This window comes from Ricinus communis, chromosome 9 (genome assembly GCF_019578655.1).
Source record: "Ricinus communis isolate WT05 ecotype wild-type chromosome 9, ASM1957865v1, whole genome shotgun sequence".
Classification (NCBI taxonomy): domain Eukaryota; kingdom Viridiplantae; phylum Streptophyta; class Magnoliopsida; order Malpighiales; family Euphorbiaceae; genus Ricinus; species Ricinus communis.
Genome location: NC_063264.1, coordinates 9558170 through 9630258, shown reverse-complemented (window position 1 = coordinate 9630258; position 72089 = coordinate 9558170). Strand labels below are relative to the sequence as shown.

General features: G+C 31.4%; 4 protein-coding genes and 1 long non-coding RNA gene across 9 annotated transcripts; 3 read left to right on the top strand and 2 right to left on the bottom strand.

Moving 5' to 3' along the window:
- The first annotated feature begins 26 nt into the window (after positions 1-26).
- LOC8262001 (G-type lectin S-receptor-like serine/threonine-protein kinase At4g27290) lies at positions 27-4237 on the top strand. Its single transcript, XM_015728442.3, has 7 exons — positions 27-2020; positions 2106-2231; positions 2420-2577; positions 2656-2866; positions 2985-3222; positions 3417-3567; positions 3825-4237. The coding sequence occupies exons 1-7, from the start codon at positions 772-774 to the stop codon at positions 4128-4130; spliced, it is 2439 nt and encodes an 812-aa protein (XP_015583928.2). The 5' UTR covers positions 27-771; the 3' UTR covers positions 4131-4237.
- Positions 4238-17663: 13426 nt separating this feature from the next.
- On the top strand, positions 17664-60604 carry LOC107262034 (G-type lectin S-receptor-like serine/threonine-protein kinase At4g27290). 4 transcript variants are annotated; one of them, XM_048379038.1, is made up of 7 exons: positions 17664-19102; positions 19243-19377; positions 19529-19686; positions 19759-19969; positions 20040-20277; positions 20436-20509; positions 20609-20750. In XM_048379038.1, the coding sequence occupies exons 1-6, from the start codon at positions 17809-17811 to the stop codon at positions 20482-20484; spliced, it is 2085 nt and encodes a 694-aa protein (XP_048234995.1). In that variant the 5' UTR covers positions 17664-17808; the 3' UTR covers positions 20485-20509; positions 20609-20750. The 4 variants fall into 4 exon arrangements, with proteins under 4 accessions (XP_048234995.1, XP_048234994.1, XP_048234993.1 ...); XM_048379037.1 differs by lacking the exons at positions 19759-19969; positions 20040-20277; positions 20436-20509; positions 20609-20750 and adding exons at positions 59159-59369; positions 59476-59713; positions 59786-59936; positions 60018-60604 and having other exon boundaries at positions 17666-19102; XM_048379036.1 differs by having other exon boundaries at positions 17666-19102; positions 20359-20509; positions 20609-21018.
- Positions 21141-23160, bottom strand: LOC8259001 (NAC domain-containing protein 2). The gene is made up of 3 exons (XM_048379042.1): positions 22728-23160; positions 21797-22074; positions 21141-21700 (listed from the first exon to the last, which is right to left on the bottom strand). Exons 1-3 carry the CDS (start codon positions 23101-23103, stop codon positions 21365-21367), a joined length of 990 nt encoding a protein of 329 aa, XP_048234999.1. The 5' UTR covers positions 23104-23160; the 3' UTR covers positions 21141-21364.
- Positions 53501-55284, bottom strand: LOC125371087. Of its 2 annotated transcripts, none has more exons than XR_007217297.1 (3): positions 54778-55284; positions 54360-54423; positions 53501-53646 (listed from the first exon to the last, which is right to left on the bottom strand). It is a non-coding gene; the product is annotated as an uncharacterized LOC125371087 (long non-coding RNA). The 2 variants fall into 2 exon arrangements; XR_007217296.1 differs by having other exon boundaries at positions 53501-53640.
- Positions 60605-63516: 2912 nt separating the features above from the next.
- LOC107262032 (S-locus-specific glycoprotein S13-like) lies at positions 63517-63992 on the top strand. The gene is made up of 2 exons (XM_025159063.2): positions 63517-63604; positions 63673-63992. The coding sequence occupies exons 1-2, from the start codon at positions 63517-63519 to the stop codon at positions 63990-63992; spliced, it is 408 nt and encodes a 135-aa protein (XP_025014831.2).
- The last annotated feature ends 8097 nt before the right edge of the window (positions 63993-72089 follow it).

Here is a 72089-nt window from a genome sequence, read left to right as displayed (position 1 = left end):
TCTTTATTATAGAAATTAGGAAATGTGAATCTACTTCAAGAGTTGGCGCCAGAATTGAATGTCGTCTATCTTAAGGAACTGCTTTCATAAAATAAATTACAAAAAGAAAAAGAAAGTCAAGTAATTTTGATTTCCAAATTTATTTCCTGCAGCGAAAATGGGATTCCTTTCTACACCTACACCATAAGAGGATTTCTGTCAAATTCCATACTTTGACCCTCTACTGGAGAGATAAATTTTTAGTACACTAAAAATAAATATGGAATTGAAGGATGCCACTGGAGTAAACAAGGATATTATGCTGTTGACTTATGCTGATAGCTGCTGCTGGCGGTGGGCTTGTTCTGTTTCTCTAATCCTATTTAGGGAAGTTGGTGATTTATTATTGACTATTAAGCAAGACCCACTAAGTGTTTGATGCATTGCGCCAATGAGGCTTTGTTAAGTAAGGGTTCGGGTTTACTTTGTTATAGCCACAAGAAGTGTCAGAAGTGAAATCTCTTGTGTCATAGAATACAAGAATACAATTTATATAGTAATAATAACAATTTACTTCTTGTATTTTTCTGTTAAAGATTAACTCAAAAACAATTTTTTGCACATACATGTGATTCTCTCTTCATGCATTGAATGTAGATTTCTATACATGCTATGTATACATTTTTATTATTTTGATTTTTTTTATACTATCAGTTTGAGTAACTGGTACATGAATCGATATACAACCTTGTCATAGTTGATGCAATTTCTACAACTTTTAATTGTTTTACAATGCTTCTTTTCTCTTTTTTCTTCTTCATGTTAAGAGTCTCTGCTGCACAACTAGAAACTTTATACCCAGGTCAATCCATGAAAGATGGTGAGACTTTGATATCAGCTGATGGAAATTTTGAACTTGGGTTCTTTAGCCAAGGTGATTCAAGAAGCAGATACTTGGGAATCTGGTATAAAAGAATACCAGTTAAGACAGTTGTTTGGGTAGGCAACAGAGAAGTTCCATCTTTTGACAACTTAGGAGTTCTACAAGTCAATCAACAAGGAGTTATCATCCTTCAGAATAGCACAAAGGGTATAATTTGGTCATCCAATTCATCAAGAACAGCAAAGAATCCTGTTTTGCAGCTCTTAGATTCAGGAAATCTTATTGTTAAAGATGGTAATGGCAACAACCCAGATAACATAGTATGGCAAAGTTTTGATTTTCCATATAACACTTTGTTACCAAGCATGAAACTTGGATGGAATCTTGATAAGGGTTTGAATAGGTATCTAACATCTTGGAAGAGCATAGATGATCCAGCTCAGGGTAATTTTTCGTGCTTGATTGATCTTCGTGGATTTCCTCAACTTTTTATGAAGAAAGGAGATGCAGTACAGGTTAGAAGTGGACCATGGAATGGCCTCCAGTTTACAGGGAGTCCTCAGCTGAACCCAAACACTGTATTTAATTTTTCATTTGTATCTAATAAGCATGAAATTTATTATTCATATGAACTCAAAAATACTTCAGTTGTCTCGAGGTTAATAGTGAGTGAAAAGGGTGCTCTAGAGAGGCATAATTGGATTGACAGAACACAGAGTTGGACTTTATTCTTTAGTGTGCCAACAGATCAATGTGACACTTATCTGTTGTGTGGCGCATATGCCAGTTGCAACATCAATAGCTATCCTGTCTGTTCATGCTTGGAAGGATTTGTACCCAAATCCCCAACAGATTGGAGTGCATCAGATTGGTCAGATGGATGTGTCCGAAGAACTGAACTGAGCTGCCATACTGGAGATGGATTCCGGAAGCTTAAAGGGATGAAATTACCTGATACATCATCTTCCTGGGTTGATATGAGCATGGATTTGAAGGAGTGTGAGGGAATGTGCCTACGAAATTGCTCGTGCCTGGCATATGCAAATTCTGATATTAGAGGATCAGGTTGTTTGCTTTGGTTTGATCATCTGATTGACATGAGGAAATTCACCGAAGGTGGGCAAGACTTGTATATACGAATTGCTGCTTCAGAACTAGGTACTGTATCTTTCTGTTATTTTAGGATAATATTTTGGCATTTAATGATATGAAATATCCACCAACACCACTTTTGTTCTTTCAGCAAAAGGGAAATCCCATGGGAAAAGAGTTGCAATTATAGTCAGCTGTCTTATTATAGGCATGGGTATGACAGCACTAGGATCACTCTTGTACACACGAAAACGAAAGCGAAATATTTTGGGGCAAGGTAAACTATTATTTGTTTGATATTATATCACAACTTTGTTACATGCTGTAAACAAGTACATTAAATTAGTTCATTTTTCTTTGAAAATAAAAATTTGGAGATTAATTGCAGAAAGTGTCTCAGAATTGCAGCTGTTCCTCTTGTTCTACTAGTGTCATCATTCGCAATTCACTTTTACATCATTTCAGGACTGGCAAAAGAGACTTATATAGAAAATTATGGTGATAATGGTGCAAAGGAAGACACTGAATTAATTGCCTTCGACTTAATCACTATAAGAAATGCCACCAGTAACTTTTCAAATTACAATAAACTAGGAGAAGGTGGTTTTGGACCTGTGTACAAGGTAAGAAATAAATATCATGCTTAAATTGGCTCTCTTCTTAAAAAGATGAAGTAACATTTTCTTGGTGAGGTTTCCCAGGGTACATTGTTAGATGGACAAGAAATTGCAGTGAAAAGGCTTTCAGAAACATCTGGACAAGGAGGAAAGGAGTTCAAAAATGAAGTTATTTTGATTGCAAGGCTTCAGCACAGGAATCTTGTGAAGCTTCTTGGTTGCTGCATTCATGGAGATGAAAAAATGTTGATCTATGAATACATGCCCAACAAAAGCTTGGACTCCTTTATTTTTGGTTAGGCCTGTTTACTCATTGTTCTTTGTTGCTTAAAGTATAAAAGTTGCTTTGGTTCTTTCCATCCAAAAATTTAATTAATGTGTACAATGTATTATCCGTGTTGAGAAATTAATAGATAAAAAGAGAAGCACGTTACTAGATTGGCATATGTGCTTCCGAATCATTGGTGGAATTGCACGCGGGCTACTTTATCTTCATCAAGACTCTAGATTGAGAATTATCCATAGAGATCTAAAAGCTAGCAACATTTTACTGGATTGTGATATGAACCCGAAAATTTCAGACTTTGGCTTGGCTAGAACATTTGGTAAAGATCAAAATGCTGCAAATACAAAACGAGTAGTTGGAACATAGTAAGTGAACTATTTTTTGGTGGCTTAAATTTCAGTTTATGTGTATTAATCTAAAGACAATTTTTACCAGTGATTATATTTTCTCATTTACATTGCTTTAAATTGATTTCATATTTGTTAGATTTTCCATCATAAATAACTAGATGTGATTTTTCTTCTAATATCCTTATGTTTGTAATATTCTTGTCCTGCAGTGGTTACATGTCGCCGGAGTACGCAGTTGATGGTCTCTTTTCAGTAAAATCTGATGTATTCAGCTTTGGTGTATTAGTACTAGAAATTGTTAGTGGAAAGAGAAATCGAGGATTTAGCCATTTAGATCACAGTCTCAACCTTCTTGGACATGTAAGTAAACAACGTGAAAGAAGATAAATAAGTTCAGTTCCTCTTCGTCTAGCATCATCTGTGTTCATGTTTCACAGAATTTCATTTGAGGATGTCGATCACCTTAACTGGGAAAGGAATTTTCTCGTGTTATTATTCTACTTTCTTTGGGAAAACACACATGAATAAATTTACTATTGTGATTTAAAGATTATCCACTCAACGAGTATAAAAATAAATATGGAGTTCAGCTAACATGTACTCTTTAAATGTTTTAGGCTTGGAGGCTATGGATGGAAGAGAGGGCTTTAGAACTATTTGACAAGTTCTCACAGGACGAGTATTCTGTATCTCAAGTGCTGCGGTGCATACAAGTGGGTCTCTTATGCGTGCAACGATTGCCGCATGACAGGCCAGACATGTCAGCTGTGGTTGTAATGTTGGGGAGTGAGAGTTCACTGCCTCAGCCAAAGCAGCCTGGATTTTATACAGAAAGAGATCCATTTGAAGCAGATTCTTCTACAAGCAAGGAAAGGGTCTGGTCAAGGAATGAAATTTCTAGCACATTGATAGAGCCAAGATAGAACTTGATTGACATCAAAATCTTAGCAAATTTATGGGTCTTATCTCTTTTTCCACTTAAGTTTGGTAACAACTACTTAAAGAAATATATGATCATATTTCAATATAATCATGCTTGAGAGTTTCAGTATTTTCTAGAAATTAAGTAAAATAAACATGCATTGCATTAGTGGATGTGAAAAGTTTAGTCTGGAAAAGGACTTTAATTGCTTATGTAACATGTGCCTTTCCAATGTTGAAATTTCTCTACAATCTGAAATGATCACATACCATCACCAAACTTGGAGCAGATGTGACATTTTCATGTGATTTCCAAATGGGAAAAGAAAGAAGAAATCGAAAAATTGATCCACCACTTCATCTTTTCTTTTGGGGTTTCACAAGTTAAAAAGCTGACATATTCTATTTTTTTTTTTTTTCTAATTCTTATCTGTTCTTCATGGAAATAACTGCCAAAAGCATGAAAATGAAATCAAAAGTCTTCTAGCTTTATCCTGTTTTCCAGTTGGCGGGTCTTCTTGGAAACTTAAGAGGTAATCTATTAGTAGTAGACTTCTTTATGGTCTTTCAGAATAAAAAAGAATTAATTAGATACAAGTTGGATTAGGTTTAATGAGAGAAAAGGAAAACATTTTGTGGGTCCTTTAGAGGATCTTTAAAGTAACATTTTCTTCTTTTCTGATATTCTTTTCCCTTCACAAGCAAGCATGTTTGAATATTTTTATTTGTAGAGGAATACAGCAGCATGCTTCCATCATAATTATTTCTTTGTTAAAAGAAAAAAGAATGTTTCTCTTTCTAATTAATTTATTTGCTTGGATTCAAGCTAACATTTTAACATTGAAAGTTTGAGAGTTCTATTGTCAGATATCAGGTTGAAATCTCTTATAGATTTAAGAAAGAAAAGAAATTATTTTATAGAGCATTTTCTATTCTATCATTGTGAAAATAATAATTTCATTTCAAGAGTGTTTAAATTTTAATTCAATAGTGGATGTTTATTTTGTAATATAAAAAATTACAAGAAATTTATGGAAATAAAAAATTGCTTAGCTCTTTTCGTATGTGTTTGTGTGTATATATAATATAAATGTTTTCATTAAAAATTTACGGGTTTAGAGTTTATATAATCAGAGATAAATATACACTTTACATAAAAGTAAAAATTCGAAGAAATGCCAACCACAAATGTTCTTTCCTATTCTAATATCATATTAAAATATATTTTTGATCTTTTAAATTTTTCAGTTTTATTTTATTTAATTATTATTTTATTTTATTGAATTTTTATATTTTTATTGTTACTTTCATTAAAAATTAAATAATTTTTAATAAAAATAAAAATAAAAGTATAAAGACTTGTAGAATAAATAAAAATTTCATGAATTAGATATAAGAAGTTATTAATCCAAACGAAAATAAAAATATAAAGAATTAATAAATAAAATAAAACTTAGGAGCTGAATAAAATAAAATTAAAAAAAATTAAGTTCTTGATAATTAGTTTTTCTTAAGATTTTCATTCTTTTAATTATAAAACTGAATGTCTAATTTATAATACTAGTTAATATGTCATATGTCTTGTAGTGATTCTATTTATTGATACCAAGATAGACAAAACAGAAACAGATCAACAAGTTTCTGATGTGCAGGATCCTCAGACGAGGCAAGCACAGAGCATACGCTTGTTAAATCTATAAAAATGGTAGATAAAGAAGATGAAGAAGATGAACTTTATTGATAATCACAAACTTTGAACACAAACTTTAAACAAATATACAAACTTTGAATGTAACTTTGAAAGCTTTAAACTAAAGAAATATAAACTTACAAGAGGAGGATAAGAATATAAGAGGAAAACTATTCTCTCTCACTCTAATCTCTCTCTTTTCTCTCTATATTTCTTCTTCTTTATGCGACTTGAAGAATAGAAGAGGCTCTTCTTCGTATTTTTCAGTCTGCCTTCTACTAAGGAGAACTCCTCTTTATATAGAGGTCTTCAAGCTTTGGATGCTAACTTTCGAGCCTTGGATACTCTTCTTAGTGGAGTAAAGATGATTCCACTTGCTTTGGAGTCTTGTAATGATGCTTTACGCCTTTTTAGAAAGTTGTCGGTCATTCTTTGAAAGAATTTTTTGCTTTTCTTATGTCTTCTTTCTTTTTCTTTTATCTTTTTTTTTTATATTGGCCTTTTGGCCCATTACAAAAATATCTTGGGCTGCCATTTCTGGTTTTCAACCCATGGGCTTTAAAGGGATGTCATTTAATGGGCTTGAAAATTCCAAAACAATCATCCTCGTTTGAGTCACCATCTAGGTCGATTGCTGCTGAGCTGGTGTTGGAGAAGGAAGATGAAGCTTTTGATTTTCCTTTAGAAGAAGCGGTTTCCGACAATTGTTTGATTAATTGTAAGAAATCCTCTTCTGTTTGAGCTGCTGCTAGCTTTGGAATTATGAAGGACTTTTATGCCAGGAAAGTGGTTTGTTCTTTTGGAGGTGGCAAGAAGCTATTTTTTGAAAGGAAGTTTTGGACTGATTTTAGAGATAATTTATCTTGGTGGTTAAATTTATCCCACCATTTGACTTTGAATCTTCGGGTAAGGATGATTTCTCCATCTGCTGCTTGATTGAAATGGAAATACCAAACACATACCCAGGGGAGAAAGAAGTTTGAACAAAATAGAAGTAACGGGGGAAAACGTCTTTCTATTTTGTTTGGCTTGTAGTGGGCTTTGAAAAGGTTAAACAGAGGTAGAACTTCTGAAATTATGGTCTGAGGAACATTGCCATAATAATTCCACCATTGTTTAAACCAATAAGGAATTTTTGAAGTTTGGATTGAGCTTGTATCGAAGTAGAAAAGCCACGAATGGCTTTGTCCTTCGTTTTGGAGAAGAAAGGTATTGAACCAAGCTTGTTGGTAATCCCAATAGTTGAATGAAGTATTGAAGTTTGAAGGGTAGGTTCTTTGAAGGGAAGTTGGGAAAGATCTTGAAGAGTGTAAATCCATTCCCCAATCTGTAGGGTGAAGGATTCTTTGAATGGTGCATGTAGAATATGCAGGGTCTTTATGGTCTTTTTGTTTTTTGAAATGTTTGAATTTTGCAGAACCAGTTATCTCAAGGATAGACTGGTAGTAGGATTGAGGCTTTGAAATATTCCAGGGCTTGAAATACCATCCTGGGGGGAAAATGTTTGAAACCAGTTTTGAGGGGCTTTCTGTACAGAATCCTTCCTCAACGATCAAAATATTTTGAAAATTCTGTTTTTCTATATATTCGTTGGATTTAAAACGTTTTGTTTGTGACAAAACTATTTCTTGAGAGTTTGACTTTGAAATACTTTTAGAGCTCTGAGATAGGTTTTGAAGGAAAATTTCTACCTCAGGTTTTGAAAAAGGGATAGAGAGTATACCCTTACCCTTGTTGGAGGAGGAGGATGACTTTAGAGATGCTTCGGGTTTAAGAATCATTTACTTTGAATATTCTTCGACCCTTTTTAGAAATTCAGGATCTTGTTGTGCAAGCCATTCCTGAATTTGTTGATGGGCCAGATCGGCGTTGCTTTCATTGATTTCTTCCTGGATGATTTCGGTCCAGGTTTTGATGGGCTTTGAAGAAGAAGGTAAAATTTTCTTCTTTGGGCTTTGGACAGGCTTCGAACTTGCTGTCGATTTTTCTTCTTTTGATTTTGATTTTCTCAGCATTTTCACTCCTATTTTTGAAGAAACTCTCTGGTTAGAAAGTCTGAAATTGAATTCGAATCTCCTATTATATATTCGATTTCAAAGTCAAAAATAGAAAGAATAGCTTGCCATCTAGCAAAAATTTGTTTGGAAGCTATGTTTTGAACATCTTTTTGTAAAACTTCTTTAGCAGATTTGCAATCAATCCTTAAAAGAAATTTTTGATTTAAAAGATCACTTTGAAATTTTGAAATACACAAAACTATTGAAAGAATTTCTTTTTTGATAGTTGAGTAATTCTTTTGTGTATCATTCCAGTGTGCAGAAGTGAACTGGACAATACATTCTTTGTTATTTTGGACTTGTTTAAGAATTCCACCATAGCCTAAATTTGATGCATCAGTTTCAACAATTTTGAATGCAGATGGATCAGCTAAATGTAAACATGGAATTTCTGAAACTTATTTTTTTATGCTTTGGACAATCTTTGTATGCTCTTCGGTCCATGCATGGGGGTTTTTCTTTAACCTATCATGAAGGGGCTTTGTAAGACAGTTCAAATTTGGATAAAAATCCATAACATAATTTAAACTACCAAGAAATCTTTGTAATTGCATTTTTTCTAAGATTTTGTTTGGAAACTTTGAAGTGAATGCTAAAGACTTTTCAATTGGGGTGATAGTTCCCCGGGAGATATAGTGTCCAAGAAATCTAATTTTTGTTTGAAATAAAGATATCTTGGATTTTGAAACTACTAAACCACTTTAACATAGAAAAATATCTCCAAGTGTTTGAAATGTTGCTCTAGAGAATTTGAAAATATCAACACATCATCAATGTAGACAATGCAAAACTTTGAATAAGGATTAAAAATGTCATTCATGATTTTTTGAAATTCAGAAGGAGCATTTTTTAATCCGAAGGGCATCACATTCCATTCGTACTAGCCAAATGGAACTGTAAAAGCAGTTTTGTATCTGTCTTTTGGATGAATCTGGATTTGCCAAAATCCTGATTTCATATCAAACTTTGAAAAAATGAAAGCAGAATGAAGCTTTTGAAGAAGATCTTTTTTGTTTGGAATTGGATACCTAATCCACTTTAGGGCTTTATTCAAAGGCTTGTAATTGATCACCAACCTAGGTGTTCCTCTTTCTATCTCACTATTTTTATTGACATAGAAAGCTGCACATGACCAGGGGATCTAGACTTGGAAATCAAACCTTTCTGCTCTAGGTCTTTTATCTCTAATCTACAATGGCTTTCTAGGGTTTCATTCATTTGAATAGGTCTGGCTTTGGTAGGGATTTGAGTATCAGAAAATTCTTTTTCATATGGTAAGTCTACCATATGTTGTTTTCGTTTCCAAAAAGCATTGGGAATATCAGAACAAACTTCATTTTCTATCTTCTTTTGCAAATCAGATATTTTTCTTTAGACAAAATCATTTTGCATTTGATCTTGGATTCTTTTCAAACCCATATCTTGTTTCAAATGAGAAAGCTGGGTTTGTTTTCCTTTGATCAAAGCATTTATCTCAAAATTGTAAATCGAGTGGGCTTTAATAAGATTGAGATTTCTCTTTTTGGGTTTTTCTATAAAAGGAAAAATAATCTTTGAATCCTTAGCTTTGAAAATAATACCAACAGTAGTTACTTTGAAAGGAGTAATTAAATTGATAAAAGGAGTTCCCAAAATAACTGTTTGCTGAAGATCTTTTGTAAGAATAAAAATATTTTTTAAAGCAATGTTATTATTTAGAATTGCAGCTTCAGTTTTTCCCGCAATCCTAATCTTTGAACTATTGGCTGAAGTAAGCCTTTCTTTAGTATCTTGATGATACATTTTAGGAACCAGCTCACAGTTGATATAGTTGAGGTCTGCTCCTGTATCAAACAAAGCGATTGTTTCTATCTGGAAATCACCAGGAAAAACAAGCTTTATTTAGATCAAATATTTTCTTGAAGTAATTTCTTTTAAAACATTAATGAAGTTTTCTGGAACATTTTCAGAAACTTCAAGATTTTGAAAATCATTTTCCTCTTCAGAATCAGAATCATTATTCTGATTAAGGATCAGACTTTGGAGCAAAACATAATCATTTTGTTGTTTTTCTTTCAAATCTTTGAGCTCTGTTTTGATAGCTTTGATTTTTTTTTGAAGTTCTTGAACGGTAGGAAGAGGGTTTTTTAGCTTTTTTCCTTTATCCAAAATCATAGTAAGATCATAAGTATTTTTACTAGAAGAAGGGACAAGGATTTCGGTTTTTAAAATCTCTTTCAAAATCTGTTTTTGGATTTGAGGATCATTAATATGCTTGACGGCTTCAAGAATGGCTTCCTGTTGCCTAGTGAGCATATTAATATTCTTTGAAATACTTTCAGAATCTGTTTCAGAATAATCGGATGAGGTTTTGATTTCATCAATTTGAAACTCTTCCTCACTATTTGAAAATTCTGATTCAGAGGAATCAATAAGAAGAGCAGAAATTTTTGTTAAAACTTCTTCTTCTATTTGGAGCTCATGGAGTTTTTTGGGAAACTTGCAATACTTTGAAGTATGGCCTTTCTTGCCACATTTATAGCAGGTAATTTTGCTAAAATCTCTTTTGGAATTTTGTTTTGGAAATTTAAAAGAAGATGGCTTTTTGTAGAAATTATCCTTGTTTTTGGGAGTCCTTCTATTTTTGAAAAATCATTTTTTCTTAAAAGATTTGGAAAAATCTTCTTTGCATTTTCCTTTGCAGGTAGAGGAAGGTTCTATGGGATTGTACTCAAATTGGTTACAAAAACTACCTAATTCTTGCCTGGTCTTTTTCATTTCCCATTTGAGCTGTCTTTGGAGCTTAAGGTCATGGCATATCTTTAATCCTTCCTTCTGGGTAAGGCTTACTAATTCACCATAAGTGTAGAAATCATAAGGGATCTGGCCATTATGGGCTTCTCTTATGGTATTCCTAACTCTTTCACCTAGTATCTTAGGCTAAGAATTTCTCTTTCCAGAAAGGTTGGCTTGAATCTTCCCTAAGCATGACTCTGGTCAGGAAGGTATCTTTGTAGGCTTGGAAATTGCTAAGCTTTTTGCAGGTTAGATTGCTAAGGAGCTCAGCATTCTTGTCTTTCAGAAGAGAAGGGTCTCTTATGAAGTGGAGAAAAATCGTTAGGATTAAGGTTGACACAGCATCCTCAATTGGATTTCCTAATTCATCTAAGATGGGGGTCCCTTCTATTGTAGTTTGAATGGCATCTAGGATTTGGAGCTGTTGTGCTTGTGTGAGATGGTAATCCCACCATCCTTTAAGCTGGCCAGAAAATCCAGCTATAAGGAGCTCAGCAATGGCTCTATCAGAGGTACCGCTTTGGGTTTTGTAGGCATTGGCTGCCATGGTCATCTGTTGTAAGAGACCAAGAATGTTGTATTCTGACATTCCATCTATATTCCATTTATAGACGGAGGAGGCATTGAATCTAGACTGGGTTAGGATATTGTTCCTATTTCCTATTCATAGATCTGGAGTAGTACTCCTAGGAGTATGTCAGGTTAATCTAGGGGCTTGCCATCCCAATCTGTTGATGTTGGAGTGTTTGTCAATGGCACTTTCAAGCTCTGAATCATTAGATTCATCGCATTGGGCTTGATCTATAGCACTAATATTCCTACTGCTTTGAGGAGTATCTGGTACTAGGTTTTTGGAAGACTCAGAAGTGGCTAATTTGCTAAGCTGTTCTCTGACTGCTCTAGCAAACTCAGTTTGCTTTTGAAATTGGTCTTGGCTAGGCTTTGAGATTTGGTAGGGTTTGAAGACTGGATTTTTGAGCTTTTCTGACTGACTTGTCTCTTTTGGATGTTCAGTGTTGGGGATTGGAGAGGTGAAGATCTTGAAAAGAATGTCAAGAACATTGTTCAACAGAATAATTTCTCGAATACCTATCTTAACACAATAGGAAAACAACTTGTTAGGATAGAAAGCCAGATCCAAAAACCTCCTGTAGTCTTCACCTCTCCAATTACCAACACTGAACATCCAAAAGAGACAAGTCAGTCAGAAAAGCTCAAAAATCCAGTCTTCAAACCCTACCAAATCTCAAAGCCTAGCCAAGACCAATTTCAAAAGCAAACTGAGTTTGCTAGAGCAGTCAGAGAACAGCTTAGCAAATTAGCCACTTCTGAGTCTTCCAAAAACCTAGTACCAGATACTCCTCAAAGCAGTAGGAATATCAGTGCTATAGATCAAGCCCAATGCGATGAATCTAATGATTCAGAACTTGAAAGTGCCATTGATAAGCACTCCAACATCAACAGATTGGGATGACAAACCCCTAGATTAACCTGGCATACTCCTAGGAGTACTGCTCCAGATCTAGGAATAGAAAATAGGAACAATATCCTAACCCAGTCTAGATTCAATGCCTCCTCCGTCTATGAATGGAATATAGATGGAATGTCAGAATACAACTTTCTTGGTCTCTTACAACAGATGACCATGGCAGCCAATGCCTACAAAACCCAAAGCGGTACCTCTGATAGAGCCATTGCTGAGCTCCTTATAGCTGGATTTTCTGGCCAGCTTAAAGGATGGTGGGATTACCATCTCACATAAGCACAACAGCTCCAAATCCTAGGTGCCATTCAAACTACAATAGAAGGGACCCCCATCTTAGATGAATTAGGAAATCCAATTGAGGATGCTGTGTCAACCTTAATCCTAACGATTTCCCTCCACTTCATAGGAGACCTTTCTCTTCTGAAAGACAAGAATGCTGAGCTCCTTAGCAATCTAACCTGCAAAAAGCTTAGCAATTTCCAAGCCTACAAAGACACCTTCCTGACCAGAGTCATGCTTAGGGAAGATTCAAGCCAACCTTTCTGGAAAGAGAAATTCTTAGCCGGTTTACCTAAGATACTAGGTGAAAGAGTTAGGAATACCATAAGAGAAGCCCATAATGGCCAGATCCCTTATGATTTCTACACTTATGGTGAATTAGTAAGCCTTACCCAGAAGGAAGGATTAAAGATATGCCATGACCTTAAGCTCCAAAGACAGCTCAAATGGGAAATGAAAAAGACCAGGCAAGAATTAGGTAGTTTTTGTAACCAATTTGAGTACAATCCCATAGAACCTTCCTCTACCTGCAAAGGAAAATGCAAAGAATATTTTTCCAAATCTTTTAAGAAAAAATAATTTTTTAAAAATAGAAGGACTCCCAAAAACAAGGATAATTTCTACAAAAAGCCATCTTCTTTTAAATTTCCAAAACAAAATTCCAAAAGAGATTTTAGCAAAATTACCTGCTATAAATGTGGCAAGAAAGGCCATACTTCAAAGTATTGCAAGTTTCTCAAAAAACTCCATGAGCTCCAAATAGAAGAAGAAGTTTTAACAAAAATTTCTGCTCTTCTTATTGATTCCTCTGAATCAGAATTTTCAAATAGTGAGGAAGAGTTTCAAATTGATGAAATCAAAACCTCATCCGATTATTCTGAAACAGATTCTGAAAGTATTTCAAAGAATATTAATATGCTCACTAGGCAACAAGAAGTCCTTCTTGAAGCCGTCAAGCATATTAAGGATCCTCAAATCCAAAAACAGGTTTTGAAAGAGATTTTAAAAACCGAAACCCTTGTCCCTTCTTCTAAAAGCTTTTCTTTGAAAGGATAAAGAATACTATTTTCTTTGCAATAAATTTGAAACCAATCAAAAAATTTGATTTGGACTTTGTTTTGAATGCAAAAATGATAATATCTTTCTTGAATACTGTCTTTTTCTTGTAAAAAATTCTTAAAAAACTAAAGTTTTTTAGAATTGTTTTTCTTTGAATAGAAATCTTCATGTAAAAGCTTTTTATCAATTTGAAAATCTTTTGAAATCATATTGATTTCTGCTTCTAGATTTTATGTTGTGGCAGATGGTGATGGTGAAGAGGGGATATAGACGATCTCTATATCCTCATCATCTTTCTTTGGCTCATTGTAGACTGGTCTGGGGATATTACTTTGGTAATCAACATTCTGAAGTATATTGTTTGTATTTGGTAAATCAGATATTGAAAATCAGGGTTGTGTTTGAGATGGAGTTGGTTCTTTGTAAGGAGCATAAATAATAGAAGGTATTTTTGATACTCTTCCAATATCTATGGTTGATGTTGAAGAATCATCATCAGAAAATCTAGAAGAGGTTGATTTTCTGTTGAATGTAAGCTTTACTTTTCCATATGGGAATTGGGTTATATTTTTGAGATTTGTATTTGGTTATGTTTGCTTTGGTGATTTAGGTTGGGTTGCACCTTCGAGGATCCATTCTTCTGGAAGAGTGATGTCTTTCCATTGAATGGTTTTTGGAATAGTTGCGTTGGATTTGGAGAGATCTGTTTGTAAGAATAAGGTTTCTCCTTTTGGTGAATGAAGCTTGTGTTTTGAACCAAAAGCAGAAATAATGGCTTTGTAATGTATTTTGAAAATCAATGCTATCGGAATAGATCCTTCAAGCATTTTGTAATTATGTGTCTTTATTTGAAGAACAATGCTCTTTAAAACATTTTTATCATTTAATGAAATTGTAATGTTTGGAAAATAATTAAAAGAAATTGATCCTTTATTGAGGCTCGACTCAACAGTACCTAATAAAGAATCATAAAAATTTGTAAACCTAGCATCTCTAAGGACTGCTAAGATGGAAGTGTCTAAACCTTCTCTGGTAAGGGGCTTTATTCCTACCTGGACAAGGCCTATATGGATATACTTATAATCTTTTTCTTTATGCTTCTGGAGGGTCTTTGGATTTAAAAGATAAATTTCTTCAAAAGGCTTTGAAATTTAAATATCTCTTTTTTCAGTTTTGATAGTAAAATCAGTTTTGAAAAGAGAAAACTTTGAAAACTCATAAATTTGTTTCTTTTGGACTTTGGGTATTTCCCAATCATCAATATGCTTTGTAAAATTTTCAATAGTGATTTCTTCACTATTTACTAGACTTTTGTACCTTGAAGATTCAGAGGTAGAAGAGTTTGAGAAAGAAGAAGATCTATAGAAAAATGGTTCTAAATTCATTTTAAAATAAACCAAAATAACTTTCTAAACAAATATGAACCAAGCCACCAGTTTTACTGCCCTTACACCTGACGGGACTTACTATTGTGCATAAATGAACAGTGCTTGTTTATCAGAAATATGATGCAGATTAAAATGAGTTTAAAATCTTCTTTATGCAGATGATGTTCTATTCCCGGAACCCAAAAAGCTCTGATTTCTGCTTCTAGATTTTGTGTTATGGCAGATGGTAATGGTGAAGAGGGGGTAGAAACGATCTCTATATCCTCATCATCTTTCTTTAGCTCATTGTAGACTGGTCTGGGATATATATATATATATAGGAGTAGGAAAGAAATTCTAAAAATTTAAATTTTATTAGCTTGAATTAATTTAGTTATTGATTTGCCTCATAATACTTGATTTTCGAATAAAAGTTATCTCATTTAATTTTCTGAAAATTAATTATTATTATATTTGTCATTTAATAAAACTAAAATTTCCTTTTATATTCTGAAATATTTTCGATGCTAGTCGCTTATATATATAATTTGTACACCGGAGGTGTGTAGCACTCGCATCGAATATAACTTGAATTGTTTTACCATATTGTAAACTGAGCTCACGGTAGCTACTCATATTCTCTCTAGTGCAGACCATTGATTCCTAGCCGTGGAAGACTTGGAATGCAGCTCTCATGGAACAGTGCTCATCTCATTTATTTCTAAATGATTAAAAGGAAAGGACATGGCAATAATGTCTTTGCATAGATCTGGAATATTAGTTAGCAAAAAAATTCATTAGATAAATAGGTCTTTATATCAATTACTAGTTGTTAACATCAGCTGGTCATGTCCCTGACTCTGCCTCAATTTCTGGGCTTGTAATTTCCATGGAGTCAAATAACGACAGATGCTATCCACTACTTTGGCAATTAAATGGTGAGATGGTAGTCTGTAGAGGTCTTATTTTTAACTCTCATTTTTGCACTACCTGAATTATTGTTTTTATGATAAACGTCAGAAGATGGCTTATTGTATGTATAACTTAAATCTGCTAAGAAAAGAAATTAAACTGCTTTGTTTTCATGTATTAGTAAAACTTTTAATATACAAACTCCTTTTAGATATAACTTCTAAAATTTAGAAACGATTAAATAGTAATATTTTGTTATGCCAATCTAGATTCTTCGGAAACGAAAACGAAAAATACGACACCATATAAAAATACAAAATTTTCTAAAAAAACTAGGAAACAATATATATATATATATATATATATATATATATATATATATATATATATATATATAATAAATAAATCAGATACTTAGAAGTCATATTAATATTTTTAATAAAATTTAAATAAATAATAATTATTTATAAAAAATTAAAATAATAGTAAATAATTATTTTAAATTTTTACTGCATTATTATCTTTATCATTATAAAAAATATAATTAATAAAATTAATATAATAGATTATTGTTGGTATATAATAAATATTATATTGTACAATTTTTCCATTAAATTACTAGCTGATATTTACTAGATTTTAAAAGAATAACTACTTACTATAGACTAAGAGAAAATAACGTATGAAAAAAATATATATATATATAGAGACTTTTAAATATTAAATAATTAAAAATTAAGAATATTAATATAATAAAATATTATTTTTAATAGAAAAAGAATTAAGAATCATCTATAGATAGAAAGCAAAATAAATAGAAAAAAATTAGAAGTCTTTCTTAAAGTAGGAAACTCCAATTAAATAGATAATTTTTTAAAAAAAGTTTTTTGAAATTTTTAAAAATAAATAAAAAATATAACAAATAATAGAAAATAATTTTTAAAATTTCTCTGAATAGTTTCGGTGACTGAAACATATCCGACACGGAAACGTAACCTATTTTAGAGTTTCTATGCAAGCTAGACGCCAATTGATGTAGGAAAATGTTGTAAATATTGAATGTATATAGGTTTAAGATTTTTCTTTTCAAAAATATGTTTCTAAAAAGATCGAAACATAGGGATGTCAGGGGGAACTTCTAATTTTGTGTGATATAATGGTGGTACTTGAATACAAACTTATGATGAATGGAATAACAGCCTTGGTTTTGCAGTGTAAATGTAAAGAAATGGAAGATAATTTCCAGAAAACAAAGAGAGTCAATATCCATGCCATTGCCTTCTAGAAACATCATGGGAAGGAATCTTAGTATATATATATTACCTGGAAAAAATGTATTAGCAGGTATAATATAGAGATCTTTAGTTAGGTATTGTGCTTACAGCATATAATAATCCAGGTTTTCGTAAGTGGTGGGGGAATTCATGAAAATGACAGTAATATAACATCTCCTAAAAGAAATCCAAACATAGATTATCAAATTAGTCTGAGGTGGTCCATAAATATTATTAGCATAATTAATTGCTTTTAACAATGAACAGTTGAATGCTATTAGCGCTTTAAACTGGAAAGAAGAAAAAACTATTTTAAAAGTGAAGATTCAATAATGTAATGAAAGAGTCATAAAATTTAAATAGCAGAAACAATCATCTAGTATCTACAGGGGTTTGCTTGAAGTTGGGGGAAATAGGTGGATTAAGACCTTTTGTTGATCAAGTCTTCTTTATTGGTTGGTCAGTAGATAGATATCTATTGTGACAGCAGTTAATGCAACAAGAGTCAAAAAAGCATTTCACCATAAAGTATTAAATGACAAAATCAGAAAAAGTAGTGACAATGGTGAATTTGAAAGTGTGGGGGTCAATGCCAACCTCAGTTTTTCACAAGAATTAGCAATGCATTAAATTCATTATCTTCTTTCTTGAAAATTCAAAGCAATCTTAACCATAACATTGCTCTCTTTTACTTGCTAGTAGTTCACTTCTAAGGACTCATTAACCTGTCCAAAACTCTAATCCATCGTACACAACATACCCTTTAAAATGCTGTAATTGTATGTACGATCAAGTTTGTCTTACATCAATGGATGGCTATAGAAAGCTTCTTGTCTGCTTTTGCCTACTGTCCACCATCATAAAATCCAATGCAGTTGATACCATTACTCCTGGTCAGTCCATAAGAGATGGGGAGACCATAGTTTCAAGTGGGCAAACTTATGAACTTGGATTCTTCACTCCAGGTAGTTCATCCGGAAGATACTTAGGTATTTGGTTCAAGAAAATATCAACTGGAACTGTGATTTGGGTAGCCAATAGAGAAACTCCAATTCTTGATCATTCAGGAGTTCTAAACTTCACTTACCAAGGTACTCTTCTTCTTCTAAATCGCACAAATGGTGTCATCTGGTCATCTAATAATACTAGAAATGCAAGAAACCCAATTGCTCAGCTTTTGGAATCTGGGAATTTTGTAGTGAAGGAAGATAATGATGCCAGCCCAGATAATTATCTATATCAGAGCTTTGATTATCCTGGTGACACCAACTTACCAGGCATGAAACTTGGGAGAAACTTTGTTACTAGCTTGGACTGGACTATTACTTCTTGGAAAAGCTTAGATGATCCTGCTAAAGGTGATTATAGTTTTGGAATAGACCCTAAAGGGTATCCTCAGTTGATGTATAAGAAAGGAGATACGATAAAATTCAGAGCTGGATCTTGGAATGGTATTCGTTTTACTGGAGCTCCAAGATTGAGACCAAATCCTGTATACAGATATGAATTTGTGTTGAATGAAAAAGAAGTTGACTACAATATTTATCTTCTAAACAGTTCAGTGATATCAAGATTGGTGGTGAATGCATCAGGAGTGACGCAGCGCATGACATGGATAGATCAAACACATAGTTGGGCGACATACTTTGCTGTCGGTGAAGATCAGTGTGACAATTATAATCTTTGTGGTGTGAATGCTAAATGCAACATCAATAAGTCACCTCTGTGCGATTGCTTAGAAGGGTTTGAACCCAGATCAGCCAGAGATTGGAGCTTCCAAGATTGGTCTGGTGGGTGCGTGAGGAAGACTGCACTGGCTTGTGCTAGAGGAGAAGGGTTTGTGAAGCACAGTGAAATGAAAATGCCAGATACATCTGGCTCTTGGTATAATAGGAGTATGAACATTAGGGAATGCGAGGAATTATGCTTGAGAAATTGCTCTTGTGTCGCGTATGCGAGTACAAATATCACAGAAGGAACTGGATGCTTGCTTTGGTTTAGTGACTTGATTGATATTAGGGAATTCCCTGGTGCAGGTCAAGATCTCTATGTACGAATGGCTGCTTCATATCTAGGTAACCTAATTGTTCTTGATTTAGATTCTCCGATTTTCTTGATGGTTTTGCAAGTTAAAGACATTTAGCAACTTGTTGAGATCTCTACTAGTTCTACTTTTGAATTGTTGCATACTAACTCTGCTTTTTTAAAATTTAAGATGGCATAAAAAAGAAGGAAAAATCAAGGAGGCAGAGGCGAGTAGGAATAATTGTCTGTACCACTACATTAGGCACAGGAATTCTTGTTCTGGGATGGATCTTCTGCATGAAAAAAAGAAAACATAAAATCCAAGGTACGTTCATTCTTATTTAGTTTTAGTTTAAAGTGTTTGATGTTTCTGAGATGCAATTAATTAGGTAGTACTTCAAAGCCATCCTGTTCTGTTTTGCATTATATTACAACGACATTGGTGACAAATGCATGATATTTTTACTTGTTTTCAGACAAGTTGAGAAGCATAAAGGGAAGGGATTACAACAGCAAAAGCAGAAACGAAGACCTGGAGCTGCCCGTGATCGACTTGGTTACGATAATGAAAGCCACGGATAACTTTTCAAGCGAGAACAAGCTAGGAGAAGGTGGTTTTGGACCTGTATACAAGGTAAACATAGAATTCTGTTGATAGATAAAGACAAAATTGGTAAATTGCTAATCTCAAGTGAGAATTTTCCAGGGCACATTATTTGACGAGCAAGAAATTGCAGTAAAAAGACTTTCAATGAGTTCCGGTCAAGGACTGGAAGAGTTCAAGAATGAAGTTCTGTTGATTGCGAAGCTTCAGCACCGCAATCTTGTGAAGCTTCTTGGTTGTTGCATTGAAGGAGATGAAAGAATGTTGATTTATGAATACATGCCCAATAAAAGCTTGGACTTCTTCATTTTTGGTTTGTTCCTCTCTTTATCATATATATATTCTGCAAAGTCTTTTTCTAACATGAATAAGAAATTTGTTAGATCAATCAAGAAGAAAGCTACTGGATTGGAATAAGCGCATCAACATTATTGATGGTATTGCTAGAGGGCTTCTATATCTACATCAAGACTCAAGACTCAGGATTATCCATAGAGATCTCAAAGCTAGTAATGTTCTACTTGATAAAGATATGGACCCAAAAATTTCAGATTTCGGAATGGCAAGAATATTTGGTGGAGATCAAACTGAGGCTAATACAAACAGGGTTGTGGGAACATTGTAAGTGTAGCTAAGTTAGCTGTATAATTCTGTGTCTGTTTTTCTCTGGAACTTGTTTTATTCTTGTAATTTCTTTTACAGCGGCTATATGGCACCTGAATATGCTGTTGACGGACTCTTCTCCATGAAATCTGACATCTTTAGTTTTGGGGTGTTAGTATTAGAGATAGTGAGTGGAAGGAGAAACAGAGGATTTTACAGCCATGATCATCTTCATAACCTTCTTGGACATGTAAGTGCTAAAGAATGTTAATATATTGTTATTTTACCATATGCTTGTGTGAAATTATTATTAAGGAATAAGCATACTTTCCACTTTGACATGTTTCAGGCATGGAGATTATGGATGGAACAAAAGCCGCTAGAACTGCTAGATGATATGTTAGGCGAGTCCAATGCCCTTTCTGAAATCATTCGACGAATTCATGTAGGTTTACTGTGTGTGCAGCAGCGACCTGAGGACAGGCCAAACATGTCTACTTTGGTACTAATGCTGGGTGGTGAGAGTTCATTGCCTCAACCAAAGCAGCCTGGATTTTTCACTGAAAGGAATCTGCCTGAAGATGAGTCTTCTTCAAGCTATTACAAATCAACTTCAACAAATGAAATCACTATGACAATGCTGGAACCTCGGTAGAAGATTACTACCTTGAACTATAAAGAAAATATGCTTACCTTGTGAATTGTGAGATGTATATAAGAGGTATCTGATACTCTATTGATTAATGCTTTTTTTGCAAAGACTCTAATGTTATTTTGAATATAAGGTTATGTAACAAAACCAACCAAGTGCACTAATACTTATAAAAAGTGCTAAAGCTAACCGAAGATAATATGTAACAAAACCAAACAAGTGCATTGCTTATAATAACAAAAACCAATTAAGAAATCCATAAACGCATAGGAGGCAACCAAAGAAAATGTAACCTAACCGAAGATAAAGCAAAATAATGTAGGTAAAAGCTAAAGCAGTAAACTAGTCCCTAGGATAATAATATAAATGACCAATAGACTTACCACCTGTCACTTTTTCATTTGTAAAGTGACCATTTTTATCATTATCCCTACTAGTCATTGATGCTGCTAGTCACTTGTCACTGTTGCCATTAGGGTCAAAGGGTAATTGTAATGGATCCAAGTTAGTGAATCCACCCAGAGTTTCATCTGGAAAAGGCATTGTACTAAATGACATTGGAGGTTCCAGCAATGAATGATCGAATGGTGGTGGTTCATAGTATTCCGGAGCTCCATTAGACTGACAATGTTGATAATGGCAATAAGAATAGGGAAATGCACCTGCTGGAAACAGATAGTTCCCTATTTCAGGACGATTCACCATTTTTGTTGTCTGAGCTTGGGAGCCAGTTGAAACTTTAGTTCTATCAAACTTCTTGTAAATTCTACATAGAACATAATCATCAAGCTGCCAACATAAAATTTCATTAGATTTTCTGTTATATTACTCCAACAATAGGAGAAACTAAAATAAGAGCTGCATTCTAAGAAAATATATTTGTACCTTCATGTCTCCGGCTCCTTTACTTCTAGGAGGACCATTTACTCTAAACTCATGCATAATCCAGTCAGTTTTGTCACCCCTTGGAGGTTTCCCTTTATAGAATACTAAAGACTTTTTAAATCCAACTTCAGTTCCATGAAACTTAATGGATTTGTCAGCTCCAGTTGCCTTCCAATATCCTTTTCCAGCAGCTCGATCCGGCCTATCTCCATTTGGATACTTGCGATTCCTTGGAGTAAAGAAGTACCATTCCTTGTCTTCATTTGGAAGATATTTAGCTGTTGAAGAAAAATAAGATTAATGAACGGAAATGGAGAAAAGTGGAAGTAGATTAATAAAATAATTAGCTAAATATTTTTTCCATATATGATTAATACTTTTTTAGGACCAATCAACTTGATAAATTAATACATACATTATGCTTAATGTGAAAGACTTCGATTCCATATTTAAATCTTAGCTTCTAATTAAACATCTAAATTAAGTCATTTATTCATCTAAATATTTTGCATAATTCCTTTTATTCTCCCAAAAAAAAAAAGCTTCTAAATTAAATTTGATATAGTTGGAACCATTATTATCAAAATTTAATCATAGAAACATAGAATCTATAACTAATTTCTTAGCCCTACCATGCTTTTATGTATTCCGAAATATATATTGCAAGAAAAAAAATAATCTGAAAAATAAAAGCTTTAAGATGGTACAAAAAAAAAAAAATCAAATAGATATTATGATGTTCAAGTAGAATGAAAATATATTCATAATATAGCTAATACCTGAACCTTCTATCAAAAGATCATCACAGAGACAGCATTATACAACATGTCTTACTTCAACGAACGCGTATTATATTTTGATTTATGGACAGAGATAAAAAATTTTATAAATAGAAAAAGAAAAAAGAAACAAAAACTTATTCCAAGCAAACCTGCAAGTTCCTCAGGATTATAGTTGTACAGAATAACTTCCCTGATCCTATTAGGTGGCAATGGTTCATGCAAGATCTTTTTCTGAAGGTAAAAGACAACCAGCTCTCGGTCAAAGGGTTTGAACTTATATCCAGGAGGAAAGGAATTGAAATAATAAGAATCATCCTCATGATGAACAGGAACAATTTGAGAATTGTTAGTCACAGTTCCAACGAAAGCATCAGAACCATTGTCATCATCATTGTTGATGATAGTTCCACGGCATGGAGTAGCGTCATTGGTGGACGACAAACCAGGATTTGTAGGAGTAGTGTTCTTGGTCTCATTATTAGGGTTTATTATGGCAAAAAGTTTCTGCTCACGGTGGTCTTCCATTGTTGGAGTCTAAGAGAAGGAAAGCAGGTTCTTCTGAAGGGGTATATAAATCTATATAACAAAACCAATCATAAAAAAGGCTTTAAAACAAAATCCCTACCCTATATTTTCGTTCTCTTTTAAGGGCCTACCCTGAATTTTCTAGGTAGTATATATCTTTTTTGATGTCGTTTCTACATATCAAATAGTTTTGAGTCTTAACCCAGTTAAACTACTTTCTTATTGGTCGGATTCACTTAAGTTTAATTCTTATTTATCTCAGGATATTTTAATTATTTTTTAATAGTTATCTATCAAAATGAAAACACAATTTTCTTTTAAAAAATAAAATTAACAGCCTTGTATATTTTTCATTAGATTTTGTAGAGATTACTCCTTTGGTGCAAAGTGGGATATAAATTCTATCAATACATGGTTCAAAAATTTCTTTTTCATATACAGACAGTTCTTTTATTGCTTAGTTATATATAAACAACAACTTGGTTTTTCTTTTTTTGAATTAAATAGCAATTCTTTCCACGAATGGTATATGAAAATATTAACACTTGTTAAATTTTATACTTTCCTATATGACCAAACATGATATGTTATTTGGTAGAGCAACGGAAACTTTGTTCTTTCAGTAGTAATCCGGTAATCAATGGCAATTATTCATTACCGGTGGTGTGGTGACCAGAGGGGTCACCTGAAGTTTTGGTTAATTGATATAACAATTGAAGTAAATTTACATGTATGTATATGTATACTAGATATATTAAATTTTGAGACACAATTCTTTTAATATATATTATTATTTTAATAATTTTTATTTTAATATATATATATTTAATTTTTGACACATAAATTTGAATTTGTATATAATTTTATAATTAAAATTACTAATTTACTGATTAATAAATTATATTTTTTATTAAATAATAATTTAAATATCAAAATGTAACATTATAATTATATTTTAAATATTATAATAACTAAAAACTAGTTTTCTAATTAAATAGAGATTTTAATTCTAGAAAATAATATTTTTAAATTATAAATTTAATATTACATTACCTAATAAATTAGTCTCCTAAATACAATAATCACTAATCCTAAAAAAATAATATCAATTATCTTTATGGTATTAAATTATATAATATTAAAATTAATTAATAAATAATTTTAAAGTAATTTTTCATATTATTTCATTAATAAAGTTCCAAAAAATTGAATTTTTTTTTAAGAGTCACATTTACAAATATTTAATTCACATTTTTTTAAAATTATTTAAATAATTATAAATTATTGAAAATCTATTAAATTGTTTATAAATTTAATTTTATATTATTATTTATAATAAAAATAAAAATAATAACAATGCAATGTCCGGATAAATAACTAGTTTATATAATTTTTTTATTAACTCATTCTCTTTGATAAATTTGTACTAATTTAAAGAGATATCTTTTTTATTTTTAGGGAATTTAGTTCTAATTATTTATCTATATATATATATATATTTATTTATTTATTTCCGAAACTTAAAATTTTTTTGACACGTGTGCTTAATTTTTGACATATAGAATTTTTATTTTGACATGTGTACTATATTTGCCACATAGGATTTAATTTTATGTGTAATTTTATAGTTTTTCTATTAATTTATGGATTAATAAGTTAAATTCTAATTAAACACCGACTCTAATTCTAAAAATAAATATTTTAATATTGTGTTAACTAATAATAGTTTCTTAAATTTATAAAAAAAAATAAATAGTTTTCCAATCAGATAATGATACTAGTTTTATCTTAAAAAATAGCATATCAATTATATTTTAATATTATAAATAAATAATTTTCTAATCAGATAATGATATTAATTTTTTCCTAAAAAATAAAATATTAATTATATTTTAATACTATATTAACTAATAAATTAGTTGTTTAATTAAATAATAATACTAATTTTAGAAAATAATATCTTAAATTATATTGTTAATATTATATTTAATGATCAATTAATTTTTAATTATATAATAAATTTTAATCCTAAAAATATTAATATCAATTATAGTATTAAGTTATATAATACTAAAATTAATTAATAAATATCCTTAAAATAATTTTTATATTATTGCATAAATAAAATTTTAAAATTTTAAAAATTAATTTTAGTATTATATATTAATTTTAAAAATTAAAAATATTTAAAAATAGTTAGTTTGCTATTATTTTTTAAAGTATTATATATTAATATTAAATATTAAAATTTTTATTAAATGGTATCTATCAATTTAACTTTATAATCTAAATGATAATAACGATCATATAACGCATGAGTAAATGACTAGTTTTTTTTTTAATTCTATTTAGAAGTATTTTTTATTTTTCAATTTCTCTAAAAGTATGAGATACTAAAAAATTTCTGAAAAAATAATTTTGTGTAAAACAAACAAAATGTAAGTCTAACTATCCACGAACTGACATTTAAAAGTCTCTGTGCATACATTTTGATAAATTCAGTTCGATACTTCTGATTCAGCTAACTGTTATCATATAAGTAATTATAATCTGACTAATCTATTGCCCTCTCTCAGTAACCCAAGCATGCTGATTTGGTTTGCCGAATGAAATAATTATAATTTTGTATATGTAACAACTAATTTTAACTCAAGTATATATAGTATAATTTTATAAATTCAAGAAGAATTATTTTAATCGAGAAATTATTACACATAAATTTTAAGAAATGCTTAATTGTCAAATAGAATAATGTACTTCACATTTATTATCAAATTTAATATGTAGTTTTTAAATTCTTAACTTCACCATTATATTTTAGTATTAATTTTAATTTTAGCTTTTGAAAAAATTATCAACTAATGGCTATTAGGATTCAAATTAACTGATTAAGGAAAGAAATAAATAAATGAGGAGTGTAAATTATCTACTTGGTTGGTTGGATTTTAATCCTTATAAATTATTTGTAATTCTTATTCTTTAGTGATGTGATCTCTAATAACTTTTGTAATTGATTGATGAATTCTGCTAAAACTTTATTAATGAACAATATCAAGTATATATACAAAATAAACTCACATAAGATGCATGAGTTGAGAACATTTACCCACGCAGAGAGCAAGCTAATAACAGAAAAAGGAGTAACTAATTGACTTGTTGACATCAGTATAACAAAATAACTAATTCAATAAATAAATGAGCTGCTTATAGCACTCCTCAAGCTAGAGCATACAAGTTTTGAGTGCCCAGCTTGGAAATAGACTAATAAAAGGCAGGACCAGGCAAAGCTTTTGTAAGACAATCTACTAGTTGGTTGTGAGTAGAAATAAGAAGTAGATAAAGCAAGCTAGAAGCAATCTTCTCACGAACCAAATGACAATCCAGCTCAATATGTTTTTTAGCGTTTATGAAACACTAGACTATGTGCAAGATGAATAGCGAATTAGTTATCACAATATAAGAGGGCAGACTGAGTACATGCAAAAGATATTGCAACCATGAAAATTCACAAGAAATAGAAGTAATGGCTTAAAACTCAGCCTCAGAGGAGTTCCTAGAGATGGTCTGTTACTTTTTAGATTTCTAAGAAATAACAGAGGATCCCAAGAACACACAAAAGCCAATGACCAATCTTCTTGTGTCAATGTAGGAAGCCCAATCAGAGTCTGAAAAAGCTTTTAAATGCAAGGAAGATTGAACTGGAAAGAATAGACCTTGTTTAAGAGTCTTCTTGAGATATCTCAACACCTTGAGAGCAGTTTGGAGATGGAGAACTATTGGAGCATCCATGAATTGAGAAAGTTGCTAGACTGCAGAAGAAATGTTTGGCCTTGTGGTGCAACCTTCCAATCAACCTTCGATAAGTAGCAACATCTGGTAACAACTTTAAGTCATTTGAAAGCTTAAGACTAACTACTATAGGAGTGGCAGTAGGTTTATACTCTAAGAAACCTGTGTCTGTCAAAATGTCAATAACATATTTTCTTTGACATAGATTGATGCTAGTAAAAGACCTTATAATTCCCCAAACTAAGAAAATATTTGAGAGTACCTAATCCTTGATTTAAAATATAGCATGAAGAAAGTGCTTAACCAAATCAATTTGAGTCATGTCATTATTTGCTAAAATAACATCATTAATATATATCAACAAAGCAATGAAGGAATGACTAGAGGTTTTAATAAACAATGAAGGTTTAGACTTAGCTTAAACAAACCCTTGAGTTAGCAAAGTTGATGTGAGCTTAGAGTTCCATTAGTGACTGGCTTACTTAAGACCATCTAGAGACTTATGTAGTCTACATACTTGATTTGGTTTTGATGCATGAAATCTAGGAGGCAAGGTCATGTACGCTTCTTCATTTAATCCCCCATGTAAAAAGACATTATTGATATTTAATTGGTGTAAATGCCAATATTGAACAGCAACAACAAATAAAAGAGTCCTAACAGTCGTCATCTTTGTTACTGGAGCAAAGGTATTTATGTAATCAATACCATTCTACTGAGTATATCCCTTAGAAATAAGCCATCCTTTCCATCTCTTAACCGAGCCATCAGAATCGTATTTAACTCAATAAACCCATTTACAACTAATAGGCACTATCTTTACTGGCAGTATTGTCAATTCCTAAGTGTTATTAGTATGCAAAGCTATAATTTTAGCAGTCATTACATCCTTCTAACATTGCTCAATGATGACCTCTTTGTATAATTTGGTTCAGTGATTTGGTAAGATTAACTGCAAAAGTCTTATAGGATAGTGATAATTTGATGTCGGAAATATAGTTGATAATAGGATGAGGTGTGGTACAGAGACTAGAAGTTAGTTTCAGTGAGGTAACAAATAATCATATGATGATAGGTAATTAGGAGGGATTATGGTTCTGAAGCATCTTCTAGGAATAGGAGAAGGCAATAGGATAGGATTAGTATGTATGTTTACAAGAATAAGAGTTTCCATAATAGTTTTTAGTATTGGATATGGTGGAGAAGTAGTGTTTGTAATGGGATATAGTAAGAGTTTATGATGTGTAAAGTATAAATTAGATTATTGGTATAAGATACAGAAGCAACCTTAAATAGAAAGACATGCTCATAGAAAGAAACATCTCTAAAAACAAGAATTTGCTATTTTTGTAAGTTAAACAATCAATAGCCTTTTGTATAAGGAGGAAAGCTTAGAAACACACACTTGTATGCTTTAGGATCAAATTTAGAACAAAGTTGAGAAATAGAGGCATTATAACATAAGCAACCAAAACCTTTGAGGTTTAAAGAGGTTGGAGGTTTAGAGAAAAGGATGTTAAAAGGAGTTTTATTATTGATGACAAGAGATGGGATTCTGTTGAGTAAGTAAACAATATGAGAAATGCAAGTGGACCAAAAAGACAAAGGAATATCAGATTGAAACTTTAAAGCTCTTGCAACATTTAAAATATGTTAATGTTTTCTCTCAGTAACAATGTTTTGCTCAGGTGTGTAAACATAAGTGGTTTGATGCACAATCCTTTTAGAAGCATAAAAGACATGGATGTTAAATTCAGATCCATTATCAAAATGAATGCATTTGATTTTGGTGGAGAATTGTGTTTCAACAAAGGCATAAAAGTGTTGAAGATGAAGTTTAGCTTCAGATTTAGATTTTAATAAGAAAATCCAAGTGTATCTACTCTTATTATAAATGACAGTTAGAAAGTATTTGTAATCATAAAAGAAACTACTAGAGTAAGTCCTCATATATCAACATGAACAAGATCAAAAGTATTATTGCTTATGTTAGTACTTACAAAAAATGATAACTTTTTAGTTTTGCTAAATGATAAACATCACAATATACATGACTAGGTACAAAAATATAACTATCAAGTTGCTTAGAAGCTTTATTCTAGAATTAGAGAAGTGACCTAATCTGTAGTGCCATATATTAGAAGAGACAATAGAATTTTATATATGGTTAGTAAAAGGAGTTTATTATAATCCAAGTAACTAAGAAGTAGATTGAATCATATGATAAAGGCCATGATATTTTCATTATGGAAAAGAACACATCAATTGCAGGAAAAAAACATGAGCTCTAAGTTTATTCTACCACAAAATATGAACTTAAGCATCCTTTAAGCTACATAGGAATAGAGATCCTAATAGATATACTAACTTCTACTGTGGAGCGAGAAATGGCATCCCAGTTATTATATGAACCTTTTTGTCCTCGGTCCAAATTCCCAGTCCATCCCTGCATTGAAATATCGGATTATTACATGCTTCACAAGTCAAAGAGCACAAATTAAAAAAGCAAACATACTTACCCAACCACAAAAAATGAATAACCATCCATGTGAAAGCTCAGCATTTTGGTATCATTGTTCTGCAATATGACCTGGATAAACCCCTTGTATGTAGCATTAAGGACAGATATGTCCATCCGAGAAGACCTATCAAGTGGCTTATTGGGGAAATCGAGCTTGTAAACACCCTTCACCTTGTGCAGGTCAGCGAGCCTGATTGGTGTATCAGGATTGACAAATGAAATCTCGTTTACTGTTGCACGTAGTTTTCCATCAATTGTAACTGGTGGCAAGCTCCTCAACACATATGTATCAGTAATGTTGATCTGACCATAATGAAAAGAACTTCTGTAAGAATAAAAAAAAGAGAAAAGTTGAATTGTGCATTTATGTGTAACAACTCTTTCACCATTGGAAAGATTAACAAAGATGTGTGAAACAATAATGCAGGTTCTGAAAAAGCTTAATGAGCATGTCATGTGATCAGTTGCAGTAGAATCTAATATCCAATTATATTAGTGCAGTGATTTGGTAAAGGTACTATAACAAAAAGGATTACCTGAGGTTTTTGTGAAAGCTTTGAAGTTGGAAGTTAAAGAATTTGCACAAATCTTATTATCAATCATTGATTTTCCAATCTTATCAATGAGAGCCATGAGCTGATCATACCTTTTAGATGTAAGTTCTATTGTTTTACTATATGCAGATGAATGTTATTAGAACCAGATAGTAAAGGATGAGTATATTCACCAATATTAGCAAAATCATCAATACTTTGATCCCCAAAAGCAGCATTGGTAACAAGATTTTGATATTGTCTGAGGCTTTGGCTTATAGCTTAGAGGATAGCCATGCTTTTTGTAACAAATATTTATTGGATGTCTAGTAAAACCACAACATGTACAAAATGGCCTTTAAGTGCCAGAATTGTTAAAGTATTTCCTCTGAGTAAAACCTTATGGTTTAGATTATGATTCAACAAGAAACTTTCTTGGATTATAAGAAACTGCATTATGTGAATAGTAACTACCTTGTGTTCTGCTAAGAAAAGCCACAAGTTTAGTAATTTGTTGACAAGTTGTTGCTAACTGCCTTTCGTGTTGGATCACCATAGAGAAGACTTTGTTGATCACAGGTAGAGGCTCGATCAACACAATATGAGATCTCACAGTAGAAAAATTATTGTTTAATCCCTTTAGAAACCTTATCACATAATCATTATGATAATATTACTTAGTAATGTTGATTGCACCATAATTACATTTAGATTACAAGAACAAGAAGGCAAAGGTTGTAGATTCACAAACTCATCCCATAAAATCTTCAATTGTGTAAAGTGATAAGTAATAGAAAGAGAATTCTATTTTAAACCATAGATCTCTTTTTGAATGTCAAAAGTTCTGTAAGAATCACCTTGAAAATAATCATTATTTTAAGTCCTTTCACATGTTAACGATATTGTAAACCCAAACTACACTTTGAGCAATGAATGAAAATAGAGAACGTATAATTCACTGAATAACAAGAGTATTACATCTTTCCCAAGCTAGACTAGATAGATTGAAAATATTCAGTATCTAGCACACTAATGACTCCATCAACAAATTTCCACTTGTTCTTTGAAAGCAAAGCCAAACGCATTGACCTAGCACAAACATGATAGTTTGCTCCATTAAGAAATGTAGAAACCAAAATAAGAGATGGATTCTCACTAGGATGAATATAATAAGGACTATAAGAAAAATCTTAAGGTCTTGTTCTAGAAGAAGAAGAACTTGTAACTGTAACCATCAATTTTTATTAAGAAAGTTAAACTTCAAAGAAGATTTTAATATAAAAAAGAAACTTTGATCTGAAAAATAATCATAGATTGTGAAACTAGAAGAAAAAAGGATTCAAAATCTGTTCTTTTTATAAGAAAGCATCAATAGAAGAAAATGGGTTTATAGTGTTTGGCAACTAAGAAAACACTGAGAAAATACAAGAAAGAAAGAAAATTTGTTATTGAGTTTGATACCATAATAATTTTTATAATTAATTGAATGAATCTAGCTAAACTTTATTAATGAACAATATCAAGTATGTATACAAAACAAACTCAAATAAGATGCATTGGCTGAGAACATTTGCCTACATGGGGAGCAAGTAAAATAGAAAAGGAAGTAACTAGTTTACTTGCTGACATCACTAACGAAATCAGTAATATCAATGAATAAATGAGCTGCTAATAATTTCTAACGGTGGCATGAATTTTGATGATAAAAAAAGAAGGATCGAATCAACACTTCTATTATTAAAAATATTGTGGCTTTAGCATATAAGATTAATAAAATTTTAAAATTAAAAAAATTAATTTTATATACTTAAATGATAATAACTTAGTATTATGATTAGTCAAGAAATTTTAATAATGAATTAATTCATTTTTATTATAATTGAAATTTATACCACGTTAGTGAATTTGACGGTTAATTTTATTAAAGTCTAAAATTGAAATCAATATAAAAAGATAGTGCTAGAAATTTAAAAATTGAAAAATATGTACTTGAATTTGACAATAAATACAAAATTTAAATTTTGTTTGATAATTAAACCCTTAAAGAACTGTGGAAGGAGGTTTCAGGATCCTGTAGCATTAGATGACAGCAGCTAGTATAGAATTTAGATAGTGATAGAAATAGAAGAAGAAGAAAAAAAAGAAGTGAAGAAGGATGAAATTCCAAGGTTGGATTATATATCAGGATGTCATCAAAATATACCAGAATAAACCTTATGGTATATGATTGAAAAATGTTGTTCATTAAGGCTTGGAAAGAGCCAGGAGCATTGGTGAGGCCAAAGGGCATATGACCTAGAACTCAAAATGACCCTGATGAGTTCTGAAGGTTGTCTTGTATACATCAGCAACTTGAACCCTTATCTGATGATAACCAGACCTTAGGTATAACTTTGTAAAGTAGTTAGCACCCTTCAATTCATCCAGTAGATCTTCTACAATAAGAATGGGAAACTTATTCTTGATAGTTAGTGAATTTAACTGCTTGTAGTCAACATAGAACCTCTAGTTGCCATCTTTCTTTTTTACTAGCAACACAGGTGATGCAAAAGGACTGGTTCTAGCCTGTATGATGCCATTTATGAGCATTTCTCTAACTTGTTTTTCAATTTCATTCTTTTAGAAATAAGGGTACCTGTATGGCTTTATGTTCACTGGTTGGGACTCATTTTTTAAGGGAATAGCATAATGGAGTAGCATGATCACGGGGTCTGTTTGGGGATAAGGATTTGGGTTCTTCAAATACATATGCATATTGGTTCAACAAGGTGTGAATAATCATAGGTATTTCAGGTTTGCTCAAGGTGGGTTGCAATTGTTGTTTAAGGTTAAGAACACAAGATACAAAGAATAATTGCCCGGTACATTGATGCCACCCCTTTTTTATCATTCTTTATAAGCCTTTGCAAGTCATGGATCTGAGGTTTGATGTCTTAGTTATCCCTATAAGCTCAATCTGGTCCATTCCTTTCTTGAACGATAGTTTTTATGTTTACAAAATCAAACAACATATGGCTAAAATGCTTCATCCAATCCACTCCGAGGACCATGTCATTTCTTCCCAGTTTAAGTACCCTGAAGTTGTACTCAAACTGTCAGAATCCTATAGCATTAGATGAGAGCAGCTAGTATGGAATTTAGATAGTGATAGAAACAGAAGAAGAAGAAAAAGAAGAAGAAGGAGAAAAGAACTGATAGACGGGAATTTAGGAAGAATAAGTAGATCTGATTGATTGTATTCATATGACATTTCTACAATATTCCCCAATACAGTTATAGCCAATGATTGTCAATAAGACAAAAGGAAAACTGTCATAACAACTGGATTTAAGCTAAATGACAAAATGCAAATAATTCAAATAACTAACTTACTAAAGGACAATTTTGTATAACCAATTCTCATCCCTTCTCTTCGATAAGCACCAACTCAACCTCCCTCTCAAGCACAACACTATTCATATTCTGCATACCACCATTTGTAATCTGAGCTTTCTTAACGGTAGCTAAGGTCGTGACGTTAGGTTTTATTTCGATTCCGAGAAACCAAAATAAAATAAAAAGCAACTTGTTTCATAATTAAATTTAAAATGACTAATTTTATTTTTAGAATGGTCTTATCTTAAATATTTTAAATTTTATAAAGCAATTGAGATTATAATATAATTAGTTTATGGTAGAGTTGTTCCAAATATCTATTTGAACTATATAAAGCTAAAAGATATGTAGTTATTTTATATGGTTTAATAATTACGTTTCCACATTGTTTGATGCTACTCCATGAATCCAACAAGAAGAAGAATTCTTGCCGTCAACTTATTCACAGAATGCATTTTTGGGCTATGGGCAGACACTCAATTTTAAATTACATGAAAATTGGAAATGTGAATAGAGATGGTAAAATCAGATAAGTGTGAATAGAGAATTTGTCTCTGTACTAAATTTAATGGAAAATCTCTATCCTACTCTACTTCATCTCTATTTTGATCTTTGGCCACTATGCTGGACCAGATAAATATTCTATTTTTCTAATTCTCCTTTCACATCACTATTTTCATTTTTATCAAAAGAAATAGATGATATGATATTAGAACCATAATTATTACGTTCTTTTTCCTCATAATTAATGAACATTTAATCGATAAATGTTTTACACGTATATTTGAGTCACCATTTTGTCTTTCTTTCCACCCCATCCATAATAAAAAGATTGTTATCCCAATTTCAGCACCTGGGGTCAATTTGGCTTCTTTAACATCTCCGTTTTACTGTTACCAAATTGTATATTTTACCATGACTCTATGCACAGTTGAGCAGTGTTGAAAAAGTATCTACTTTCTTTTAATCTTTTTTTTTTTTTGTTCATATCTGATTATATCAAATATCATTTAATAAGAAAGTAATTTTATAACATGTCTATATCTCTCTCAAATTGAGAAAGTAGGTATCGGCCTCCATCTACTGGTCTCTCAAGGAGACCAAAGTTGGTCCACTATAAAAATCAACAGATTACCGATGAAATTTTCTGTCAGTAAATTTAATAAATTTATTGTTATTTCTATTTATCGATGCATTATCGACAACCGCAATCAGTTAGTAATTTGATTGTCGATAAAATATTTAGCCGTGGAAAAGCAAACTGTCGGTACTTATAAACAAACATTTCGTCAGTAAATCATTATTTAATTGTCGGTAAAATGATTGTAATTTAAAAAAAAAAGGACAATTTAGCGATGGATTTTTTTATTGGTAATCCGTCAGTAAATTTTTAATACTTTTTAAAAATTTAAAAAATCCACCGGTAAGCCGTCGGTAATTTTAAAATATTTTTTAAAATAAATAAAAAAATTGTTGGTAAGATCTTAACATGTTTTACGAAATTAAAAGAACCATTAGTAATCTATTGTAAATCTTATTTAACTTTTTAAAAACAATTTCCAAAACCATCGGTAATCCATCGATAATTTCTGAATATTTTTTAAAAATTAATTTTTATTGGTAATTATTAGTAAAGTTATTTTTAAAATTAAAAATATTTTAAAAGTTAAAATTATTAACATAGACATGAAAATTACAAAAAAAAAAAAGAATATATAAGAGTTTATAAAAGATTAATAAGTATAAAAAAATTCAAAATGATTATCATTAAATAAATTAAAATTATATTTCGAAATCAAAGAAAATAAATTAAGCATCAAAACTGAAAAAACAAAAGGAAATAATAAGTATATATGATAAAAATTAAAACTAAAAAGTTGAGTAATTCTCTTTCAAGCCACATTAATAAAACTAAGATAAAGATATATAAATATAAAAAAGATAAACAAAAACATAAAAAATTAAATATTAAAAAATTAAATAAACTTAATATCTTTGTTTTTATTGAGGAATTTGGAGAAATGTAAGAAATAAAATAAGAAAAAAAGAATAAAAAAGAAAATATGAGATTCTATAATAATTAATACCTTGTAAGGAAAGAAAAAAAGAAATAACTAAATAATTAAATAAATAAAATAAATGAGAATGAGAGAAAGAAAATATGAGAAAAAGATAGAAAGTAAGAAGAAAAAATATAAAATGTGAGGGAAAGTAATAAGAATGGGAGGACGATAACTTTTTATAATTTTTTTTTCGTAATTTACCGATGATTTACCGAGACAATTGAAAATATAGTGAAAAATTTTTCTCCATAAATATTTAAAAATTACTCACGAAATTTGTATTGATAAAAATATATATATTTGGAAATTTTTGGAGGAAAGTTTCCATCGGTAAACTGAAAGTTTATTAGAGTGATGAATAGTCAGTAGGCCATGAGACTTAACGGCATCATCATAGCATATGTATCACCATCACTACTAACCATGGGAATATCAGTTGGTACTATTTAAAACCAAGAGATTTATTACCGAGTTTGACAGAAAAGAAAGAAGGTATGAGATAGATGGCAAGCATTGCTATACAACTTGTACCATGAACAGTTACAGTAAAGGAGCCAATAAGAAAATAAAGAAAAATCAACCAATAGGAAGGTAAATTTCTAAAAAGCTCTATTTGCTCTCATATATATATAAAAATAAAATAATGGATAAAGTAAAACTCTAGAGTTACTCATGACAACCCTAACTAATTTCACCGCTTCTCTCTCTCTCTTTTCTATCTGACTTGGAGTAGATTCGTAGATCTCTCTGCAATGCTTCCTACTCATTGGCTGTTAATTTGCATGGCCGAGCTGAAAAGAAAACTCAACCCGAAGTTATCAACATGAGTTGTTAAGCGTCATTCATTTATATTACCATTAAAAAATTATTGGTATCATATATTTACGATGATAAATTAATTATTTTATCATAAAATTATATTTTCAAAAATGGGTATCTCAATTATGTAAGTTTATAATATTGTAATAAAAAAAATATACCAATTAAATTCTTTATATACCATTTCTCCAAAAGTTAAATGTTTGAATATCGAAATACTCAAATTCAGGTAAGATATAATTTCATTACTGGTATTTATTAGTATATATTGTGTTGTGAATATTTTATCGAGTTACAGGTACTTCACTAGCTAAATAATCTTTATGTTAATAAATCTGAGTAATGGGACAGATAATTGAACTCTAATGATATATTTGGTTGAAATCTATTTAAAGAAATCATTTTATTTGAGAAAAAAGATTAAAAAAAAAAGTAAAATGGAAATGATAAAATATTTTTTTTAAAAAAATAGAAATGATAAAGTTGAAAGAGATATTCTAATTTTATAAAATATATTTAATAATCTAATGTAGAATTCATCCAGAGAATCTACCAATTTTGTTAGAATTTAGTTTTGTTATAACCAATTCCATACAATTTTAATTATATAGAACTTTAAATCAACTTTCCCTTTATTCAAAACACATAAACTTCAGATTTACAAATGAATTAGATAAGTTTTATAGATTTCAACCAAAGATAAAATAAAAGAATTAAAAGTATCAATAAAAATAGAAACTAAACTAACATAAAAGTCAAAGGCTGAATTGCCAAAATAGTCTTGTACTTCTTATTAAATCTTGTATGTAGTTTTTAAATTTTTAATTTTAATATCATATATTTTAATATTAATTTCAATTTTAGTCTTTGGTCAAATTATCAGCTAAATTTATCGACGTAGAGTGAACTCTAGCGATAACAAAAAATGGTCGGTTAGCATTATAATTATTACATGATCTAATTACTAAAACACGGTCAATTAAACATATAAAATTAATTGTTTAAGACTTTAGAGTTTTATTAATTTTATATCCTTAAGCGGTAATATTTCAATCTTTTTTTTGTCACCAAAGTTCACACTATATCAGTAAAGTAAGTTGGATGATAATTTTATTGAAGACTGAAATTGAAATTAATATTAAAGTATGACGCTAAAAATTTAAAAAAATTTTAAAAAATATTTGTTAGATTTGATATCAAATATCAAATATATGAGTAAAGACAAAGCAAAATATGTATAATAAAGCAAAAAAGTAGTAATTGAACTATAAAAATAGTTACAAAATCTACATTAATCCCATAAATATTAAAAGCTGAAGTATTAAATAGATAACGTATAAGATAATTGAAACATAGTTATTAAATATATTTAATCTCTAGCTCAAATAGCAAAAATATTTGATCTTTGGGAGTGAGGTTTCAAATTTGAATCGTCATATTTATACTAGATAACTATCAAACTCGAATTTGAATCGTCATATTTGTGTATAGAAATTTAAAGTCTATCCGTACTTGTCATTGTTACTGGACATCAAACTCGAATTTACCTAATACAATTATGTATTTTTCAAACTCTATCTGTTAAAAAATCAAAAGATGATGTTAAAGGGTTGGAGGATGAGACATCTTAGATAATCTTGGTCAGCCGATTTACCATTCATTATACCTTCTGAGAGCTAGCTTTTATGAATTACATGATTAATCGGGTGAATTGATAGAAAGCTTTTACACTAAATGCATAGTTTTATTTTTAAATTTTATGAATTTAACTTCTGAATTTTATCAATTATTATTTTAATTTTTCATATCTTTTAAGTTTTAGTTTTAAAATTTTTAATCTCTTTTATCTTTGTATATATATTTTTATATTTTTATTTATTAATTATAGCATAAAAATATAAACACCTATCTACAAGAATAAAAAATAAATAAAAATTTAGAGTTGAAAAATATATAAAATTAAAAGATAATTAAAAAATTAAATTGATAAAATTTAAGAATGAAATTGTATATTAAACCAAAATTTTGATATTGCGGAGTTTGCAAGAAGGGAAGGTTGCTTTCTTTAGGTGGTTGGAATTATGGTGGAATTCTTCAAGAACATTTAATTGTCAAAAGATTGATGTGGATAGAAATAATTTTAAAACTTCTCATTTTCACTACAGTTGTCAACTTGAAATCTTCCTAATTGTTAGTCCAAATTAGACATAATAGTGTCAAATTTATTTTCAATATGGTTGGTAGTATTACTTCCCTCCTGTCCTTGTTCTTGTTGTGGTTCAGATGTAACATTTGTTCATAAACTATAATGCTACATGCTATAGTTTCTCAAAGAAAATAATTAAACTATGCTAGGGACTATGTTTTATCTAAATTTAGCACCGATTTAGTTCAATAAATTTAGCCAGACTCATAGAAAAAAATTAATTTAATTTTGTTCAAGTTGTGAAATTCATAGATTTTTGACCCATTTTTAAATTTTTGATGTATTAATAAATTTGAACTTAGTGGCCACAAGCTGGTTTAATAATCCTTAAGAATTATTAACATATAATAAATAAAAAAGCAGAATGGTAAAAAGTTAGTTATGGAGTCTTTTGAAAGCTTGAAATGGATTCTTGTGCAATGGGAAAGAAGAAATAGAGATGGAGGCCAAGAAAGATGTGGTGTGGAAGTTGCACATATCCGGCAGGGAAAAAACATATTTATCTTAGGACTAATTATAATTTAAATTCTGAATTTTATATTTTTTAATAATTTTATCTAATTATTTTTAAATTTTAAAATAAATATTTATTTTTTTAATTATTTTCAAAAATCTTTTCTGATGACAATTTTTAAAGTTTTACAGTAAAAAAATAATGCAGAAAGTCTACTGTGCTTAATAAAAGAATAATAGTTATAAATCAACAAAAATAGTTTATCCTATACTTAATAATATGATAATTAAAAATCTCATGTTCATATATTTTACATCTAAATGCAATAATTTCTTTTATTACGCACTAATTTTTATGTTAGTAAGCAGAATTGACTTACAACGTCATTTTTCTCATTGTAATATTTTAAAAAATGCTACCAAAAAGTGTTTTTGAAAATAAATTAAAAGTATATGTATTTATTTTAAAATTTTAAAACAATTGAATAAAATTATTAAAAAATATAAAGTTTAGAATTTAATTAGTAATTAGGTCTTTATGCTATGTAAAAAGAAGTCGAACAAAAGAAGGAAATTGAATGAAATGTGGATAGAAAGTTGAGAAGAGCAAGAAAGTTACACTCTTATCAATATGTACAAAATGTAGAAAGCAATAATATATGCTCTCCAAATAAAGAATATATTAGGAACATCTTTCAAGCTATTTAATTTTATAAATAGGTAAAGACCTTTAGTGAGCAAATTTTAACCAATCAAATATAAAATAAACTCAGAGTCTATAAGCATTCTTTTTATCTTTATTCTTAAATTAGTCAAAAAATCTTTAGGTTACCATTACTATTAATTGCAGCATGTTCAAAGCTTTCAAGCATTTCTTAGTGATAAGTTATATCATGTAAGCCATTTACTTTATGTAATAAATTTATATAGCTTTTTAGTTAATGTTTTATCATTATATTTATTGCTTTCAATTTCATAAGCTCTTTTTTATGTTTTCAGCTCATTAATTACATATTTATAGCTCATTTTCATATTATTAACTCATTATTTAATGTTCATGGCTCATTTTTATATTCTTAGCTCATTATTAGTTTATTCTTTAACTCATTATTAGCGTATTTTTTAGTTTATTAATTAGCTACGCATATTAATTTAATAAAATTATATTAGTAATTTAGATTCTTTTAATAACTGCATCATTTTCTAGATTAGAAGTCAAATAATTATATACTTTATATTTATTGTATTAACTATATTTATTTGAGATAATCAACTTTTAGCAAACTCAACAATCAACCACACAAGGAAAGTTAAAATATTGACCAAATAGTCACATTTCTTTTATTCAAGAGATCAAAATTTTTGTTTCTAAAAACAAGAAATTAAATTTTAATTGTATAAAAAATCGATTTCTTTACTTTCCTTTTCAATAAGGAACTAGTCGTATATTTAATATTTAAATCTTAAATATTTTGCATTATTATATTAAAATATAATCTAACTTATACTTCTAAAAAGTTGGAAAGGCTAATTGGTCTTTATTATAAAATTCATAAGTAATAAATAAACGTTAAATATTTTATTTTGGTATTTCTACTCTAAAATCCAATTCAGACTTCATAATGTGAATGTACATTTTGGAAAGAAACAACAGTAAAATAAATATCAAAATAATAAATTTAATCCAATATAAAGATAGAGTGTTTTAATATTTCATTTACAGTGGAGTTTAATCATTTTCCACTAGAGAAAACTGAAGCTTCTTTACAGTTTACGGGGCTCCCTTGATGCAAAATGCATAAAAATAGTGACGGAGCAATTCATATAAGCCAAATTTGGTTTTAAAAGGAATTTTCTATTCTTCACCAATTTTCATTCTAATTTGATGGTAACTACTTTTAAGATCTATCTTGGTAAAAATATAACTACCATGCAATTCATCAAGCATATTATCTAATCTAAGAATATGATGATGATATTTAATAGTTATCTTATTAATAGCACGACAATCAACATACATACGCCAAGACCCATTTTTCTTAGGAACTAATAAAACAGATATAGCACAAGAACTCAAAGACTCACGAACATAACCTTTACTTAGCAAGTCCTCCACTTGGCGTTGCAACTCCTCCACTTGGCGTTGCAACTCCTTAGTCTCTTCTGGATTCATTTGATAGGTCGGTCTATTGGGAATGGACGATCCTGACACAAAATCAATTTGATGCTCAATACCTCTCAAGGGCGGTAACCCATTAGGCAATTCTTCCAAAAACACATCTTCAAACTCCTGCAAGAGATTCATAAAGACACTAGAAAGAGAAGGGTTAAGGTCATTAGTACTAAACAATATTTCCTTATACATAAGAGTAAGTACTTGCTTATTATAACATAAAGCCTTCCTCACATCTCTATCTCTCACAAGAAAACTTACTCTTTTCTCTCCACTTAACTCTCCTTTTTCTTGCGCATTACACATTTTTTTCACTCCACTCTTGCACAAACTCTCTTTTTGCTTTCCTTTTACCACTCGAGGCTCACATCCCTCGTTTGTTTTCCCATAGCTCTCCTTTTGCTCGTGCACCTTTCTTTTTCATGTGGACTCTCTCTCTCTCTATTTTATTTCTTTTTCATATGCATTCATGCGTGCCTTTATCACCTTTTGATCTTCATAAACCTCTCTGGGACTTAAAGGAGTAAAAGAATAACGAACACCATTCATAACAAAAGAATATGAATTGGTACGCCCATAACTAACCACATTCTTATCAAACAACCATGGTCTACCCAACAATAAATGACAAGCATTACATCACAAAGCACCTCATCATGAAACTTGTTAATGCTGAATGCAACCTTAACTTACTTGGTTACTCGTAGACCTCCACAATCATTCAACCATTGCAACACGTAAGGCTTAGGATGCTTAAAAGTAGGCAACTTCAACCTATCTACCATCATAGTGCTAGCAACATTAGTGCAACTACCTCCATCAATGACCAATGGAACTAGGCAATGCACTCTTTGCCTTGATTTTTATTTGCCTTTCTATCTTGATTGCCATGTGTAGGATGCCCTCCATCTCAATATAATGCTACAATTCAAGAATGTTAGCAATATCACGGTTAAGTCCATGCAAAAATCGTGCCATTGTAGCCTCCCTGTCCTCATCTATATTGGCCCTAACCATTGCTATCACTATAGTTTGCCAATATTCCTCAACACTCTTAGACCCCTGTACCAAATTCTGCAATTTACAATATAAGTCCTTTTGGTAGTGTATAGGTACAAAATATTTTCTCATGATTCTCTTAACCTCTACCCAAGAATCAATTTCAGCTTCCCCAAGTCGCCTCCTAGAACTCACTAATTGATCCCACCAAACGGCAGCAAAGTCAACAAACTCTACGACGGCTGATTTGACCTTCTTAGGTTCACTATAGTTGTGACACTCAAAGACACGCTTGACCTTCTTTTCCCACTCTAAATAAGCTTCAGGGTCACTCCTACTAGCAAAAGGTGGAATTTTCATTTTAATACTCCCCAAGTTACCATCTATTTTAGGTCCCTAATCCATTCTAGGTCCTCTAGACTCAACCTCATGGTCATCACTATCCTTTGATGACTTAGATTTTTCACTATCCAAGAATTCATTAATCCTATCCAACACTGTGTCACATTTACTAAACTCCCTATTCACATGTTGAACAATTCCCTTTAGAGCTTGAGCAAGCTCTTCCATAGTAATCGGCTCTTTGTCTTTAGAACTCATGTTTGATCTAGAAAATATGGCAAACAAGGAGAGGATCACTCCCTTGCGTGTTTCACTCACAAAATTAGATGTTCAATCTGAAGACTTTTAAAATTAAACTAATTTGTAAATCACACAATCAAAATAAAAAATTAATTTCAAGACTCAAATAAACAATTTGAATGTTTTACCAATGAGCCAAGAACGCTATTTTTTTTAGAAGGAAAATAGAAGAATTCAAAGAATTGAGAAAGAAAAGAAAATGGGGCAGAAGTTCAACTTTAATAAGGTGTGACCATAACTTATAGCAAATGGTCTTCTGCTCAATAACGTGATCTTCCCAAGGAAATTATAATTCTGTAATTTTTTTTATGGAACTGTAATCAAAGGACAAAACAAACTCACGAATTCAACAATTAACAATCGTGAGCAACAAACAATTAATAAACAATGAAACAACCCTTAACTTAAGAGGAAAATTATGGACTGAATATGAAAGGAAAAATCACCAAACTAGTAAGTTTGGCTCTGATACCAAATGATATGAACCTGATCTCGAAGGATATATTCAAACCCTTATTGATGATGGAAGTAAACCAAACAGACAAGATCACGCCCCTTTTGAATGCACCCCTTAACTATAAGTCAGATTTATCGCCCCAAAGATCAACTCGTAGTTTGTAATTAAATGGAATTGTTACCCTTAGCTATAGATGAACTAAGATCAACAATTATAATAAGATGAATTGTATAGCAACCTTGAAACTAATAAGCTAAAAGATTGTATAAACAAGTAGATGTGAAATCAAACTAATCAAATCAATTTAATTTCAAGCAATTCAAAAGGAACACCTTTAGAATTAAAGTGCAACGCAGAAGAAAAGCTCATAAACGTGACTACATTCAGCCTGGTCCACTCTATTCATCATTATTATATTTACAGGCACAACACAGGTCACAAGCCATCTAGTTCGACGAGGTATACATTAAAATATACATACAGTGAATTTTTTTTATGAATTCTTTTTTTATAACTTTATATTTTAACTATACAGATTGATGACGAGGTGTTAAGCTATAGACGTAACGGTAGAGCTACACATCAATTAAATGATGGACCTGAGCTTGATGACTTTTTACAGAATATACTTAGACAAACAGGTTTATATGGATTACTCCAGCTGGAATTTTTTCCATTAGATTGGCACCTAATAACCGCATTTGTAAAGAGATAGAGGCCGAAAACTCATATCTTCCATCTCCTAGATGGAGAATGCACTATAACGTTACAAGATGTAGCCATTTTGACTGGACTTTCTATTAATGGTTATGCATTGATTAGGCCTACTAGATATGATTGGCCTGCGTTATGTGAGAGACTGCTTGGGTTACGCCCTATAGCAGAGTCAATTAGAGGATCACAACTTCGACTGTCATGGATTCACGCTAACTTTGGCAATATACCATATGAAGCTCACAAAGAAACTGTTCATTTGTCATGCTAGGGCTTATATCTTACAGCTCATTTTAGGGATCCTATTTTGCGATAAAAGTATCAGACGAGTATTATTGGTTTACTTACCATATTTAAAAAATATTGGGACTATTCATTAATATAGTTGGAGAGATGCATGTTTGGCATTTTTGTACAAAGAGTTGTGTACTGCATTCGAGATATCCTCTTGTTTCATAATTTGGGGATGCATTCTTTCAATTACAACTATGGGCATATGAGAGATTTCCATTCATCGCACCAACATTGCATCACCCACAATTGCATAATGACGCTCCCTTCGGATGAAGGTATCCATTTAATTTTAATAATCTTTAAATTGTCTACCCAGTTATTTATATGCATATTTGACAATTCTACCTACATAACAAAATCAAGATGGATCGGTGATTGCATAGTTCACAGAGTAGGCACACATGAGATCCGTGAGATCCGATTTAGGTTTGATATATATCCCGGAGATGAGGTGTGTTCAAACTTATACTTTTACATTCCTACAATATTTAATGAACTTAATTAAAATAAAAAGGTAAAAGAGATAATCAGTTATAATTTTTAATTTAATTTAAAATACAATTCAGTTAAACACAAGAAACCAATGAATTTAATTAAAATATTAAAATAAAATATTAAATAAAATAGGTAAATACATTTGGCTTAATATTCTCATCAATTAATATTGACATAAATTTATTATTATTGGACTTTTTCTTTATATAGAGTGTTTAGAAAAAAAAATTTCTAATTTACGGTAAAAATGAGAAATTTCTTAATTTTATGGTAGTTTGAGAAGTACTTCTCAATTTAGAGTAGATTTTGCATACGTGGATATTGTCTACTAGTTGGACTAACGGATAGCACTGTCTACCAGTTAGACTGGTGGACAACAATATCCTCCCTTTGGACTGGCGGACAGGTGCTGTCTCCAATTCAAATGCGAACAGAGCCTTTTATTTTAAAAAGAATTAATTTGTCCCCCAATTCAATTGGCGGACATGTTTCAAATTATAAAGAAAATTATGTCCACCAATTGAAGTGGTAAACAGGTTTGAAATGTCAACAAAACTTGTGCAAAAAGAATATTTATCAATTTTACTCGCGAATACATAATAATAATTATTATAATATTGATTTAATTTTAATAAATTTTTGTATAAAAAATATATTATAATACGTGATTAAATTAAAATTAATGTATGTAAAGAAGATATAAATTATTATAATAAATTAAAAATAAATTATTACTCGACACAGTTGAATATTGTGAAATAATTATTAAATTAAAATTTATTGTTATAGAAATAAAGATAACCATTTTATATCCTAGAATTTTTTTACGATAATTCATGTGTTAGGAAAGTTCTAAGATAATTGATTAAATTTAATTTAATTATTATATAAAATGGTTAAGTACATATATAATAATAGTATTTATGTGCCACACAATCTCTTCTGCAAACATTTGAGCTCAGTCCCCTAGCTCATCGAGCATTTTTATGTGTAGTATCCATGTTAATGAAAGAAGGATCACGCGATTGAACAGGTTGAAGACCATCATGATTAGCTTCAACATCATCGACATTGTTGCAACCATCTGCATTAGTATCGACATCTCTGGCGTCACTCAGAGTTGCATATGTATATGTTGGCATTGTACTTGATTGAGGAAAAGTATGAAATGCTGTCAAAACGAAGGACTGAAATAGTGAATGGAAAAATGATTGCAACATCATATCTAATGGTGTCTGGGTTAATTGCGAGTCAAAATGTTGTGATTGTGCTGTTGAAAATGTTGTAAGAGAAGGCCGAAAAGGCATAAAATTAGCTTTAGCCCACTCTGTGAATGGACCTGATGATGAAAAAAGGATGTAAAATGATAGTGCAGAAGGACCTGCCATAAAGCTTGATAGTTAGCGTATTCATCCTAGTTAGAAACTCCAGCTCCGTATCAAAGTCACGGTCGATATCGTCGCTCACATCAATATCGTCACTATCATCAATATCGTCACTATCATCAATAAGAAAACCCTTAGGCTTGTTATCCAGGAACTTGATCAACAAACGGGTTTGGGTGAGATTGCATAGGAATATTTGAAGATGTGGTTGTTACAGAAGGAGTTGTGTATGAAGTCGATGCTCCATAAAACTGTTGATTATAATATGAAACTAGTTCTGGCACTGTAGCACATGTTGCAATAGGTGGGATGGGTACTTCTCTGTAACTGTTGCGTCGACATCTTGGCGGTTGGGGAACTTCTATGTTGGGACCCTGCACATCTTCGTGCAATGGCTGGGGTGCAGGTGCAAGATGTGGGGGAGGCATAATGATAGTACATCTATGCATTTTGAATATATTAAAATGGAAAATGTGTGGAACCCTATCATTATAGATCAATTGTATTGTCCATGGAATCAGTGCAATCCAAAGGTAAGTAATTAAAAGTAAAGTAGACTTTTAGAATTCTGAATATATATAGACATAATTGTACACTAAATTTGATTGATTATTTCTTTTTCTTTTTATCTTATCAGATTCCATCAAAAGTTAAGATTAGCAATATCAGCTTCAAGAATATTAAGGGCTCTTAAGCAACTGTTGTAGCTGTTCAACTTAACTGTAGCGGTAGTGTCCCATGTGAGAAGGTGGAGCTAGCCGATATTAATTTAACATATAATGGAATTGAAGGACCTTCAAAATCTAAGTGTGCAAATGTCAAACCTAAACTTACGGGAAACCTACAATACCAATAAAAAATATCACATTTACTGATGCGTAAATAGTAGTTGACAAGACTATACATCACTATGATTACTTCACTATATATAAATTATTTAATATGACTACACAAAAAATTTATTTCATATAATACATTATTGTCCTTATGAATTTCTTTTCTATAATATATTTACAAAAATTCACATGACATTCATATCTATATTATTGTCCTTATGGATTCATTTTCGATAATAATTTAAAAAATTCACATTACATTCATGACTATATTATTGTCCTTATGGATTCCTTTTCAATGGTATAAAACTATATTGCAATCAAATCCTAAATATCATATTGAATTTGAGTATGGCTGGTTCTTCAAGTTATAGAAGAATCAAGATATTTTGGGTTCTACTACAATTTGATGATCAATATCATTTTAAGAAATATAAAAATCCAAAAGAGTATTATGCTGGTTTGCATCGTGAATGGAACTTTAGAGTCGATGAAGTAAAGAATTTGATTTCAGTTTTGCATCCATTGGGAGCTCCAGTTGTGAAAAGTTGTTCATTAGCACTTCATCGAGGAAATATGGCAGATTATGAGGTCGCAGTGAAACAGATCCGAGAAGAAAATAATCGAATGTTCCTTCGATGATTAAGATATTACATGTTATAATTGGCAACAGAATAAGCAATGGCGATCAGCGGAAACTTGAGTGAGAATGGGGCTAACAATATCATGCATTGCAACAGGTATACATCAGACTATGAAATGTTTGATGAAGAAGTACGAACTTCTATTTCAATTCTGCCTTTCAGGTTATAATAAAAAAAAAATTCATGACAATGTGGTTGTAATAAATATTATAGAGTTTGGTTGCATCATAAATATTTTAAGTCTGGTTATAAACATTTGATATTAATCGCTATTAAAGAAATCAATGTTGGAAAGACAATCACGTGAATTTTGTAAAGATCTAACTATTTTAGCTTGTTGATGATCCCTATCTTCAATGGCCTCATTTACTTGCTGACAGAAATACTCTATGTTAAGATGAATTTTGATTCGATTATTCTCTTCCCTAATGTTATATAAAATAGTGCGGAGTTCAAAGATAGTAGATCGACTTATATTAATAACAATCGCACACAGTACTCTTATTTGAAGTTTTAATGCTTTTTCATGTAGAATTTACAATTGACGTAACCTAAATTCCTACTTGTTCATTAGTTGACTATGTATCTCCTCATTATTATGCTTTTTCGGATTCATTGGATATAAAAAAATCATCTAGTGCCCAATGATGTAGGTTGTTCTGAATATGTTACCAGGAGTGTACATATTGGTCATGGTACCTACTATAAAATTATTAATAGGTTAAAATATTAAATAAAACATCCTTTAATAACCTTTAGATAAACATGAAGGAATATATTTGACAAAGTTATTGTCATCACTATCACTATAATTTAAAATACCATCTTCATCTAAAGGTATTGGAATAGTATTTGGATGTTCCATCCTGAATGGATCATGCTTCTTGTGGTATTGTTCTAATCGATGATTCATTATGTTAATCTCCATCCTTACTTGTTCCATAATAACTCCAACTTCTTTTGAAGTATGTCTAGGTAATGTTGCTGAAATAGCTCGTGGTATTGGTAGATCATGATATCTAAAATATGCCTCTAGCTCACACCTTATTTCCTAAAGTCTGCTCCATTTTAATTATTTACTAACAACCATATTTCCAAGCTCTTTCAAGTTAGTTGTATGACGACCTACAAAAATATGATTTGCATAACTCTGGATCAATGTTGCATGAGTTGGTTAATTTACAAATGATCTTTTCTTTCCATACCAAATATTGCCACTAGGATCTATATATTTATTAACCACAACCACAGTATAAAACTCTTGTTTATTGGTGCTAGTTCCTTCGCCTTTCTTTCGTTTTAGTATAGAAATATAACCTGGTAATTGATTGAGATAATAATGTGGCTTAAATATCCAGTGATACAAATATAAAATTAGTGTACCAATACAAGGTAAGATATATAAAATAATATTGCAATACTCAAAAAACTAGTAAATAAATTAAAATGTATGACATGTCCTAGCATTATGCCCAGTTTGACCACATTTGCTACAAAAATTGGTTCTTGCATCTTCTATATTTTCTCAATCTATTTTATTCTCAATCCTTTTTATTTTTGGTCTCTCTTTCTTTCGCATCCTTTGATTCAAAGAACATGCCAGTGTGAAATTCAGATGATAGATCCCATAGTACACCATCTACATCTGATCCATTGCGAGGGAGAGTCCTCTTTCTATTTTGACACTTTTAAACTAGTTCTAATACATTTGTTCACTCATACTTTATAAGCTTTGTGAACTTGTACTAATATGGTCATACAATGTTATTGCCGTATTGTCATCATCTTCTTTATCCTCATTATAATAGTTTTCTTCATCGTCCTCATCTGCTGTTTCATTTTCATAACTACTATCATCCTCGTCCTCCTTATTATTCATGTTACATTCAATCTCAGTAATTTGATCATCATTTGAATCCTCATCTACGTTTTTATCCTCATTATCATTCCCATTATTAGTTATACTCTCACTACAACTACCCATTTCACTAAAATTACGGCATGGAGGTTCAGCTGATTGCACTACTTGTACTATAGATCTACTATCGTTATATTGGACAAATAACTCCACAAATTGTAATCCTGGAAATTGATTAGCAGTGTGATGGATAATTGTAATGTCATCTTTCCTACAAATTTGACATGTTATAAATATCAAATTACCACCATAGTTAAAAGATGGTGCTTTAAATAAATTTATAGTAATTTTTACATTGCGATTGAGTTGTAAAATATTTTTTTTATGTTGTATAGCAATACGAGAAAATTTAATTCTTATTAAGCGTCACTATTTTTGAATATCTATTAACAAAATATGAACCAATTGGAGTATAAATAATATCACCACCCTAATAAATAAGCAACAACGGTATAATAGGCATCGTTTCTATCATGTAAGTTTTTATGAATATAACTACGCTTTCAAATATGCTTGATAAGCTGTTTACGTAGCTACAATCTAAGGCAGTGAACCTATTGATACAGACTAGCACAAATGGTGAGTATTAAGGTTGTATTCTCGGAAAATGGTGAACCTAGACCTACTGTAGCGTCTTATGTTATCTAACCTAAAGAGATCAATGAAGTGTTATTCTTTGATTAATTATGAACAAACAAGTAATTAAATGTCAAATTATCTGAAAAGATTTAGAAAAACTCTTGAAGGAAAGGCAAACCCTAGAGGACCTAAATTAATTGGATTTTTGTGAAGATAGAGATTAAATTGATTATCAATTGCAATTACCTGTGGACGAAGTCTTAACTGAATTCGGTCTCCCTCTCGAGATAACCGAATTTCTAAACCTAATAATCTAAAGTTGGAATCTCTTCCTAATGATCGATTATTCGATTAGCATTAAGGTTTAACCCGCCTCTATTAAACTTTGTTAATTCTTAATCCGGCTAGTCAATTACCTTTATCTCTAAGTGATTATTAACCAGTTCTTGCTATTCAATTTTCCGATTACTAAACGAATCTCTCAATTAAATAAAGCAATCTAAATTCTACAATTCACAACGTCTCATGAATAAAGTGACTTCTCATTAATAATAAAAGCAAGAAGAATCAAGAATTGAGAATCATAATCTTATAAAATTAAGATCAATCCAACAACATAAGAACCCCAATTAGGTTCAACAATTTAGCTACTCATACTAATAAGCATCACAAAATAAGGAATAAAATCAGAAAAGTAAATTAAAGGCATGTACACCCTTCTCCAATAAGTTGAATGGGAAACCCTAATTTTCCAATTCAGAATAGCAAACCCTAATTTGCTTCTTGAATGCTCCCAAATCTTGCCTTGATCTTCAAATTGATGTTGAAACAAGTGTAATCCTTCCTTCAATTGATGAAATTGATCTCCCAAAGTCGACAATTAAGGTCTAGAAACAAATGAATTGAGTTCGTATAATGGAAATCAAGTCAGAAAATCGAACCCTAATTCACCAAATCGTTTTTGCCTATATAGTCCCTTCAGCACGAGCCGAGTCCAGGCCATGCTGAACCTACGCATTCAGTTCTGTTGACCTCTTCTAGGCAGTCCTTAGCCGGTGCTAAGCCACCATGGGCTGCGGTGGAGGTCGTGGTGGCTACGGAAACCGTGCCAAAATGGCACTTCTGGAGGGCAGCTACTTGACAATTCGACACGGCCGGAGTCCAGGCCATGCTCAACCTCGAAATGCAAGTCCTTGCTCAATTTGATGGATTCTGATCCGTAATTGCGCGTATTTTCCTCGATTGTCGATAATGTCCTTTGACAATGACTTGAAACGTGAAAGGAACCAGATGACAAGTGATTCTAGCATAAAACGAGATAATTATGCACAAGAATGTAAATAATTGGGCATGTAAGTATGTATAATATGATGCCTATCAATGCTTTAAATATAAATATTTTCAAACATAAAATACTTTATTAATATAAACATGATGATAATTATATATCCATTCTATGGACAAGAATTGATTTTTCTAATCTATCTTTATCTTTCTTAGGCAACTCATAATTATCGTGATATATTTCGCTTGCCAATAGAATAACTAGATTTCTTCCTTACTACCCAATTCACATATTCTTTAATAAATTCTTTAATATGTCTTTTATAAATTCCTTTAACTTCATAGTTGTTCCATAGACAATTAAGGATACCATGTTCTTTTGGATAACATAAACATGCTCTAAGGACTTTATATTTTTCACTATTTGTCCTTAAATCTCATTTCCAAACAATTTCTTGTATACAATTATTAAATTTTATAATATGATTTATCAAATGAGTCAAGTCATTATTATTATTCTCAGGATTAATTTTAATATTTTCTAACATGCTTAATAATTCTTGCACTTTTCTTTGTTGTTCAATAGTACGTATAACCACAGGAACTCGGGTAAGCCCTACCATAATTTTTCGTATCAATAATATAAATATAATTAATAACATAAAACATAATTAAATAAATAAATAAATTATTAAAGAAAATTTAAACTTATTATTAATTAATTGTAAAAAATAAACACTAATTTTTTTAACATAAATTAAACTACTCATCCAATACCAACATTAATATATCAAATATACAATCATTATTTTTTTCTAATTACAGAAACTTAGATATTTATTTTTATCATTTCTTTACTCTACATAAATTGCATATTATAATTAAAGATCATTTTAGCCAATCCTAAAAAGAGATATATTTTGCTAATTTAAAAATTTGCATACTTTATCATAAAACTACTTTAACATAGTCAAAGATATATTTTCTAATAAAAGAATAAACATAACAACAACTATAAATTTAATCTAAAAATTACAAATACAACTTCTTACCTTGTATGATAATTTTTTTATATAAATCCAATAATACCTACAAAATTAAAAGATATGAGTATATTAATATACTAAAAAGTCAAAAAAGAATATAAACAGTTATAAAAATCGTAATATAAGGTAAAAACAAATATACATACAATTATTATTTTTTATAGTCAAAAATAAAAAAATTCTTCACTTTCGACACAAAAAGATGTAAAAAGATTTCTACACCGATCAAAAAATAAAAATATAGAAAAATACTCACCAACTATTGTAAAAATAAGAAAGAAACAAAGAAATGAAAGAAAAATAACTGAAAGAAGTAGAGAAAAATAAAATGAAAGAAGACAGAACGAAAAAAGAGAAAAAGAAAACGAAAGAAATAAATAAAGTGAGACAGAATTTTGAGAGAAATAGTGAGTGATATGAATTTGCTTGTGAAATTTTAAGGTAGGAAATGATCACATTTTATTTTTAATAATATTTTATAATGATTAGGAATGCTATAATTAATTTTATTTCTTTAATTACAAATGAAAGAAGGAAGACTCAAACTTAAAACCATACTCAAATTGAAATATACACCTACCACTAATTTCATTTAGTTTAATTATATTTATTATTAAATATTTATAAAATGTTATTTTAAAAGTGGAGATTGAAAGTTAAATTCTATTAATTTAAAAAATTTTCAGGTATCAAATGTTATAATTATAAATATCATAATTATTTTTAAAATAATAATTATTTATTAAAAATTTTAAAAAATTAATTATACGAGATTGACTTAAAATAAAATATTGTTAATAATTCTTAATAATAATAATATTGTTCAAATAAATAAAATAATCAAATCAGTTATCATCAGATAAGAAAAAACTGTCAAATAAAGTTGATAGAATCGGTTTAAATTAAATTAGTTATTAGCGGCTGAATTTTAAATCTTATAGATTAGATTTAATCTAATTATTGAATAAAAGATAACTATTGTCACGAGTCGATCTGTGGGCCTGTGACCGGCACTTAGAGAATGGATAGGCTTAAGGCCACTGAATCCCGTAGTAAGCCTTACCGATCAACAATTCAAATAAAAGTTAATAAAATACCATAATTCATACCTGATATGCCATAATTAAATCTCTCTGATCTTAAGACATCCCACATTCATCATAGACCAGAAAAGTCATAACAATTTGAAAGTACTCTATTGCAAAAGGTCTAGAGTATATAATAACAAAAATATGAAAGTACAAGTTATTTACAAAAAGTCCGAAGGAGGAGAAGACGGACTGTCACAATGCAGGATGGCGAAGAACTCTAACTATTACTTGAAAAACAAAATTGAGAATATCAGTCTCGGAAGTGAGTTAAAATCAAATAATCTTGTGACTATATCAGTCTTCTCAGAAAATAATAATTATTACAATTAGTGTAACATACCATTACATCAAATACAAGTAATACTATAATCATTATTATAATCTTAAAAATAAAATATATTTTTATATTTATGGGACGAGTGGCTCAGTAGAACCCTAACCCCAATTACTAGCAGCCTTTAGGCTCTCTTAATTCCAATAGGTCTGGCGCCCAGAAAGCGAAGCTCGACTAGGGTCCTTACATCCAGCCTGAACACTTTATTCCCAATTAAGCCGGAGCCTAGAGAGCATTGCTCGACTAGGGTCCTTACATCCAGCTTGAACACTTGACTCAACTAAGCCGGAGCCCAGAGAGCATTGCTCAACCATAGACCTTTCTCCGGCAGTCAATTTTTACAGTCTAGAGAGTTATACTCGACCAGGGTAAATATCCATAATAACCTTGTTATCTGTCTTTAATCATTACCGATGCGCACGCGGTCCTGATGTAACCCATTAGGTGGCATGTTCTACTGATAATCAATAATTAAATGAAATTAATTAATAATTAAATGAAATTAATTATATTGCGATACTAATAATCATATTAAACATAATTTCTAAAGTAGCATATTAAATTTAGACTTGACAATAGTGCAGAGATTATGTGACTTTAACTCACAGTTCTAACGCGTTCCGCAGTCCGCTCCTATACCTCAGTAGAGCTGGCGGTAAGACTAGATTATCTAGTCACAGAAAATATTCAATTAATAGACATTCTTAAATTTTTCCTAAACCTAGACTCCTATAGTAGATTGCCTAAAATTAATTGACTCGAGAACTGTCGAAAATTCGGCAAAACTTCCCCTAATTTACAGACCCCCCATAAAACGGGTTCAAAACCTACCAAAGACACATCAAATATGTTGGAATTTAATAACAGAAATCGGCCCAGAAAAACTGCATTATTGTTTTTCTGATTTTGCCACCACACACACGACACAATTAATTAAATTCAATTTATTTTTAAACTAACCATCACAAACAATTAATAGCCACAACAATTTTCTAACATTAGAAGAGTCTAAATAAAATTATACCAATCCCGAAATATCGAGGTCCAGAAGCCGGTCCTGCCAACGGTGTCGGAATTTGAATTAGGAAGCGCCTACGCGAAGCTCGAGTTGCGGGAACTCCGGAAGTACAAGAATTTCGGCCGGAAGGCGCCGGATCGGGTCCGGAAAGAGGCTGCACCGGTGACGCTTCCCGAGGCTGCCGGCGGGGATTTTCCGGCAGGAGAGAGTCGTTTCCGGGGTTTTCGGGTGGTGGGGAGTCCGTTTCCGGCGTTAGATCACCAAACGGACGCCGGCAAGGAGCCGAACAGACGACGGCAGTCCTTTCCTTCGGTCGACGTCGCGCGGAGTGGAAAGGAGGAGAGGAAGACGGTGCTGCAGCAGCGAGAGGGAGGAGAAGGCTGGCGGCGGCGGGGAAGATGGGGCAGCCGGCGGGAAGAAGAAAAAAAGGGGGAGGAAGAGAGGAAGAGGGAGGGAGGAAAAGAAAGAGGAGGAGAGGAAAGAAAGAGAGAGAGAGAGAGAGAGAGAGAGAGGAGGGAAAAGGAAGAAAGAAAAAGAATTTTTTTTTAATATTATTTTATTATTATATATTATTTTATTTATTTTTTTTAAAAAAATTAAATATCACAGCTACTAACTAGACAAAATCTCTAATTCAAACATCCGTTCTATTAATTATGTTTTAGATTTTTTTATACGTTGATAACTAATTTAATTATTTTTATTTATTTTAAATAATATATTTATTAAAAATAATTAATAATAATGTATTCTAAATTAGTCTCATACAATTATTTTTTATTATTTTTAATAAATAATAATTATTTTTAAAATTAAAATTAAATATTAAAAATTATAATTATTTAAATAATAATATGTTTTAGTAATAGAATTTAAATTCTAATCCTACTTTTAAAATACTTTTTATAAATATATTTAACGATAAGTTCATTAAATAAAACTAATTATAGAATTTTTAATTATGATAATATACTTTTACTAATTTATAATCTATCAAAATTAGTATTATGAAATAGAATCTATTTTAAAAAAATTTCTATAATAATTATTTAATATATTAATAATAACAATTAATAAAATTTTATTAAATAATTTAATTTATTAACTATTAACTACTAATTATCATTCAAATTAGATACAATTTTGGATTCTAGGCAGTCTTATTGGCCAGCACCTAGATTTGACCCTGGCTTGTGATGTAACAAGGGGTCAGGGTTGAACTAGTCTTCTAAATGCTGGTCCACTTCCAGGGACCTAACGTCGTACTTGCACATGAAGGACACTGAAACAACTAATTTTGTATACATTAATGTCTGGCAACAGGACAAGAAGCTATTTTGCGGGCTATGTTTTTCAGAGGACATATATATTTTTAAATAAGGTTTAAATAGTGTATTCAATTTTGTGGGCGGGTTAAATAGACAATTTTAAAATTTCTCGAGTTATTTTAATTTAAAATTTAAATATTTTATTTCAATTTATTCTAGATAAAAGTGAGAGCCACTCCTCTTTTAGAGTGAAAAATAAAAAATATTTAATATTTATTTATAATTTATAATTGCTTAATGATATTATTAATAATTATTTAAATATTATTAAATATTAAAAAATAATTTTTATTTATTTTTATCGAATTTGCTCTCTGAAAAAAGTGTAATTCTTTTTCTTTAAAAGAAAGCTAAATTAAATTAAAAAGGATAAATTTTAAATTAAAATAATCAAAAGAAAAGTTAAAAGGACCTCTCTCAAAGTTTAAGAGCCTTGGTGTTTGTTTTTACTACATCTCCATTTTATGCGAATCTTCATTCCTCATTTTACTCTCCTCTCTTTCTGGCCCGTGTTCATATTTTAATAGGTTTTTGGGAGAATAAATTAGTAATCATTGTGAACAAAATTTCTTGTCATTGTTATAAAATTTCAATTTGTAACAATTAAAGTCACTAAATTTGAATTTTCCTAAGATTTTGATAGAAAATCTGAAATAACGTTTTTTTTCTTGTTATAATCATTAGAAACGAATACAAAATGTATATCAAGAATCAAATGGAAATGAATATTTCTACTTCTTATATAGAAATCAGCCTTGTATCAAATATTATATGAGTTTTTCATTGAGATTCTAACTGAAATCAGGTGAAAATATCTGATTATGGAAATTGGTAAATGAAAATTCAGTGCCTATTAGAATTGAATTAGTGGGTTCGTCACTAAGATTGGCTTGGCGAGGCTGTGATATGCACACAAGACATTGGTTACCATGACATGGAGGAATTCACCCAAGAAAAAAGAAAGCTGAAGATTTTCTTATTAAGATTTTGACTTCCTAGTGACTTTGGATTTAGGTGGTAAGGACAATAAGAAGACAGCTAACTGTCCATGTTTATGAACATTCAATTCTAACCTTAAATTTTCAACTCCCCAGCCATCTGTACAAGCCTTTAGCTTACTACTTGCATTATCGTCCATTATTTATGGAGATCGTAAGGATCATAACAAGCTTATGAAAACTTGTTTGCTTCCATTAACATGGTTTGGGTGTACTTATTTTTGCTTTTCTTGTCTCATACTTCTGTTTCAGGACTAAACACCGTCAATCCTAGCCAGTCTGTTAAAGATGGTGAGACTCTTGTTTCCGCTGATGGAGGATTTGAACTGGGTTTTTTCAACCCAAATAATTCAGAGAATCGTTATTTAGGAATATGGTATAAGGAAGTATCAGCTTATGCAGTTGTTTGGGTTGCGAATAGAGAAACTCCACTTACTGAATCCTCAGGGGTTTTGAGTTTCACCAAGGAAGGAATTTTGATCTTGCTTGACGGAAAAAATAACACAATTTGGTCATCCAAGAAAGCAAAGAATTCTCAGAATCCACTTGTGCAGCTTTTAGACTCGGGAAATTTAGTTGTGAAAGATGGAAATGATAGCAGCTCAGATAATTTTCTATGGCAGAGTTTTGATTCTCCTTGTGACACGTTTCTCCCTGGAATGAAGATTGGAAGGAATTTTCTAACTGGTCAGGACTGGTTCATCACATCCTGGAAGAGTGCAGACAATCCTGGAAAAGGCCAATTTTCGCTGTGGATAGATCCTGATGGGTTTCCTCAGCTTGTTCTTAGGAATGGAACTTCTAAGTATTATAGACTCGGGTCATGGAATGGCCTTTATTTTACAGGGACTCCTCAAGTGCCACAAGATTTTCTGAAGTTGGAATTCGAATTGACCAAGAATGGGGTGTATTATGGGTATGAAGTCCATGGTTATTCCAAGCTGATGACAAGGCTATTTGTGAATAGATCAGGATTTGTGCAGCGTTTTGCACGCGTAGATCGAACAGTTGGTTGGAGAAATATATATTTTGCACCTTTAGATCAGTGTGATAAGTATGATGTCTGTGGTGCGTATATGAAATGTAATATCAACGATAACTCTCCAAATTGTGTTTGCTTGGAAGGATTTGTATTCAGATCTCCTAAAAATTGGAGTGATGGGTGTGTTCGGAAAACACCGCTGCATTGCGAAAAGGGAGACGTCTTTCAGACTTATATAAGACTGAAGTTACCAGACACTTCTGGTTCTTGGTATAATACCACCATGAGTCTGTCAGAATGCAAGGAATTATGCTCAACAAACTGTTCGTGCACAGCATATGCAAATTCAAACATAAGCAATGGAGGTAGCGGTTGCTTGCTTTGGTTCGGTGAACTGGTTGATATCAGAGAATATACTGAAGGGGGACAAGAGATCTACATAAGGATGTCCTCTTCAAAACCAGGTATTATATCTCAATCTCCCCATTTATCTGCGTTTTGGACACTAATGTTTTGTAATTTGATGAATATGTTTGCTAATACATATCTTTTATCTTTCAGATCAGACTAAGAACAAGCTAATAGGTACCACTGTCGGCGCTGCAGTACTAATTGGCATGCTTGTGGTAGGAAGTCTTGTCTACATACGGAAGAAGGAACAGAGAATGCAAGGTAGCGAACTCTGTGAACAAGTCTTCCAATTTTTATAAAATGAAAACTAGAATTCATGATAGTACTGCCATAGACTTCTGCGAAATTGTCTACTTGCATATGGACCAGTGATTGCTTAATTGGCCGAGATAAAAAGGATCAATTTGATTATCATGTACTCAATCTCAGGATTAACAAAAGGCAGTCATATAAACGATTATGAAAACAATGCAGGGAAGGAAGAGATGGAATTACCGATATTTGATTTTACCGCAATTGTTAAAGCCACAGATAACTTTTCAAACAACAACAAGCTTGGGCAAGGGGGCTTTGGACCTGTATACAAGGTAATATAAAAACTTATGCAACTAAGTGAGCTATTATTTTATATATACAAGATCTTAAGTCCTGTAAGTTATGGTTTTCAGGGTATATTGACTGATGGGCAAGAAATAGCAGTGAAAAGGCTTTCAAAAAGTTCTGGACAAGGACTGACAGAGTTCGAAAATGAAGTCATCTTGATCTCTAAACTTCAGCACAGAAATCTTGTTAAACTTCTAGGGTATTGCATTCAAAAGGATGAAAAGATGTTGATCTATGAATTCATGCCAAACAAGAGCTTAGACTTTTTCGTCTTTGGTTTGACCCTCTCTGATTTATCCACAATTTATTTTTCCAATTACAATCTTTATTGTATGTTAAATTCAATTATAACTTACTAACATCGAACAAGGAAATTGCTTAGATGAAATGAGATGCAAATTTCTTGACTGGGATTTGCGGATCCACATTATTGATGGAATTGCTAGAGGACTTCTTTATCTTCATCAAGACTCGAGACTAAGAATTATCCATAGAGATCTCAAAGCCAGTAATGTGTTACTGGACAAGGATATGAATCCAAAGATTTCAGACTTCGGTATGGCTAGAATATTCGGCGGTGACCAAACAGAAGCAAATACAAATAAAGTGGCAGGAACCTAGTAAGTGCACACCTATAATAGATGCAATTTACTCTTTGTATCATTTGAAATTCTGACAATGACATTTGGCAGTGGCTACATGGCTCCTGAGTATGCTGTGGATGGACTTTTCTCAATGAAATCAGACGTTTTCAGCTTTGGTGTATTAGTACTAGAAATAATAAGTGGGAAGAAGAACAGAGGGTTTTTCCATCCAGATCACAGCCATAATCTTCTTGGTCATGTAAAAATGAATATTCTTAGCAGTAAATTAATCTAGTAACTGATCTGAACAAACTCAACATCTTCAGTTCCTTAATTTCAGGCATGGAAACTGTTGTTAGAAGGGAGGTCACTCGATCTAGTTGACAAAATGCTAGATTCTTTCGCAGCATCTGAAGTGTTAAGATGCATTCATGTAGGTCTGTTATGCGTGCAACAACGGCCAGAAGACAGGCCAAATATGTCATCTGTAGTTGTAATGTTGGGCAGTGAGAATTTATTGCCTCAACCAAAGCAGCCTGGGTTTTTCACAGAGAGGAATATACCTGAAGTGGATTCTTCATCGAGTAAGCTTGAATCATTATCAATAAATGAAATGAGTACTACAGTTCTAGAGGCTCGGTAAAGATTTAATTTAACCTTGGAAAAGTAATAAATTAGTAGAGATTGCTAGCATCTTTTGGATGAACTTTTGCTGAATAGGTGATGGTACCTGAAAGAACAAGCATGAGGTACTAAGAGAGTAGTGCCAGGGCTGTACCGACAACTTATTCTGATAGCTAAGTTAGGCTGGCTTCTAAAATTAGATTTAGAATTCAGAAAAATAATCTAAGAGAGGATTTACCTTGTATATAAGCTGAATTTTAAATAATAAATTTGATATGTGTCAATATTTTGACACAGTTATAATGATAGTGTATAATTTTTATATTTATCCTATTAATATATTAAGTGACCGTTTGATACAGCTAATAGTTATTTTTTACTTGACAGTTATATTAAATCTACTTAGTAATATTTAAAAATCAATGCTGATAACTTTCTTTTTTATCAAGCATCAGTGCTGATAACTGATTTAATAACAATCATTTACCGATTCTATAATTATGTTTTAGAATTTTTTTTTATAAACTGATAGCTGATTTGATTTATTTATTTATTTGAAAAATATTATTTTTATTAAAAATTATTAATAATAACTTATTTTAAGTTAATTTTATATAATAAATTTTCTTATAATTCATGACAAATAATTATTATTTTGAAGTTATATTTAATAGTTAATGATTATAACAATTATAATTATAGCATTTGAAATAAAAATAAATAAATTTTACCAATGAAATTTAGATTCTAATCTTTAATTTTAAAGTAATTTTTAAAATACTTTTGATAATAAGTACAACTGAGTTAAACAAGATTAATTATAATATTCGTAACTATAATAAGCTATATTTTATCAATTTGTATTATTAAACATAGTATTATAAAATAAAATATATTTAAATATAACTTATAATCTCAATAGTCATTTAACATAAACAGTAACAATTAATATAATTTTACCACACAATTTAATTTATCATTACAGCTACAAACTATCAGTTATCAGTTACCAGCTATCCACCACTAGCTACATTAACCAACTGCACCAAACAAACTTTAATAAGTTATTTTTCTTACTAAAAAAGTACTTTTAGTCTTAAAAATTGCATATTAATATTTTTATTATTGATTTTTAAATATAAAATAATTTAACAAATAATATTGAAAAAAGAAATAAACTCAAAATATTAAAGAATTTATTTAAAACATTCTAAAACATTAGACTCGATATGATATTATCAATTAGGGTGTTTAATACATTAAATTTATCATATAAATAAAAAATCTTATTATTTATATTTAAAACCTAATTTAAGTGTGAAATGGAGATCTTGAATTTAAATCATTAAAGGGTATTTGGCTCAATTGTTGGAGAGTAGTTGATAACTTTTCGATTTCCAACAGTTATGTTAAAGTATTTGGTTAAATTTTTTGAATAGTAGTTGGTGGCTATTAAGACAATGAACAACTATAAATAATTTTACTAAACATAATTATTAATCAATTATCAACTGCCAGCTACCGTCTTTCGGCTACCAATTATCAGTAACAGCTTAGCCAAATATGTCTTTAAATTTGTACTAGTGAAAAGACAACAATCATTTATTGTGTTGTCTAAAGACTTTTAATAGATTTAAGAAATTACTAAGAGTCAAATTTTATATTTATAAATTTTTTAGTTAATTTTAAATTAAAAAATTATTTATAATTAAATTTTGAAAATATTTATAATTAAAATAATTGTAGAGTAATTTATATAAAATAGGTGGGGCATAAGTGTGCTGCAGTAACCAAAGCTATACATGAAAATGAAAAGGGGAGGGAAGGAGAATATAATTTAAAGGGAAGGGAAGGGAGTTGAAAGAAAAAAAAGGAAAAAAAAATTATTATTTTATTATGTTTAGTCACATAAAAATAATTATTAAAGGGAATAAAGAGGAAATATATAAAATTTGTTTGGATGAGTGGGAAGGAAATGAAATAATAATTATCAAAAGACACAAAAATTCTTAAGTTGATATAATAAAATAAATATAAATTTTACAAGTCTTAATTAATTATAATATTTTATTTAATTAATTTTATAATAATTATTAAAGGGAATAAATGAAAAGGGGAGGGAAGGAGAATATAATTTAAAGGGAAGGGAAGGGAGTTGAAAGAAAAAAAGGAAAAAAATTATTATTTTATTATGTTTAGTCACATAAAAATAATTATTAAAGGGAATAAAGAGGAAATATATAAAATTTGTTTGGATGAGTGGGAAGGAAATGAAATAATAATTATCAAAAGACACAAAAATTCTTAAGTTGATATATAACTCTCAAAAATAATATGTCATTACATAATAAAATAAATATAAATTTTACAAGTCTTAATTAATTATAATATTTTGTTTAATTAATTTTATAATAAAATGTATAAAATTTTTTTTATCTTGATAAAACTATGAAATAATTAACTATGAAACATGAGAAATAATGATATTATACAAATAATAACTATGAAATATATAACTTTCACGTAAAGAAAAAAAAAAACGTGAACAATTTAAAATTTTTATAAAAGAGTTACTTTTATTATTATTAAAAATAAAATAATAAAAAAATTTATTCATATATTTTAATTCTTTTCTATGAATTAGAAAATTTTTACGCTTTAAATTAAAATGTAATCAATTTCATCTTCTCAGAAGAAAACGAAAGAGAATTATCCTCTACTATTTCTCTTCCCTTCTTAAAACATTAAATAGCTAAACATAAAAATAACTCATTCTGTCCATTCCCTTCGCTTCTCTTTGAATTACCCCCTCATGCATAGTGTTAGTGTATATATACATACTGAATAATGACATATTCGCAGTAACTGTTTCGGCATTTCACCTTTCTGCATTTCTGTTTGGCTGCTGATAATTATCCTTGATTTAAAAATAAATAGTTGGGATATTATTAAGAAAAACAACTGCATTGAATTTGGATTAAAATTTATCTGACCAAACAAATTAATAAACGTTAAGTTAAATTAAAATAGAAGTCTATGATTTATCTTGTAATCTTCTGATCTTGAATGTCAAGAACCACAAGTCAGTCCCCCGTTTCTAATCTGTATAGTGATGGGATATTATGTAGTTTCTTTTTTCTTCGCATTGTTATTTCCCATCTTCAGCACCTTCGTTGCTCTAGAAAATAAGATCAACTCAACTAGATCGTTAAGAGATGGAGAGACTCTGGTTTCATCAAACCAAATGTTTGAACTTGGATTTTTCAGCCCTCGAAATTCAGCATCTCGTTAACTGGGATTATGGTACAAGATTCATCCTCCTGGAGTTATATGGGTAGCCAACAGAGAAACTCCACTTTTCAATACTTCAGGGTATCTAAATGTCACTGCTCGAGGACAACTTGTACTTCTGAATAGCACTAACCATATAGTTTGGTCATCAAATCAATCAAGAATCGCAAAGAAACCAGTTGTACAACTTTTAGACACAGGAAACCTTGTCATAAGAGACAGAAAAACACATCATCAGAAGAAATTTATATGGGAAAGTTTTGATCATCCTAGCGCCACATTACTACCAGGAATGAAACTCGGGGGTGATTTTAACAAGATACTTTCTTCTTGGAAGAATGACAATGATCCTGCTCCTGACAATTTTTCTCTACAGTTTGATTATCATGGGTATCCGTAGATTCTACTTAAGTAAGATAATAGAACGCATTTCAGATCAGGTTCATGGAATGGCATGGGCTTTACGGGGATGCCTCATGCGAAAGCCGGTTCTTTTGTACGATATGAATTCAACATGTCGAATGCCAATGATTTCCACTTCAGGTATGAGGTTCAAAACACTTCAGATGCATCAATGTATACTTTAAGTTTATCTGGCGAATTTGAGCCGTGCACATGGAGTGAACGAATAAATGATTGGATAATTTTCTCTACATTGCCACATGATCAGCGTGTGTAGAAATTTAGAGATGATGAATTGAATGTAATCTGTATATTATTGATTTTGATCTTTACAAAATGATTGTTCTGGTATTTATATACACATATACAACGGTAGCCTAATCTACTTGGTTGCCTTGATATCTCTGTCCAACGTCCCTTTCTTCTCTAAGAAAGGTTGAAGTGGCCTTTCCCTGTCACAGGGGTGGTTGCTCCCTTTCTCTAAGGCCTGTTATGAGTAGCGCTGCACAGGCATCTAAGGCCATGCTTTCCTTCTTACTACTTTCAATACTCCCCCTCAAGTTGGGTTCGTAGAGGTTGATTGAACCCATCTTGTTGAGAATGGTTTGGTGACTACTTTTATTGAGAGCTTTCGTAAATATATCGGCCAGCTGATCATGGCTTCTGACGAATGGAGTTTTAATTTTGCCTGAATGTACCTTCTCTCTGATGAAGTGGCAATCTACCTCAATATGTTTGGTGCGTTCATGGAACACTGGGTTGGATGCGATATGTCGTGCTGCCTGATTGTCACAGTACATCAACATAGGTCCTTTACAATCTATTTTCATGTCAAGAAGCACTTGTTTGATCCAAGTGAGTTTGCTTGCAGTGAATGCCATGGCTCTATATTCTGCCTCTGCACTTGATTTTGCTACTACGCTTTGCTTTTTGCTTTCCCATGTTACTAGATTTCCTCATACGAAGGTGCAAAAACCTGTTGTTGACTTTCTGTCGTTGCTCCCTTGAGATACCTGAGTATTCTATCAATGGCTTCTAGATGACTGGTGCGAGGTGCATGCATAAACTGACTTACCATACTTACAGCATAGGAGATATCAGGTCTAGTGACAGTTAGATAAATCAACTTTCCTACTAGGCGCTGATAATGCCCTATATTATCTAATGGATCTCCATCCTCCAAATTGAGTTTGACATTACTTTCCATTGGAGTGGTTGTAGGCTTAGCTCCGAGTTTACCAGTTTCTTTTAAGAGGTCGAGCACTTACTTTCTTTAAGATAGAAATAAGCCCTTTTGTGATTTCGCTATTTTTATTCCAAGAAAGTATGATAGCTGACCTAGATCCTTAATGTCAAATTCCCTTTTTAATTTTTGCTTAAATTTTTTAATTTCTTCATTATTATTACCGGTTATGATGATATCATCAACATATACTAGAATAATAATAGTGCATGTGTGATTGTGTTTTACAAACATAGAGGAATCTGAAGTACATTTACTGAAATTAATATTTAGAAGGAAAAAGCTTAGCTTGGCATACCATGCTCTTGGAGACTGCTTTAGGCCATAGATTGCCTTGTTTAGCTTACATCCCAATGACGGGTTTGATGTGGACTTGTGGCTTGGAGGAAGAGTCATATAGACGTATTCTTCTAGAGTCCCTTGAAGAAAAGTATTTTTGACATCCATTTAAAATAGACTCCAGCCTGAGTTAGTGGCAACAGATAATAAAATACGAATAGTGTTCATTTTTGCTACTGGTGCAAAGGTTTCTTGGTAATCAACGCCATAGGTTTGTGTAAACCCTTTAGCTACTAGTCTGGCCTTATATCACTCGATCGATTCGTTATAATTAAATTTAATTTTGTATACCCATTTACACCCTACAGGTTTTTTATTTGGTGGTAAGGGGACAATTTCCAAAGTGTTATTTTTTTCTAAGGTAAACAGTTCTTCCTCTATAGCCTTACACCATTTTGGGTTAGTGTTGGCATCGTAGAACGATCTGGGTTCTATGTGTGCTGTGATGTTTCCTAGATAGGCTTGATATTTATGAGACATGTGATCATAAGTAATGAAATTGCGAATTGGATATGATACCTTATGGGATACATAATCCCTTAACCTAATAGAAGGCCTAGTTATTCGAGTGGATCTTCTTAAGGCAATCTCTTCCTGTGGAGGTTCGATTTCTTCGCTGCTTGTGATATTTTCTCCCCCTGAAGGGATTGGCCTTAAGTTGAGATGATGCTCCCCATCTGGGTGAGTGTCCTGACTAGGACTGCTGTTATCAGAAAAAACAGGATTATGCGGAAATAATAATGTGTGTGGCCCATAAGTGTGGTTAGGATTAGCATTATGAAGATCATGCGTTTTGTAATACAGTTCTTGTTCTAAAAAAGATACATCCCTGGAAACATAGATTTTGTGTGTGAGGGGATCATAGCTTTTGTATCCCTTTCTACCTATGGAGTAAACTAAAAATATGGTTTTGGCGGAGCTTTTTTCAAATTTGTAAAGACGCTTAATATGAACAAAAGCAGTGCAGCCAAAGACTCGAATGTGCCCTAACTCAATCTTTCTGCATTTGAGAATTTCTAAAGGGCTAAGATTGTGTAATTTGGCACTTGGAAGGCGATTGATAAGGTATGGGCAGTGAGGAGAGCATCTGACCAAAAAATAGAGGGGATATTATTTTGAAAAAGCAGTGTGCATGTGACTTCAAGAAGATGTCTATTTTTTTTTCAGAGACCCCATTTTGTTCCGGGGTATTAATGCAGGTAGTATGATGAAGAATGCCTTCCTTTTTAAAGAAATTTGTAAAGTTTTGATTTATATATTATGTACCGTTGTCAGAACAAAAAATTTTAATGCTATCAGTGTATTGAGTTTTAATAAAGTTAAAAAATTCTTGGAAGCATGAGAAAACCTCATTTTTTCCTTTTAACAAATAGACCCAAGTGGTGCGAGTGTAGTCGTCAATAAATGTGACAAAGTACCAAAAATAATTATAAGAAGTAATAGGTGCAGGACCCCAAACGTCAGAGTGGATTAATTCAAATTGTTTTTCAGACATGCGGGAGAGAGGGGAAAAGGGAGACGAGTGTGTTTGGAAAATTTACAAATCTCACATTGACTGGAATTTAAATTATAATAAAATAATTTATTTAAGACAGAGTCGGACGGATGTCCAAAACGTAAATGCATTAACATGCCCTGATCGACCGCTTTTGCTGACACAAAACAGCGATTGATGGAGTTTTTAAGATAGTATAGACCATTGTCAGAATATCCTTTACCAATCATCGTCCCTGTAGTGCGATCCTAAAACATTACAGAAGATGGTGAAAAAATAATATTGCAGTTTAAATCATTAGTTATCCGAGCAACTGACAATAAATTGGATTTAAAATAAGGAAGAAATAAGACATTTTTTAGGTTTTTGTTAAGTAATATAGTGGTACCACTACCCTGGATTGGAGTTTTGTTCCCGTTGGCGACTATCACATGTTGAAATTTTTTTGCGAGATAGAAATTTTGCAATTTTATTGAGTCTAATGTCATGTGATCAGAGGTACCGAAATCAATAATCCAATCATTGGAGCATTTTTTTAAATTTTTTGGTATATAATTAAATGAATTAGATACCGAACCTAACCCACTGGGCTATTGATTTTGAACCAGAGCTTAGATTTGAGACAGTAATTGATTGAGTTGGAGTGATACTGCCGGGTCGGATCCATGTCTGGGTTGGGTCGGGTCAAAATTGGAGCTGGAAGAAATTCGGGTCGGATCAGATGGGTCGGAGTTGGGTCGGGTTGCTGTAAAGGCGGGTCAGGGCATGGAGTCGGATCGGGTTTGCTCATAACCTTCAGACCCGTTATAAGCACCCGACCCATTCTTCATTAAACCTAACCCATCATATACCGTTGACCCGCTCCCTATTGCATTCATTCCTTCATTTTCTCTCTTCTGTCCACCGAATCTCTTCTCTCCTCTCCCTTTCTTCACGCTTCTAGAGTCCTCCCACCCTCGAGATGGTCTTAGCTGAGGGTGGAGGTGCCAGCGGCCATCGTGGTGATGACCCTGCTTTTTGCAGTGGTCGGATCGCTTGATGGCGCTTGGCCCCACCTCTGGCTGGCTTGCTCTCATCGGATGGCGTAGGCTTGGTTGTTTGTGACATCAGAGGTTGTGTTCATGGTGCTCATTCTCGTCTCCTCACGCTAGATATTTGCTATCACAGCGTCTATCTTGGGGAGTTCAGATGAGAGGAGAATCTGCAACCTCAAGCCTTTGTAGCTTAAGTCCAGACCTTCGAGGTAAGTATATATAAGGTCCTATTCCGCTCTTCTCTATATTTATTCTGGGTTGTTTGATGACGGAAGGTAATTCTGCAACTCTTCCCATCTTGTGAGTATCTTTGTTGCATATTCTGAGGAACTTTTTGTGCCCTGTTTGATTTATAATAATTCTTGTTTGAGTCTGAATATGTGGGCAAAGTTGTGTTGAAGGTCATATAGGCCCTTCATTTTTTTCCAAATAGCTTTTGATGACTCCATTAAAATGCAGAGTCGGGAAATTTATGTTTCCATGGTGTTGGTGATCATTGACATGACCAAATGGTTAGTCGTTTGCCATTCCTCCATTTTTTCTAATTCTTCCTATGTCGGGGCCTCTGGCCTTTCTAGTTTTGGTTTCTGCTTGGTCCCAGTGATGAACCCCTACTTTCTTCTGCCGCTGAGGCCAATATACACTGATTTCGACCATTCAGTTGAAATTTTCTTTTAGTGTAATGTTGGTTAATTTGTCGTTTTAAGACATGGCTGGATGGAAAAAGAGGGAAAAATGGGTAAATGATGAGTTCAGGTTAAACCTGCTATGATACCATGTAGAAATTTAGAGATGATGAATTGAATGTAATCTGTATATTATTAATTCTGATCTTTACAATTTGATTATTCTGGTATTTATATACACATATACAACGGTAGCCTAATCTACTTGGTTGCCTTGATATCTCTGTCCAACGTCCCTTTCTTCTCTGGAAAAGGTTGAAGTGGCCTTTCCCTGTCAGAAGAATGGTTGCTCCCTTTCCTTAAGGCCTGTGATGAGTAGCCCTGCATAGGCTTTTCTGCTTGTGCAGTGTCTGAGGCCATGCTTTCCTTCTTACTGCTTTCAACAGTGTGACAATTATGCCATGTGCGGTGCATTTGCAAGTTGCAATAATGCTGACTCTTCTGCATGCTCATGCTTGTATGATTTTGTACCTCAGTCACTGAAAAATTAGGAATTCTAGGAATGGTTGGATGGATGTAAGCCAAATACTCCACTAGCTTACAGAGATAAAGACGGCTTTCTCAAGATTTCAGGGTATAAACTTCCAGATAACAATTCTTTCATGTTTTATAAAAGTATGAGTCTCTACAAATGTAGGATTTCATGCTTGAAAAACTGCTCTTGCACTTCACGTGCGAACTTAAATATAAATGGAAGTGGATGCTTACATTGGTTTCGTGAATCTATTGATATAAAAAGATGTGTTGAGCATAGGGACGATCTCTATGTTCATTTAGCTGCTTCATAATTAGGTATGTTATTGAAAGCAGCAAGAAGAAATGCATAAAAGAAGGAGAAGTCTCAGACACTGCACAGGCAAAAAAGCCTGTGCAGGGTTATTCATCACAGACTTCCAGGAAAGGGAGCAACCATCCCTGCCAAGGGGAAAGGCCACTTCAACCTTTCCTGAATTAGAATGGAACGTTAGACATAGGTCTCAAGGCAGCAGTTGTATAGATTAGGCTACCGTTGCAACCATTGTGTATATAAGCAAGAACAACCAAACTGTAAAATTAGAATTCATATACTCAATACATATACAATTCATCATCTCAAATTCATCATATGCTATTCTGCACAATATTGGCTCTATTCCTTTACTTAGTTATTTTGAGCTTAGTTGCCTAATGAAGCAAACTTTTCCTTTCAAAAGTTGTTGGATTCTCTGATTGGTATCATAAAATTAAACTGCTATTAAAGAATCTGGTCTGAAACTTGAGAACCTGTCAACTAATACTCATTTTTTTCAGCTAAAATCAAGAAGAAAGGACAAACAAGTAGGAAAAAGGAAGGAATAGTAATCTTTCTTGGAATAGTTGTCAGCATACTAATAGTCCTTTTCATCAGCATACTAATAGTCCTTTTCATATTGAAGAGCACTCTTGATAAATGTGGTATATTAACTCAAATACCTATGTATATACACATGCATTTACTAATTTAATTTAACTTTAGATGTCTTATATCAGAATGATAATGAGCTACAAAATTTTGTTGTTTGATTATTTCAGCTGCTAATTGTACAATCTTCATTCATCTTAGGGAAGGCAAACAAAAGTTGCAGAAAGATTGATAAGTCTGAGTTCAGGAAATACAATATTCAGGAAAGACAATCTGGTGCTAATTGTATAATCTTCATTCAAGATTGATAAGTCTGAAGTCAGGAAAGACAATATTCAAGTACAAAAATATCCTTTTAAGATAATTGCAGATGCCACTAAGAAGTTCTCAAGTAGCAACAAGCTGGGAGAAGGTGGTTTTGGACCTGTATACAAGGTAACAAATAAAACTGTATTATTCAGCATTGCTTAAAGTGACTAAACTCTTTTTTAAACCCTTCCTCCCCATTTAAAACTCATAATTTCATAGCCCTTGAAGACTTCAATACCATTGAGAAAAATATTTTTGGTACTAAGACTCTATCATGGATGGTACATGGTACACTGAAAAAAGGATAGAAAATAGCAGTGAAGAGGCTCTCAAAAAGTTCTGGCCAACGGATTGAAAGAGTTCAAAAATGAGGTTTTATTAATTGCTAAACTTCAGCACCGCAATCTTGTAAGGCTTCTTGGTTATTGCATTCATGGAGACGAGAAATGTTAATGTTGTACAATAAAGGAAGGAGAGGACTTAATTGCATAATAAAACTTACTATAAAATCTTAGTACAAATTTTGTGCTATATCCACATCACTCACTTAGGACACACTACAATTTATTATACACTCATTCACTTAAGAACACGCCTCATTTGAATTTATTTTTCTTCACACTTACTGCACATACACAAGGAGCCTAGCTCCTTTTATACTTGCACAAAGTCGGTATATTGCCGACTTTTACTAGGTCGGTTCCTCTTTCTTCTTTTTTTTTTTTGGATAATTCTAGAGAGAACTTTCTAGAACTTTAGAGAGAGAGGGAGGTGGTGATTTTCAATACTCTCTCTCACCGACTATTCTCTCTTAATATATATCTAGTCACCATACCAAATTAGTGTCTAAAGTCTTCAAATTTTGCACTACTGATTCTTTTAGTAAATATATCTGCAACTTAGTCTTCAGTCTTAATATACTTCATCTCTATTGCTCCATGCAAGATGTTTTCTCGTACAAAGTGATAATGTACATTTACGTGTTTGGTTCTTGCATGCAACACTAGATTTTCAATTAGGTGAATAACTAATTGATTACCACAATGCAATTACACAGAGTAATTAATAGTTTGATGAAGATCCCTCATAAGTTGCATCATCCATGTACACTCTTGAGCTGTTATTCAAAAACCAATTGTAACACCCGGAATTTTTATATATTTAATAAATGAGTTATTTTCTATACCCAATTAGTTTGAAATTTTAAGAAATTATTCAAGTAAATTATTTAAGGAATAAATTATATTTTTTATTTTTTTATTTTGGTTATTCAAATTTTCCCAAGAGCATATTTATATAAGTAAAATTATATATTGGAAAATTTTGGAAGAAATTATAAAGGATGTTTTAATAAAAGAATTTTAGAAAAATTGGTATTATAATTGATTAGTAGTATTAAATTTTAAGTTGGAAATTGATTATTTAATTTAATTGTGTTAGGACTAAATTGAAAATTTATTTTGGAATAAGGATTGAAATTATAATTTTATTTTTGTGAGGGTTTAATGGAAATTTGTGAGCTTGGTATTTTCGTAAATAAATATGTCGGTCAGGGGTATTTTTGTAATTTTGTATTTTCAATAATTCGGATTTGGCCCAAATTAAATA

Bases quoted from the DNA above. Each gene is read 5' to 3' on its own strand.
- LOC8262001 (XM_015728442.3), top strand. From the start codon at position 772: ATGCTTCTTTTCTCTTTTTTCTTCTTCATGTTAAGAGTCTCTGCTGCA. The intron at 2,578-2,655 runs GTAAGAAATAAA...GAGGTTTCCCAG, and splicing joins GTTTTGGACCTGTGTACAAG to GGTACATTGTTAGATGGACA. The intron at 3,223-3,416 runs GTAAGTGAACTA...CTTGTCCTGCAG, and splicing joins AAACGAGTAGTTGGAACATA to TGGTTACATGTCGCCGGAGT.
- LOC8259001 (XM_048379042.1), bottom strand. From the start codon at position 23,103: ATGGAAGACCACCGTGAGCAGAAACTTTTTGCCATAATAAACCCTAAT. The intron at 22,075-22,727 runs GTTTGCTTGGAA...TTTCTTCAACAG, and splicing joins TAATCCTGAGGAACTTGCAG to CTAAATATCTTCCAAATGAA. The intron at 21,701-21,796 runs GTACAAATATAT...TTATGTTGGCAG, and splicing joins AAGGAGCCGGAGACATGAAG to CTTGATGATTATGTTCTATG.
- LOC107262032 (XM_025159063.2), top strand. From the start codon at position 63,517: ATGGAGAGACTCTGGTTTCATCAAACCAAATGTTTGAACTTGGATTTT. The intron at 63,605-63,672 runs GTACAAGATTCA...TCAATACTTCAG, and splicing joins TCTCGTTAACTGGGATTATG to GGTATCTAAATGTCACTGCT.
- LOC107262034 (XM_048379036.1), top strand. From the start codon at position 17,809: ATGTACGATCAAGTTTGTCTTACATCAATGGATGGCTATAGAAAGCTT. The intron at 19,378-19,528 runs GTACGTTCATTC...ACTTGTTTTCAG, and splicing joins AAGAAAACATAAAATCCAAG to ACAAGTTGAGAAGCATAAAG. The intron at 20,278-20,358 runs GTAAGTGTAGCT...TTTCTTTTACAG, and splicing joins AACAGGGTTGTGGGAACATT to CGGCTATATGGCACCTGAAT.